Source organism: Zalophus californianus, chromosome 9 (assembly GCF_009762305.2).
Source record: "Zalophus californianus isolate mZalCal1 chromosome 9, mZalCal1.pri.v2, whole genome shotgun sequence".
Classification (NCBI taxonomy): Eukaryota; Metazoa; Chordata; class Mammalia; order Carnivora; family Otariidae; genus Zalophus; species Zalophus californianus.
In genome coordinates, this window is record NC_045603.1 from 27,106,264 (window position 1) to 27,177,944 (window position 71,681).

The 71,681-nt window shown below is 37.6% G+C and overlaps 1 protein-coding gene and 1 long non-coding RNA gene across 2 annotated transcripts in view; one reads left to right on the top strand and one right to left on the bottom strand.

The window, feature by feature from the left end:
- Positions 1-17,122, top strand: part of LOC113922584 — an 18,552-nt gene extending 1,430 nt beyond the window's left edge. Inside the window, exon 3 of the long non-coding RNA XR_003519996.2 lies at positions 16,051-17,122. This is a non-coding gene — a long non-coding RNA (uncharacterized LOC113922584). The remainder of the gene's footprint in view (positions 1-16,050) is intronic.
- Positions 17,123-28,152: 11,030 nt separating this feature from the next.
- Positions 28,153-59,678, bottom strand: MRPL42 (mitochondrial ribosomal protein L42). The gene is made up of 6 exons (XM_027593653.1): positions 59,595-59,678; positions 57,839-58,002; positions 52,167-52,230; positions 50,067-50,151; positions 43,590-43,753; positions 28,153-28,583 (listed from the first exon to the last, which is right to left on the bottom strand). The coding sequence occupies exons 2-6, from the start codon at positions 57,906-57,908 to the stop codon at positions 28,538-28,540; spliced, it is 429 nt and encodes a 142-aa protein (XP_027449454.1). The 5' UTR covers positions 57,909-58,002; positions 59,595-59,678; the 3' UTR covers positions 28,153-28,537.
- Positions 59,679-71,681: the final 12,003 nt, after the last annotated feature.

The window sequence follows — 71,681 nt, forward strand, 5'->3', positions numbered from 1 at the left end:
CTAGACTGGTGTTTGACAAAAAAAAAAAAAAACCAAAACACACACAAAAAACAAAAACTGGGCACCATAGCCTAGCCAAGTTGATGCATAAAATTAACCATTACATTAATAACAAAAAAGCAAATATAATTGACAATAAGCTATTTTTCACCCAGCGGGTATCCAGAGATCGAAAAGAACTGCACTTTTTGTTGAGAGATAACAAAGTACCCGTACCCCATTGTTGGAGGCACAGACACCAAAACTTTTCTGTAGGGCAGTTTGGCGGTATTAAAATGTTAAATGTGCATACCCTTTGACACCACAATTCCACTCCAAGAGAATCTTCAAATAAATACAAAGTGGTATATGCAGATGGGCCAGCAATGTTACATATAATGATAAAAAAAACTGGAAGCAGGGACGCCTGGGTGGCTCAGTCGGTTAAGCATCTGCCTTCAGCTCAGGTCATGATTCCAGGGTCCTGGGATCGAGCCCCGCATCTGGCTCCCTGCTCAGCAAGGAGCCTGCTTCTCCCTCTGCCTGCAGCTAGCTCCCCCTGCTTGTGTGCCCTCTCTCTCTCTGACAAATGAATAAATAAAATCTTTTTTAAAAAGTAATAAAAATAAAAAACTGGAAGCCCCTTCAATGTCCACTGATTATGAGCAGGTTAAGTAAATTACAGAACATTTATACAATGTACACCCTAGACTTTAGAAAGGGTGAAGATAGTCTATATTCCTGACATGAAATGATCGCCATAGTATGATGTTGTGTAAAAACCCAGGTTTCAGAACATCACATAGAGTTTGATTTCACTTATGTGCAATTAAGTAAATTGATATATTTCCTAGAAAAGATATTTACCAAAATCTTAATTGTGCTAATCTCTGGGTGGAGAAATTTCAGGTTATTTTTGTAACATTTATTGCGGGCTTATTATGTGTCAGGCATTCTTTTTAAGTACTTTACATGGACTCAATTCATTTAATAATCTGTATTACTTGCATTTTTAAAAACAAAAGCATGTATCATTTTCCCCCCAAAACTACAAAGCAGTTTTTAAAAATATCTCTTCTGTTCTCCTACATGAGAGGGAGCCCTTGTTTCCTAAAGCCCCACAATCTTGGAACTACTGAGAGTCTGAAACTGCTCTATGCAGATCCCACCAAGTGTTATTATTAGGAATCTCCCCATTTTTGCAAAAAAATGGACTTTCTCTCCTTGCTGTTGGAGTGTTTTGTTGGTTTGTTTTCATGTTCTTTCTCTTGTTTATTATAGATTGAGTGAGTGAGTAATGTGTTCCCTTTTAACCCTCCTTCTTACTTCTAACCCTCTCCCACAGGCAGTCCTTCTGATGTACTGAATTTGCATCCTCTGGTTTCTGTGTGTGCTTCCAAAGTATGCATTGTTTAATAAGCTTGTATTTTTAATTTACCCAAATGCCTAAATGGTCTGATTTTATTTCTCATTCCTGGGTCCTCCCTGCCCCCATCCCCCACATCCTTCCTCCCATCCAGCACCAATACTCTGTGCTCACTGTTTCGGCTGTTGCTGCCTCAGGGATTCCTGGAGCTGCAAGGGTGTCCTTCATCAACCCTCCAGCAACCACTGACCCCCAACCCCACGGCTGGCCGCAGCACTTACAGTTAACCCCAAAGTCAATCTTGGTTTGTTTTGTCTTTTCATATGCACGGCCCTCTCTGCTGAGAATTTTGGTACAAGCTCCCCCATTTGCCAGCCTGGAGGGAACTGCCACGCTAGCATGAGTGCCCAGTCCAGAGCATTCAAGGCATCTGGACGAGGCACTCTCTCAGCTCTCTTACCTCCACGTTACCCCCCTGCCCTCCTAAGTCACTTTCTCTTCTCCACTGGGTTGAAACAGCCTTGCTTTCCAATTTGTGCTAATGCTTACATCTGGAGGCCTGATAGTCAGCCCCAAGACTCCTGTATGTATCTTCTAGAAGACCTAACATGTCCTGTGTCATCTCCCAGCCTGAGAGCTCAATATTTGCAAGAGGAATAAGAATGTATGTGATGGGGTGCCTGGGTGGCTCAGTTGGTTAAGCATCTGCCTGTGGCTCAGGTCATGATCGCAGGGTCCTGGGGATCAAATGCCCCATCGGGCTCCCTGCTCAGCGGGGAGTCTGCCTCTCCCTCTCCTGTTCCTCCTGCTTGTGCTTGCTCACTCTCTCTCTGTGTCAAATAAATAAATAAAATCTTAAAAAAAAAGGATGTGTGTGATGAGTCCCCACTGTGACCTTTCTATAATTTCTGCCTTCTACTCATCCCTTTGGCTGCCTTTAACTTTAGTCTGATTTAATCTGCAGAAAAATGCTAGGGGTGGGGCACAGTCAGAGGAGGATTTATCTCAAAGTTAATGAAGCTTGAGTTTCAAGGCCTCTAACTTGTAAAGGCCCTAGAAGGATCCCTAATAACGTATTCACAAGGGGCATGTGTTGTTAAACTTGCAGAATTAAGGTATTTTAACCACAATCAGTTAAGACCTCTGTCTTTGCTCTCTGATTTTCCTTTCTTCACAATCTCCCTCCTGTCAGAGAGCTTTGGAGACGGGCCTTGGACATTATGGGATCTAGCTAAAGGAAAAGTTGGCTTGGGGATACACATAATAGGATTTGGTGGATATATTTAAATGTTTCTTAAGAACTGCTGGATCTCTTTGTTACAGTATTTGTATCCTAAAATTGTATTCTTTTCTTTTTTTTTTTTTTTTAAAGATTTTATTTCAGAGAGAGAGTGAGCACAAGCATGGGGGGCGGTGCAGAGGGAGAAGCAAACTCCTTGCTGAGCAGGGAGCCCGATGTGGGGCTCGATCCCAGGACCCTGGGATCATGACCTGAGCCAAAGGCAGACATTTAACCAACTGAGCCACCCAGGCGCCCCAAAATTGTATTCTTAAAGAGGGTTTCTAAAATTATAATGCTTTCTTCCACTTCCCAGAGCTGAATCTTCCCACACAGTGAAGCACAGTGTGATTCGCTTCAGAGCTCACAGACCCCTAGGGGTGACCTTGGATGATGGTTTTGTCCTGATCTTAGTTTTGAAACATTCCTGTTGTAGGTGGACCCCTAATTTCCACTTAACAAGTGCAGCCCTTGGCTCAGAGTATGGCTTCCAACTCACATATCTTTGTTGGTTTTCTTTCTGGGGCCTCTTCCCATCAACGCCCCCCCACACACACACACTTTTATGTCTGCTTCATTTGAATCTCCTATTTAAGTATCACAAGCTGGAGTGCAGAATGGCAATGAGCCTGTTTTTGAAGATGAGCTAAAATGTACAAGGCAAACACTTTCAAGAATGCCGCCAGTCTTAACCTTAGAGAGCGAGTTAGGAAACAGGCTTACGTGGCAGGTACTCTGTCTGGGTCTTTGGAATCGAGGCTGTTTAATGAGGTAAAAATATTTCCACCTCTTCACCTAACAAAACGGTAAAAGGATGAAACTCTTTTGAATTAGAAAAGTTCCTCAAACTAACATCTCAGCAAAATTTTTAGCACACAGAAAAAGTGCTCAAGAACTATTAAGTTAACAGAATCTCATTTTAGAGGAAAGCACCTCCAGTATTGCAAATGGACTCCATTTCCACCTACAATGTCTTGGAAGAAAGTTTTTTCCATTGGCCTACATTCAAGATCAGGTTTTTTGGTGTGTTTTCTTTTCTTTTCTGTTCTTTTTGTTTTTTAGGGGAGAGAACTGTTTTTATCTTCTTTTCTCCCTCTAAAATGCCGTTGGAGAAGTGTTAACCCTACCTATAGTTTTAAAAAATGTTAACCTTCATTTCTCTGGCAGTAATCCATTCATGTATTGATTGAACAAATATTTATTGAGTGCCTACAATATTTCAGGCCCTATTCTAGGAGAATTTCACTAGGAGAATTTTCCTATGTTTTTAAAACTCTTTGCAAACATGATTTAATATCATAACATTTTATAATAAGCAGGGCCCAGAGTTTATTTAGCCATTCTCTTCTTGTTAAACATTTAGAGCATCTCTAATTTCTCCCTATTGTAAGTAATGCATCAGTGATCTTCCTTGTAATAGATGCTTGTCCATATCTATGATTAATTCTACAGGACATATATCTACAAGTGGAATTACTAGATCAGAGGGTATGAACACTTAAGTTTCTTGATAAATACTCTGGCACACTTTCCAAAGCATATTATCATCTTTGACTTCCCCAAATCCTCTTCAACTGAAAAATCGCCCACCACTATTTAAAGCATATTCTATTCCTTCTATACACGCTTGCTGATTCCTAAAATACTTTTATTTCCAGGTGGCAATAAAAGTAATCAGGTTGTTTCCTTGAACACCTCTAGTCCTTTCTGTACCACATTCATTTTTTAAGGATCACATTTCTGCATTCTTTTCATAAAAGAAAAAAACTTAAAGAAGAGCGAGTATCCATATAGTTGTCTGTTCATTATTATCACTCCAGACAGACAAGAGGTCAACCTGGGGAGGAAATCATCCATGAGAAATACAGAATCATGCAAAGCTATGTAAGATTATAGTAATCATCTTCATTACTGTTCATATTGGGGCTTTTGGGGAGGGACAACGTGTAGCTAAACACATCTCTGAAAAGCCTTGCTCACAATAACAGCACAGTGGGTAAATGAGCCTTCCTAGCTCATCAGCATCTCTGCTCTGGCAAGTCAAATGGTAAAAATACCTCACAGAGGTGCTTTTCAATGTAGAAGTAAATTTCATTGCATAGCGCTTTGTCCTCTAATATTTTCTGGAATAACTTTATTCCCTCTCAAGAAAAATTTCTGCTTTCCAAGAAAACCAGTGCCACCTTGAGAATGCCCCCAGTACATGGTGCTCAAGGAGAAACACTAGGATAAATAAACAGAACCAGGAGCAAGTCCCCTTTGGTCTAGTTCAAGGTGGAATATTTGCTAACTGCATTGCCTTGTTGTCTTATTTGTATCAGAAGCCCCTTTGAGCAGGAATTTTATTTTTATAATGGTCTGCTTAGGACAAGAGCTATGAAGATTGAAATTCAAGCTTTTCTCTTTCCTGGAAGCCAGGCAGCCTAAAAGTAACTGACTGCCTGGGATTGTTCCCCCCTCTGACTGAGTCCAGGTTGCAGAAAAACTCCTGATAAGGGCAGACTTTCCTCTCTGGTTGACCAAAAGGTGTTTTACCAAAGTGGAGAACAGAATCTGTGGTGGGTGAAGAATGACCATCATTTGTTCACCTGTCAGTGTTCACCTGTCAGCATGTACTAAACTGAATGTTTAGTACATGCGAGAAACCAGGCTGGGGGGCACTGTGCGAGTAAAATGGGCAGATAACCTGCCCTCATGGAGCTTGCTCCTGAATGAGAAGCAAATTAAACAAATGATCATGCCCATAAATATAAAACTGCAGTCTTGGTAAGTGCCAGGGCATCAAGAACACAGACCATGAATGCCTATGATAAGGAATGACCTTAATGGGGAAGGTAGGCAGTTGTGGGAAGGAAGTGTGTTTCTGGCAGAGGGAAGAGCATGGACAGAGGGACTGAAGGTCAGAGAGTGAGAAGAAGTGGGAGCATGCAGACTCCAGAGATGTGATCAGGGCCATGCAGGGGGTTTGGTCTTCATTATAAATGGGTCTTTAGATTGTTGAAGCCCATATTTCTTGACAATTCCACTCTTAAGTATTTACCGAAGAGAAATGAAAACTTAATGTCCTCAAAAGACCTGGATATTTATAGCAGCCTTAAAATAGTCTAAAACTCGAAACAATCCAAATCAACATCAACAAAAGAATGGATAAAGAAATTGTGGCAATATTCATACTTAATGTAAAGGAATGAACACAACAACATGGAACACTCTCAAAAAACTTACATTGAGGGGGCGCCTGGGTGGCTCAATCAGTTAAGCATCTGCCTTCAGCTCAGGTCATGATCCTGGGGTCCTCAAATCGAGTCCCTGAGTCAGGCTCCCTACTCAGTGGGGAGCCTGCTTCTCCCTCTCTCCCCTGCTTGTGCTCTCTCTCTCAAATAAATAAAATCTTTAAAAAAAAAAACTTACATTAAGTAAAAATAGTCAGACATAAAAAAGCTCACACTGTGATTATATTTGTATCAAATCCAAAACCAACCAAAACTAATCCACAGTGATAAAAATCAGAAAGTGGTTGCCTCTAGGTGTGGAGGCCAGGCAGGGGCCAATGACTGGGAAAAGGGAGCAAGGGAACTTTCTGAAGTAAAAAGAAATGAAAAAGAAATGTTCTATATCTTGTTTGGGGTGGTGATTTCACAGGCACATTCAATTACCAAAACTCCTCAAACTGTACTGAACATCTCTGCATTGTGTTATTATATAATATATATCTATATATATTATATAATACATATTATATAATATATATTTGTATAATATATATCAAAGTTGGGTGTTTCTTTTTTAAGTACAATACATACAAGAAAGTGTTTTAAGCACAGCAGTGACATGAGATTTGTAATATGACAAGAGGCCCCTCGCTGTGGTCTGTAGAAAGATAAGAAGGGGCCAGAATACATCAATGCATATTAGCCTCTCATCAGCCTTTAAATAGGAGAATTCAGACTGCCCCTTGTTGACATCCCCCAGGAATTGTGCAAAGCAGTTGTCAATGGGCCGCAAAGGGAATTCAGCTGGGGAACAAAAAAGCTGGGAAACTGTGCTAAGAGCACTAAGGAAACCACAGAAAAAGGAAATAGGTCGAACCAGATTTCTATTACATAGCATCTTTCAAGACAGGATTAAAGTAATCATGTTTGTTTTAAATATTCCAAATCTGTCAAATGCTTTCTTAGGTTCTCTTCCCCACATCTACAGTCCACAAGAACATGGGCAATACTAAGCAATGGAAGAGGGTTTGGGGGCAGGAGGACTGGCTTGTAGCATCATGTGTGGAATCCTAAGGCACCAGTACAAAGTCAGAGCGACACCTGCTTGATAAAGGTTGAAAAGAACCACAGAATCTAATCATTTCAGAGCTGGAAAGGATTCTCAGACAGCATATCAGCCTACACATTTTACAGATGAAATGCAGAGGTAAAGGGAACAAAATTACCTGGGAATATTCATAACATTTGATTAGCACTTCACCAAGCATTTCCACATTTATTTCCTCATTAAATCCTCATAAAGTGCTGGCAAATAGCAATTATTAATTTTTCTTTTCAGAAGAAACATCGGGGCTCAGAGTGTGGGGCAGAGAAAGCTAGTTCTCACCAATGCTCACATTTCTCCTCTTGCAGGACATGCCACGAGCTCACAGTTCTCAGCTCTCTGGCAGTTGGTGGAGCGCACTGGCAGAGAACTGAGTTTTGGCCAATGGAATGTGGCAAAAGCCCCACCCCCCCTTTCTGGGCTGACTAAAACCTGGCATACAATCCTCTCTTCCCCACATTCACTCTTCTTTTTTGCCTGCCATTAGATCATTAGATGTATGGGATCCAGTAGAGGATCTGAGGCCCCAGGGGATGAGGAAACTACCACTTGGCAGGAGCCTGGGTTCCCTGAATGACTCTGTGGAGCAGAGATGTTTTTTTCCATTCACTGACCCAAATTAGATTGTAACAGGAGTGAGAAATAAACCTTTATTGTGTCCAGTCACTGAAGTTTTGGTGGTGGCTGTACTGGTTAGACTAACTAACATAGAAAGGTTAAGGGACTCATGCAAAATCTAGATATTAATTTAACAAAAATCTGCTGAGCACTTATTATACATGCCAGACATTGTGGCATAGTATGGCATTGTGTGTACATCGATGAATTTGAGAGAGATCTGGGCCATGACCTCATGGGGCTTAATCTAGCAGTTCACACAGTTATGGACAGGGCTAGGATGCAAATGAAAATCTGCTAACTCTAAATTTCTTCTATTTTCTACTCCACATCTTTCCTCCCAAATAATAGGAATCAAAATGTATGACATTCCTCAAAGATTGCTTTGAAAAATAGAAGATTCATCCCAACATATGAATTATAGGATGGAGAAAAAGAGGTAGAGATTCTTTATTTAAACTTCTATGTCCTTCCAGACCTGAGGAGGCTCAGCCATGAAAAAATTCCCCTGTACTGGACAGCTCAGTCAGTTAAGCATGACTTCAGCTCAGGTTATGATCTCGGCATCCTGCATCCTGGGCGTCCTACATCCTGGGATGGAGCCCCACTATGAGGACCTCCATCATCATCATCATAGTCATGGTTGGGCTCTGTGCTCAGCGTGGAGTCTGCCCCTCCTCTTCCCCCTTCTCCTCCCCCTCCCCCTGCTCATGCTCTCTCTCTCTCTCAAATAAATAAATAAAATCTTAAAAAAAAATTGGCCTGTACTGTAGAGCTTTAGACAGTAGAAGAGACTGGAAAACCATTATTTTCATTTATTTAAATTTTCAGTTATTTAAGGACTAACTTAAACCATGTATTTCAACTTACATTGTGAAAATGGCATGAGTCTATTCCCCTTTATTACTAAGTAGTAGGTGATTTTAACTCCTCCAGATCTAAAATTCTATGAGCCTATGGCTTTTTAAAATTTTTTTATTTAAACTCAATTAACATAGAGTGTATTACTAGTTTCATAGGTAGCATTTAGTGATTCGTCAGTTGCATACAACACCCAGTGCTCATTCCTTCAAGTGCCCTCCTTAATGCCCATCACCCAATTACCCCATCACCCACCCACCTCCCCTCCAGCAACCCTCAGTTTGTTTCTTAAAGAGTCTCTTATCGTTTGCCTCCCTGTTTTCATCTTATTTTATTTTTAATAAAAATATGTTAATGTTTTGCTAAAATATGTTACATTAATGTTTTGCTTCTTAAATTCCACATATGAGTGAAATCATATGGTATTTGTCTTTTCTCTGACTGACTTATTTCACTGAGCATAATACCGTCTAGTTCCACCCGCAGAGCCTATGACTCTTTTCCGATAACTGTGGCTTTCTGGTACCTCATGATCACTACTCAGAACTTTTCTCATTATAATGCATTGTTACAGGACTGGGCTATACCCCAAGCAATTGGTTGGATTTTTTTTTAGAATACTCAGAGCCTAGTTTCTTATGCTTTACTCTCTTTTCTAGATGATTAATTTTGTCAAGTGTGTAGGACAAGCTGACATGGCCAATAGACGCTGAGTTTTCATTTGTTTCTTGGATATTGCTCTAAAAAAATTCAGATATATATGTACTTATCTAATTTTTCCTCTTATTCAAGTGAATTTTACATGATCCTTATTACATCGGTTAAGATTCTTTTGTTTGTAAGTAACAGAAATATTCATTCAAATGGGCTTGAGCAAAAAGTTAATTTTTGATTCAAGTAATTAGGCCTGGGTTTCTCTTTCTCCATCTTTTGGCTCCATGCCTTTTAGGTTGACTCCATTCTCAGACAATCCCTTCATGTTCATGGGATGGATGCAGAAATGCCAACCTCATAAACCCTTAAGTTCATATCCCAAGGAGAGGAAAAACACATCTGCTGGTGGCATTCATAGAAATCTTGAAATGTCCTCAGACTGCACCGGTTTAGGTCATGCACCTACCTCAGGAACACATGTGCAGGTTATCTTGGGCCTGGGTCATGGCTCCATTCTTGATATGGAGAATGCATTGAGACTTCACAGACTCAGAGTGGGGAAAAGGTAATTCCCTAGAAGAAAACTAGAGGCTAATTCTATTGAGGAAGGCAAATACGAACTACGGAATGCAATGACTTAACACTGCATTAAATACATTAATGATTATAAGCATCGAACCAAAATCAGATTCTTTTTAAAGAACAAAGCCATTAACCAATTTGGATAGCTGTCCTTGAACTCAGCAAATGTCTTGGTAAAACAAGGCTTAAGGGTTCTACTCAGCCTTAAGGACTAGAAAAGCTGAAAGAGTAGACAGTAAAACCTGTCAAAATAACTCTCTGTTAGAGAAAGTGTAAGCTTGAGTAAGCACTTGGTAGGTTATTTGTAACTAAAGGGGAGAAAGATAAGAAAGTATACATACTTTCTCTTACAAATCATTTATTTCTTGTTCCCTTAGAAACGGACAATTTAATAAAGCAACAAGAGAATATACATTCAGTGCAATAATGTGATGGGGAAATAATGCAAGGAAGGGAAATACAATTTAAACTAAGGTTGTTAATAAGAAAAAGATCCTTGGTAGATTAACTGTGATAGATGTTCTAATATTAGGCGTAAGTAGGAAAAAAATCAGTTTGAACAACTGCTGTTTTTATTAGGAAAAACATAATAGCCATTGGTGGTCACTTTATTTCCTACCATTTGGGTTCGATGTTTGAGATGCTTATCAAAATGAAGTTAACTTCATCTTAAAGGATTTAAAGGATAAAGGACTAAAGACCTAAATGTGAGACCTGAAACCATAAAACTCCCAGAAGAAAACACAGGCAATAATTTCTTTTACATCCATCATAGAAACATTTTTCTAGATTTGTCTTTGTCTCCTGAGACAAGGGAAACAAAAGCAAAAATAAATCATTGGGACTATACCACAGAATAAAAGGCTTTTGCACAGCAAAGGAAACCATCAACAAAACAAAAAAGCAACCTACTGAATGAGAGAAAATAATTGCAAATGACCTATCCAATAGTGGGTTCATATTGAAAATATGTAAAGAACTTACACAACACCAAACAAATGATCCAATTAAAAAATGGGCAGAGGACCCGAATATTTTCCCAAAGATATACAGATGACCAACAGATGCATGAAAAGATGCTTAACATCACTCATCACCAGGGAAATGCAAATCAAGACCACAATGAGATATCACTTCATACCTGTCAGAATGACTAAAATCAAAAACACAAGAAGTAAAAAGGTTGACAAGGATATGGAGAAAAAGGAAACCTCACACACTTTGATGGGAATGCAAACTGATGCAGCCACTGTAGAAAACCCATATGAAGTTTCCCCAAAAAGTTAAAAATAGAACTATTCTATGATCCAGTAGTTCTACTACTGGGTATTTACTCGAAGAAAACAAAAACACTAATTTGAAAAGATACATGCACCCCTCTGTTTATTGCAGCATTATTTATAATAGCCAACATATGGAAGCAGCCCAAGTATCCACTGATAGATGAAAGGACAAAGCTGTGAGTTTTATATATATATATATAATGGAATATTAGCCATAAAAAATTAAAAAGCCATAAAAAAGAATGAGCTCTTGCCATTTGTAACAACATGGAAGGATAAAGAGGGTATAATACTAAGTGGAATTAGACAGACAAAGACAAATACCACGTACAATATGATTTCACTCGTATGTGGAATTTAAGGGACAAAACAAATTTAAAAAAAGAGATAAACCAAAAAACAGACTCTTAAATACAAAGAACAAACTGGTGGATGCCAGAGGGGAGGTGGGCGGGGAGAGGAGTGAAATAGATAAAGGGGATCAAAGGTACATTTACCTTGATGAGCACTAAGAAATGGATAGAATTGTTGAATCACTTTATTGTACACGTGAAACGAATATAACACTGTATGTTAATATGCTTCAATTTAAAAAGGGGGGAAATGAAGTTAACCTTTGACAATATAAAAGAAGTAATAAGCTTTGACAATATAAATTCAAACAAGACTTATTTGAAGTCATTGTATGAGTGAGGTCTCTCTCCTTTGGTGAAAAGTGACTGAAACCCAAGTCAAAACTAGCTTCGGCAAAAAGGAATCTGTGTTGGAAGGCTCATGGGTTCTGAGATGGCAAGAGCACACCTGGGCCTCACAGACAAGGGGTCAGAGATTCAAATGCCACCTGGAGTCTTCTTTCATCTCTCGTCTCTGTTTCTCTTGTACTGGCTTCTTCCTAAAAACTATGCCACAAACACATCAATGAGCCAGCTCTCTGTCTTAGAGAGGGAGTAAGCCTCTTTCCCAAAATCAGTTTTTCAAGTCCCAAGGAAGGACTCTCATTGGCCTGGTTTAGGTCATCTGCTCACTGAAGACCAAAACATAGTATTTTTGATCAGCCCTACTTGATGTGGTTACTCATCTTTAGTCCAATAAACTTTAGCCAGGAGTTGGGACTCCCTACAGATGTTTGTAGGAAGGAAATGGACATTTTCTAGAAGACAGAGGGTTGGAATACTTGGTCAACAAAATCAGAAATGTTTACAGCAGACACCCAATTCTTTTCTCAATGATAAAGAATATTAAAGTCAATAAGCATAATTATCATTTTAGTAAGTAGAGACTTAACAATTCCAACACTAAAGCCCACATGCCAGGATAAAATGCTTGACACAGGAGATAACCCAAATATTTCACAAGTGGCTTCAGTCTTTGCTTTGGTGCCCAGCCTTTGCAGATGGCCTCACTTAATGCAATATTGAAAGGCAGAGCTTCACCCAGATTCCTAAAATGACTCCTAACCTTTGGAGTTCTATGTGCCACTCTGGAACTCAAGGTCACAGCATCCTTATCTTGCTTCTGACCTTAAGCTTCAGGTCTGATAATCAGAACTCTGCTTTGCTTATCTTCACTTAAGCCAAGTTTCCCCTTCTCTCTGACCTTCCATTCCCTCATGCGATCACCATATAACCATAGGCCTTCACAGGCAAGCTTCTTTAAAGGACTAGTACCCCCAGATCATGGTTTCTAAATATCATTTTCCATTCAAAGGAAACAGGAGTCCTTAGACAAATGGCTGATGCTAGGGCTAGGGCAGGGGAGAATAAGAGGAGCCTAAAACATCTTACTATGCAAGAAAGTAGAGGTACTCAAAAAATGATGGGACATGTCAAATGGCTTGAAGGTCTCCTTATGTCACTTGACTTCTTAGGGGCATATAAAACTAATAATATTCTCCTTCTTGAAACTTTTTCCTTCTCTAACTTCTGGTCTTTTTCTACTTCTGATTCTCTTCTCTTCTTTTCTCAATGGCAGCTTCTTCTAAGAGTCTTTTCTGGGTATCTCACTTTCCTCTCACCTCATAAATACAGGTGTTCCTTGGGGTCCTGTCCTCAGCCCTTTTCTCTTCTCATTCTATTCCCTCCCTGGTGATCTTAGCTAACCCCACAGTTTCGATTATTATATAAATAATGGCTCTCAAATATATATTTCTGAGTATACTTATGTATGGGTAGAGATGAGAGATAGATACATTCAGCACAGACATCTCTCTTAAGCCCCAGAGCCATATAGCCAACCAAAAGCCTCCTGGATAGCTCCACGAAGTTTAGACCACTATTACCTCAAAGATAACCTGTTCAAAATTGAAGACATTACCTTCCTCTCATCTAGTATTTTTTATTTCTATTACTAGTACTACCAACACCTGATTGTCCAAGCACGAAACTCTGGGATTATTCTTAATGTCTTTCAGCCAGAGACAACCAGGAACACATCTCTAGTTGGAGGTGAGTTTATAACTCACTTCAGGAAGAACGCACAGCATAGGGAACCATGGAACTCAGTATGAGAGCATTATAAAGAACCCATATAGGATTTGCTATTTGCGTGAGAGATTTGAGAGAGGGTCTAAGGAAGCAGAGGCCTATTCTAGATTGGATGCTGTCAGAAAGAGGGGGAATTTTATGATTGAGATCTCAACACATCTTACGTACAGGATGGACCATCCAGAGCAAAGATAATGCTATAATTGGTAAGAAGTAGTTGTTGTTCATTTCAGCCGAAAGAAGGGGGTGTGTGGAATTTGGTGGACGGCACAGTGACTGCTTTTGTTTGTGCTTAGACAAAATTATGGAATGAACCTGTTTTGTCTCATGTGACTATGGCCTCAGAATAATCTTATGCCCAACAGGAAATAACATGTCCTACCTGTAAATGCCAGGCCAGCTTCTGGATGTCAGGAGCTGCCATTTCCCCCTTCCTCGTTCATTACATTCATTACTAATATTCCCATATAAATTAGTTACCAAGTCCTATTAATTTTCTCACGTATCTCTGGGCTCTGTCCTCTTCTCTGCATCTTCTTTGCTTCCTCTCTAACCAGGCCATTGTCGTTTGTCATCTGAGTGACTACAGCAGTCGCTCAACGGTTCACCCATTTCCTCTCCTTCCAGTCCATCAGCTCCCCTCCGTCCTTCACCCACCATGATGTGGGGAAGTACAGCACCCCTGCCTAAACTCTCCTTTGGCTACATTACCAGCTAGCTGTGTTGCTCATATTTAAGTGGTAAAATTAAAAATCAGTAAGGTTAGCAATGAAAATTAACTTTTTTCCTTTCTCCCTAAAATGAATCAAAAAAGGTGGATTCTAGTACTTACTAGTACTACCAACACCTGATTGTCCAAGCACGAAACTCTGGGATTATTCTTAATGTCTTTCAGCCAGAGACAACCAGGAACACATCTCTAGTTGGAGATGAGTTTATAACTCACTTCAGGAAGAACGCACAGCATAGGGAACCATGGAACTCAGTGTGAGAGCATTATAAAGAACCCATATAAGGAATCAACTGGATATGGAGACTGTTTTGATATTCTGATTCCCTCTTAAGAAATTATGACTCAGTGTGAATCAAGAGTGACAGGACTGCTAAAAAACTTACTGCATTATCGGCACCATTAGCAGAAGGGTATTTATTGTCCAGAACAAGAAATTTATGTGCAATTCAGTTCTGGGTGATACATTTTAAGAAAGACATTATTAAAAGAGTATGTCCAGAAGAGGGCAGCCAGTACAAGGAGGTTCTGGAAACCATGTCATAATCCAATCAGAACAAGTGAGGCTTACAAAAAAATAAGGGGGGATATGACAAGTGTTTGCAGATATCCAAAGAGCTGTCATATGCAGAAGGGAGTAAATTTATTCTGTATAGTTCCAGAAGTAGGATCAAGTCTGAAGACCACGAATCATAGGAAGATTGATTTCTATTCAGTCTAAGAAAACATTTTCTAATAATCAGAACAGTCCAATAATGAGTTGGCTTCCTGGAAAGGTAATGAACTCCTAGTTACTAGAAGAGTTCAAGCCAAGCCAAAGCTGAATAATGGTCTGGAAAGTATACTGTAATACAGGAGTTGTCAAATCTTCTGTTGAAGGGGATAGTTCTACAAACTGGTGTGGTCTGATACTCTTATAAATTACAAAAAAAAAAAAACAAAAAACCAAACACCAAAACAAACCCTAAATTAGTAGAAATGAAAAGAAAAAAGTTAAAAGTACAGGCTTAAATTTTTTACTATCTGATTCAATGAACATTAAATTTCAGCAACTAGAATTTGAACAAACATAAAAGGGAAAAAGTGATAAAATAAAACTTGCTCACTGAAAATGCACATTTAAGATTGGAGAATTTCTAGAACTCTTAACATTTTGTTGTTCTTTAATTGTAACTGAAGAAAATTATAAGTGTATTGTAATTCTCTAGACCATTACGTACATACTTTGAATAAATACCTTGCGTATTAATATTTTTAAGTTTTTAACGTGACAGATTAGCTAGTTTCTTGTTAAAATATCTAATCCAGGGCGCCTGCATGGCTCAGTTGTTAAGCATCTGCCTTCGGCTCAGGTCATGATCCCAGGGTCCTGGGATCGAGCCCCGCATCGGGCTCCCTGCTCTGCAGGAAGCCTGCTTCTCCCTCTTCTACCCCCCACCTCCCCGCTTGTGTTCCCTCCCTTGCTGTGTCTCTCTGTCAAATAAATAAATAAAATCTTAAAAAAGAAAAAATCTAACCCAGGTTGGATTGACAATGCTACTTTCAGGGAATGATGTATATCTAAATTGCTTCTATGTGTTGCTTTAATATTATTCATAAGAAATAACTATATTTACAAAGGGATGATGAAAATGGAAAAAAGAGATTTTAAAATAATTTCCAAATGCTCGGACTATTCATTTTTAACTTTGTCCAAAATGAAGCGAGTGATGTTGTATTTTCAAAATTCATTTTCAATTCTTCACTAGTTGCCAGTTTATAATTAAATTTAAATCATTTTTTGATGAAATAAATGGATTCCAGATCCATGAATTGGCTGTATCTGGACATTCTTTTAGTGGAAAATAAAATTCAGAGCATCCTATGAAATTCATAATGGTTTGATAACTTTTTTGCAGATGTGCAACATCAAGATAATCACCTTCACTGGGAATTGTTGTTAAATTATGGAACATGTAAGTCTATAGAAACCCTATTCTTTCAAGCTTCTACCTTTTGTTGTGTCCTTCAGTTTGATCTGCCATTGAAAAACATGTTGCATTCCTGCCTTGCATAGAAGAATTCTGAATACATCAAAAAAAATTAGTAACTTTAGTTGACCAATTTATATTTTGAGACCAAACTGGTTTCTTGCAGTGATGCTGAATGTTCAAATATGTTCAAAAGAACTCTCCCTCTGGATAATCATATCTCAGCATGCAATCACAGTTGTTTATGATTGTCTTCCATATTATCATGTAATAAAAAGAATAATCTTGAATTTACTGAATTAGCCTTTATGTAATTTATAATCTTCACCAAGTCACTAAGCACACTGTTTAGTTCAGTTGACCAAGACTTTCTCAAAGAGAGAAGTGGTATGCTGACTTACATTTAATTATAAATTAAGGTCCTTAATTTTGGTAACTACTCCAAAATGTTTTCTTGTCATTGCCACTACACATCCAATTGTATTCCTGCACAAAACTTCAAACCACATTCATTGACAATATAATTTTTCAGAGCTTTCTGTTGTTTAGAGTTAGTTTGTCAGCAATGAAGCTGAAAAAGGAATTCCTCCTTCATATTACCATCATATTCCAATAGCACATAAACTAAAAGAATTGTCATATTAGCAGTATCTATATATACATTCATATCCATCAATAAGGTTGCAGAGAAAAATAATTAGCTTTATTCATTCTATGAGATAATCTACTCAAATATTCCAAGTTGTTAGGTTGTTGGTAAAAGTGACAATTAAACTACGTTCTTCTTTGCCACAGATTCTCCCAACATTTTTAAGAATTTTTTTTTTAAGATTTATTTATTTGACAGAGAAAGACACAGCGAGAGAGAGAACACAAGCAGGGGGAGTGGGAGAGGGAGAAGCAGGCTTGATCCCAGGATCCCGGGACCATGACCTGAGCCGAAGGCGACGCTCAATGATTGAGCCACCCAGGCGCCCCTTTTAAGAATTTTTGATGCAGTTTTTCACTAATGCCTTGACAGTTACATACATATATGTTAGTTTAACAAGCTAAAGTTGCTTACTTTATAAAAAGCCTATAAAGCATTACAGTTTATTTATAAAATTGAACGTCTGCTTTTTTCCAGCTTTTTAAATTCACTTATCTTTCTTTGAAAGCAGTCTTTTGGCTTTGGACTTACCACTATGTCTAGGCCCAGGTATAGGGGAAAACTGACAGCAAAAGGGACATGAGATAATTTTGGGGGGAGATAAAAATGTTTTCTATCTTGATTGTGATGATGGTTACATGAATGTATACATTCGTTAAAGGTCATCAAACCACACATTTAAAATGTATATTTTATTTATATACACATTTAATGTATATAAATTATACCTCAATAAAGTAGATTTAAAAAATGGTTCTCTATGAAGCAATCATAGTGACTGCTTTTCCTGAACTTGAATGATGGTATAAAATTTATCAATTGATTACTTAATGTCTTATCTTGGTCTCCAATTGTTAGGCAGGCAATACTGCCTTATTGTTTAGTTCTCCCCCCCACCTCAACCCTTACTAACTAGTGTGTGCAGGAGAAACACTGTTAAAATATATGAATTAAACTGATAAGGAAATTATCAGTTACTGCGTGTATCAATGAGTGATCATGCAAGTAGAGATGGTTTATGAGTAAAGGTTATGAGCTTCTTTTAAACACTGGAAAAGAAAACTCTAATCAACTTTTGACTGAGGGCCAACCATATTAGGTGCATTCAGTTCTGTCCCACAGATATGACAATCTAAACCCCAAATCAGTAATGGAATGGAATGGCCACAGTATTTGTTATTTCTCCCTTCAAAAAGTAGAATCTATTTCCCCACTCCCTGAACCTGGGATGGATTTGTGGAAGTAATGTGCCAGTTTGAAGACTAGGCCTTAAGAGATCTTGCAGTTTCCAGTCTCGTACCCTTGAAACCCTGAAGCCATGTGAACAAGCCAGGCCTGACTTGCCTGACTTGTGGAAACACAAAGTTCCCTTATGGCTCCAGCCAACAACTGGACACTCAGTCCATCACTGGACATACGGTGACACCAGCTAAGACCAGCTAGCCTCATCAACCCAGTTAAGACCTCAGATGCATTGGCAAACCCAGTCAGGATCAGAGGGACCTAAGCTAGACAAGAAGATTTACCCAGAACTGTAAATAAATATAGGGTTGTTTCTTTTTGGTTAATATGTATTTGGGGTGACTTGTAACTTAGCAAATAGGTAAATGATACTCAAAGATTCATCCAAAGTTCTCTTAAGAGGCAGACCCTGCAAGTAGTTTTAAACACTTATTAAAGGGGTGCCTGGGTGGCTCAGTTGTCAAGCGTCTGCCTTCAGCTCAAGTCATGATCCCAAGATCCTGGGATCAAGCCCTGCATGGGGCTCCCTGCTCGGCAGGAGGCCTGCTTCTCCCTCTCCCACTCCTCCTACTTGTGTTCCCTGCTCTCAGCATCTCTCTCTGTCAAATAAATAAATAAAATCTTAAAAAAAAAACACTCAGTAAGAAGTCGTTAAATCCTTTAACACACACACACACACACACACACACACACACACACACACACACACACCCCAAAAAAATCCCTGAAAGTGAAGGTTAAAGCTAACATGTAAAGATCATTTATTTCTCCCTGGAAATATTAATCAGAAAATAAGGTAGAGTGTCTTTAAATGGATAAGTAGGATGAGTAAGAACATGATCCAATGTCTTAATCAGGGGCACATCCAGTGGCATGCTAGAGCTGGTTCACAGAAATCTGAGATCCAATTTCAGAGATTTTGTGAGCTAGTTGTTAAACTGTTAGTAGATTAAATCAGCTATGATGGGATTATTTACACCATGGAAATTGGCAAACATTACCAGGCAGAGCCAGTTGTTGAACCTCTACTAGTATGCCAGTAAGCACATCTGTTGTTGCAGGCAAATTTCATCAGTATGTGTATGCATAAATATACATATAAAAATAACCTGAATGTTTAAAGAAGACATTGGTTGGCTCTGCCATGAGGTGATCTTGGGCAAATTTACTGAATCTCTGTTCCCCTCTCTGTAAAATCAAAGTATGTACCCAAAAATCATCTTGAAGTTGTCTTTCGGGTCTACTATTCTATATTCCACGATCCTACTGATGGTAGTTATAGCTGGGTGGCAATGACGAAAAGGGCCAATGGGATTAATTAAAATTGTCATACTGACCACGTTACTAACCACAAACTTTGCTCTAATTCAAGACAAGTTAAAGAAAGTGATTCATTAGTAATTCAATGTGCTTTGGATTATGGAGAAGGAAGAAGTGAATTCTGACTAGAAGGGAAAGGAGAAAAGGTCTGGGCAAGATATTTTGTCAGTCAGGAATGAGGTCTCATCTTTGAATACATTGTGGCTTAAACTCCAGGTGCTTAATAAAATTTGCTGAAATAATTAAATGCCTGGAGAGAACATTAGAAAATATAATCTTGCTGAATTAAAGACTGACTCAAGACTCTACCTGCAATACCCAGATGTAATTGTGGAACTCTGCCTCGGTTTCTCCATCTAAAAATGTACTAATTTACAAGCAACATTGTAAGAATTTAGGCAATCACAACTGTGAAGCATTTAGGGTTCCTACAGGAAGATGCTATATAAATATGAGGTGATGTTACTAAATCAAAGCAGAGGCCTTTGTACAAAACTAGAAAGCACATTACATATTCTTCCTGAGCATTTCTTCCTGATGCGTTAAAATATCTTTTCTCTCAAAAAGTTAAACAGCACATTAGAAAATAGTAGGGGGTAGTGGCCAAATTGTAACTGGGACATTATTTACAAATTATTTTGCTAAGAATATTAGCAAGTCATTTTGAACTTCTGAGAAAAAAATCTAAGAAATCATTCCCTTTGACTGTAAGCCACGGAGACATTTATTTATGCCTTCAGCAAATAAAATAATTTGCTAACCTCTTGTGTTTATGTGCTGATATTTAAGTTGACTAATTTCTGGAAACTGAAAAATACACATCTGAAACTGGAAAAATATTCCTTAAGTCAGGGTTTGTTCACATTGCTAGAGCCTTCCAAAACGAAGGCATATGATATCTTGTTTTCTCCTGTTCTTAAAAAAAATGTTTGGAATCTAACTAAGGTTGCTTTCTTAGAATATGTGGAAACCACACTTTCTATCTTGTATATCAATACCATTCCAGTACTAGTATTATTATATACTTAGCTGCATGCAAGAACTAAGGTATGATGTATTTTGAAATAGCCTTTAATGAACTGAAAAACTACAGATTTCTGTTCCTAGGAAAACACACAAGATACATAGTCTCAAAATTCTACACAACTTCAGGAGTTTCATAGATACCCTGCAACCCCTAATCCCATTCATGAAATGAGAGGGTAACAATCCTCTGCATTATAGCAATTCTTTTATAAAATCGTATGTCTGTGGTACAATGAAGGTACAAGCCCATATTAAGCACTGGGGACACAGTGGTATACATAGCCAGTCAGGGACCTTGCAAGTTATAGAGTTTACAGTCCAGTAGATAAGACGGATATTTATCAAATAATCACACACACACAAATGCTTAATTAAAAACTTTAAGTGCTCTGGAGTAAGAACTATATCTAACTTCCTTCAGATACCATGGGGGCAAGAAGAGAATGGAAAGAAATATTTAAAGCATTGAGAGCAAAAAAACCCTACCAACCTAGAATTCTCTACCCTGCAATATTATCCTTCAAAAGTGAAGGAGAAATAAAAACTTTCTCAAACAAAATTTTAAAGAATTTGTTGTCAACAGGCCTGTCTTGCAAAAAAAATATTAAAAGAAGTTCTTTAGAGGAAAGGAAAATGATACAGGTAAGAAACTCAGATCTACACAGAGAAAGAGCAACGAAGAAGGAACAAGTGAAGGTAAAACACAAACTTTAACTTTTCTTATTCTTCACTGATCTAACATTAACAGTTTGTTTAAAAAATAGCAACAGGGGCACTGGGCTGCTCAGCTGGTGGAGCATGCAATTCTTGATCTTGGCATTGTGAGTTCGAGCCCCATGTTGGGTGTAAAGATTACTTAAAAATAAAAAATTATTTTTAAAAAATAGCAGCAGTGTATCTGATTATATGTATATATGCTTATGTATGAGAAATGAATGACAGCAATGATACAAGAGACAGGAGGGAGGAATTAGGATTATTTTGTTATTATAAAGTACTTGTACTGCCCATGGTGCAATATAGTGTTACTTGAAAGTAGGCTTGGCTTAGTTGCAAATGTATATATGCAACCACTCTAGGGCAACCACTAAAAAAGATTTTAAAAACATAAGTGTATTACAACTTAATACTTTTTTTTACAAAAAAAAAAAGAATAACAGATGTGCTAAGGAGAGAAAACAGAATCATATAAATTAATCAAAACCACAAAAGGCAGAAAAAGAGTAAAACACAAAAATAGAAACAAAGAACAAGGGCAACAAAAACAGTAGCAAATACAGTGGATAATAACCCAACTATATCAATAATCACTTTGAATGTCAATGGTCCAAATGCATCAATTAAAAGAGATTGTCAGAGTAGATAAAAAACAAGACTTAATTCTACGTTGTCTTTAAGAAACCCACTTAAAATGGAAAAACACACAGATTAAAAATAAAGGGAGAGGGAGGGGTGCCTGGGTGGCTCAGTCCTTAAGCGTCTGCCTTCTGCTCAGGTCGTGATCCCAGGGTCCTGGGATAGAGCCCCACATTGGTCTCTCTGATCAGCGGGAAGCCTGCTTCTCCCTCTCCCATTCCCCCTGCTTCTGTTCCCTCTCTCTCGCTGTCTGTCAAAATAAATAAAATCTTTTAAAAAATAAATAAAGGGAGAGAGAGAAAGATATACTATACTAATACTATTCAAAAGAAAGCAGGAGTAGCTATATTAATTTTAGACAGAGCAAGCTTTGTCTGAAGGACAAAGGAACGGTATCAGGGAAAAGAAGGGCATTACTTAATGATAAAAGGGTAATTTTTCTAGGTAATTGTCCTTCTTTCTGAAGGACAAAGGAACGGTATCAGGGAAAAGAAGGGCATTACTTAATGATAAAAGGGTAATTTTTCTAGAATTTTTCTAGAATTTTTCTGTATTTCTAGGTAGAAATACACATACCATTAATGTGTATGCACCTAACAACAGAATGTCAAAATATGTGAAGCAAAAACTGATAAAACTGCAAGGAGAAATAGATGAATCCAGTACTGTAATTGCAAACTTTAATCCCCTCTATCAGAAATGGACAGATCCAGCAGGCAGGAAATCAGTAAGGACATAGCTAAACTCAACAACACTATCAGTCAACTAGATATAACGGACATCCAGAGATTACTTCAACCAACAACAGTAGAATACACATTCTTCTCAAGTTCACATGGAACATTCACTAATATAGACCACATTCCTGGCCATATAACACAACTTACCAAACTTAAAATAGAAATCACACAATGTCTGCTCTCAGACCACAATGGGATTAAACTAGAAATCATTTACAGAAAGACAGCTGGAAAATTCCAAATACTTGAAGATTAAATAACACACTGCTAAGTAACACATGAGTCAAAGAAGAAATATCATGAGAAATTAAACAGTATTTTGCACTAAATGAAAACGAAATAAAACTTATCAAAATTTGTGGGATGCAATGCAAGCCATGCTTAAAGGGAAATTTTAGCATTGACTATATGGGTTAGATAAAGAGAAATATCTAAAATTAACCATCTAAGTTTCCACCTTAGGGAACTAGAAAAAGAAGAGCAAATTAAATCCAAAGTAAGCAGAAAAAAAGAAATAATAAGAATTAGAATAGAAATCAATGACATTGAAAACAGGAAATCAACAGAAAAAATTGATAAAACCAAAAGCTGGTTCTTTGTAAAGATCAATAAAAAATAATAAGCCACTAGCCACGCTAACTAAGAAAAAAGACACAAATTGCTGATACTACAATTCCCATGGATAACTCTATACCCACAGATAATTTAGATGAAGTGGACCAATTCTCTGAAAGACACAATCTGGCAAAATTCACACAAGATACAGACTACTTAAATAAGCCTGTATCTATTAAAGAAATTGCATTGGGACACCTGGGTGGTTCAGTCGGTTAAGCATCTGCCTTTGGCTCAGGTCATGACCCCAGGGTCCCACATCAGGCTCTTTGCCAGCCTGCATCAGGATCCTTCTCCCTCTGCCTGCCGCTCCCCCTGCTTGTGCTCCCGCGCTCACTCTCTCTGACAAATAAAGTCAACAAATAAATAAATAAATAAGGAAATTGTATCAATAATAACCTTCCACAGAACATAAAGCACCAAGCCCAGATGTGAATTCAACCAAACATTTAAGGGACAAATAATACCAATTCTCTACTATCTTATAGAACATAGAGCAGAGTGAACACTTCCTAACTCATTCCATGAGGCCAACATTACCCTAATACCAAAACCAAAGACATTACCAGAAGAGAAAACTACAAGCCAATATCTAAAATGAATATAGATGCAAAAATCCTCAACAAAGTATTAGCAAATCAAATTCAAAAAAAGTATAAAAGAGAATTATGCACCATGATCAAATGGGATTTATGCCAGGTATATAAGGCTGGTTCAACTTTCAAAAATCAATTAATGTAATCCTCCAGTATTGAAGAAGAAGAAGACTGACACTATCTTTATTTCAAGTCTTACTATAAAGCTACAATTTTCAAGAGAGTGTGGTACTAGTGAAATAATAGACAAAATATTTCAAAAGAATAGAACAGGGGAGCCTAAAAAATAGAGCCACACAAAAATAGTCAACTGATTTTTGACAAAGGAGTAAATGCAATACGGTGAAGCAAAGATAGTCTTTTCAACAAAAGGAACTGGAACAACCACACATACACGTGCAAAAAAAAAACAACGAATCTAGGCACAGACCTTATATCCTTCCTAAAAATTAACTCAAAATGGACCACACACACACACACACACACACACACACACACAGATCACAGACCTAAATGTAAAATGCAAAACTTTAAAATATAAAACTTTCAGAACATAGGAGAAAATTTAGATGATCTTGGGCTTGGTGATAACTTTTTAGATACAGTATCAAAGGTCTGATCCATGAAAGAAAAAACTGATAAACTAGACTTAAGGAAAATTAAAAATTTCTTCTCTGTGCAAAGACACTGTGAAGAGAATGAAAAGGCAAGCCACAGAGTGGGAGAAAATATATGTACTATATTTTCTCTATGTAATACAGAAATTTCTGTATTACATACAGAAAATTCTGTATGTAATAACCTATCTAATAAAAGACTGATATATAAAATATACAAAAAACCTCTTAAAACTCAATAAGAAAACAACTAACCCAATTAAAAAATCGACCAAAGAACTTAACAACAGACACTTCACCAAAGAAGATATACAGATGGCAAATAAGCATATGAAAAGATGCTCCACAGGCAATATATCAAGGAAATGCAAATTAAAACAACTGACATCACCAAATGCTGGTGAAGATATGGAGAAGTGGAAACTCTTATTCACTGTTGGTGGGAATGCAGAACGCTCCAGCCATTTTGGAAGCAAACTTGGCAGTTTCTTATAAAACTAAACATATTCTTACCTTACAATCCAGTAATCATGCTCCTTGGCATTTACTCAAAGGAGTTGAAAACTTATGTCCACACAACTGTGCACAGATGTTTATAGCAGCTTTCTTTATAATTCCCAAATTTGGGAGCAACCAATATACCCTTCAATATATGAATATATACCCTTCAGTAGGTGAATGGATAAAGTGTGGTATATCCAGACAATGGAATATTTTTCAGCACTAAAAAGAAATTAGCTATCAAGATATGAAAAGACATACTAGCAAGTGAAAGAAGTCAATCTAAAAATGCTACATTCTGTATGATCCTAACATATAACATTATGGAAAAGGCAAAACTATGAAGACAAGAAAGATCAGAGGTTACCAGGAATTAGTAAGGAAAAGAAAATGAATAGGCAGACACTATTTTTAGGGGTTTTTAAGGCAATGAACCTATGCTACAGATACTGTAATGGAAGATATATGCCATTCTATATTTCTCAAAACCCAGAGAATGCACAACACCAAGAGTGAACCCTAATGTAAACTATGAACTCTGGGTGATGATCTCAATATAGGTACATCAACTGTAACCAATGTATTATCCTGGTGGGTGATACCGATAAGGGGAAAGCTATGTATGTGGGGGGATATGGGAAATATCTGTACCTTCCATTTAATTTTGCTGTGAACCTAAAATTGTTCTAAAAAATAAAGTCTTTTTTTTAAGATTTGTTTGAGGAGGGGAGGGGCAGAGGGAGAGGGAGAGAGTCTGCACTGAGCACGGACCCTGAGATTATGACCTGAGCTGAAAGCAAGTCAGACATTTAACCAACTGCACCATTCAGGTGCCCCTAAAAATAAAGTCTTTTAGAAAAAAGGAAAAGTATCTAGTAGGATGTTAATAACAGCATTATTTATAATAGGGGACAAACAGAAACAATGATTATGTCTAAAAGTAGGGAGTTAATTATAACAACCGGATTATACAATACTATGCATTTGTTACATGAGAGTATTTAATGATATGGCAAAAAAATCAATTATATTAAATGAAATAAAACAAGTTATAAAATAGCATGCATAATTAATACTATTTTTATTTTCTGAAATACATTTATGCAGTGAAGTAAAATGGAAGAAGGAAAGCAAAAATTTTATTGTTATCTTTACAAGGGACAATTACGGGTAATTTTTATTTTCTATTTATCTATTTTTTAATTAAAAAAATAATAATGTATTATATTCATGGTTAAAAAAACATCATTATAAAAGTTAAGTAGCTCAGTAGATCCTAGTGAATTAGACACAATCATCCTTAGAAGGGACCATTTTTTGCTATTGGGCTAGCAAAAAGTATAAAGCCTCTTCATATGTTTTAGGGGTTTGGTAAATGCTTCACAACTAGATCAACAGAATAAATAATGAGTTCACTATTGCCATTTATTCTACTAGTCATTCCTACCTAAAGAACATCCAAATATTCTCTGGTAATTAAGCACTTTAAGTTACTACTACTACCTTTGGGTGAGCAACGTTTGAATTGAACACTATGTGAGAGTGCCCTCTGGTGGTTTCACTGATAGTGGCTTTTATCAGCCTAACGTGTGTTGATCCACCTCACCAATGGACAAATGAGTACTGGGTAGTTAAAAAAAAAAAAAAAGAACTGGGTAGTGAATTTTTCATGAAGCTAAATTAATTCCATTTAAAGGACCGTCCCACCTTATGTAGTTTTTAAGTTTCAGGGGAAAAGGAGACAAAAAAGTGGACATTTAATAAAATGTTGGTGATGGCAAATAAGTACCCCTGGGGTAGTAGGGAATGGAAGGACCAGAAAGGAGGTGATGGTGGTGACAGAATATGTACTTACATAGCAAAACTAAATAACAGCAATCCATGAAAACCAAAATTCCAGCAACTACAGTATTGATCTGTATTTCTAATACAATAAGACTGAAGTTAATTCTCCAAAGCTTTGACATGCGGATGTGTGGTTTAAGAATCTTACAGTTGAACAATCTCCATTTAGTACATCTTTGCACTTAGAAAAAATTTTTTTATTTAATTCAATTCTTTATTCTCCCTACTTTTAAAATGTGGCATATCTCAATCTTTATAAAAATTTCGATATAAATCAACCTGAAAAAAATTTAACCATTTTTCAATGTCATTAAACATGTCTGGTAAAACTTTCTGATTATTAAGTTCTATCAACTTGTTTTTCTTTAATCTTCCCCCCTAATATATTAATGAAAAAGTAAGCCACTAAAAAACATTTCGTTTTGATAACAGAGTGTGGCTATTATTATTTCCCTTACTCTTCCCTATTTATTATTCCATAGATTCTACTAAATATTTAAACCTTCAGCTAGAGTTCCTTTATTAAAAGAACTAGATTCAATAACAGACTTTAAATGAAATGAAGTTTCATTTCAATGAATTTCATTTCAATTTCACTTCACTGAAATCGTCTTTTACATCAGATTTTAAAATACCACAAATATTTTACAAGTTTGAATAAAACACTTCACCTTCTTAAGAGATTCCTCACCTCCTAAATAGAAATCACAGGGGCAGTAATGCCACCAAGGATCACATATAAGGTGGTAGTGACAATCAACAGCAGAATAATCTATTAACATTCTCATAAAACTAGTTTAGTGATACTAACATTTTAACCAGAGCTGCATGTGTTTTGAAGCTAGCATAATTTTTTAAAGAGCCAGTAAAAAAAAAATCTCAAAACAAATTATATAATTTGTAAGCAAAAGGTACTTTCTTTCTAGGAAAGTACATTCTTGGGTGAAAGAAAATACCCCTTTGTCACTGTAATGCACTGTAAAAAAGCTTTGGAGCCTGACCATTTGGATTTTGGCTCTCCACTTGCTAAGCAGATAGGGTTCAAGTCATTTGGCCCTACCCATAAAATGGGGATGATGCTCTTTCTTTAAAGGATTATTGTGAGAATTTAATAATGATGTATATAAAGGACCCAGCAGACAGAACTAATTAAAATGTAACTACAGTTGACCCTTGAACAAGGGAGTTAGAGATACCAATCTGCCATGCAGTCAAAATCCATCTATAACTTTGACTCCCCCAAAACTTAATTACTAATGGCCTACTGTTGACTGGTAGCCTTACTAATAACATAGTCAGTTAACATATATTTACATGTTATATGTATTTTATATTGTATTCTTACAATAAAGCTAGGGAGAAGAAACTGTTACTAAGGAAATCATAAGAAAGAGAAAATACATTTACAGTACTGGACTATATTTATTAAAAATAAAAATCTGTGTATAAATGGACCCACACAGTTCAAACTCGAGTTGTTCAAGGGTCAACCGTAATTTAATTATTTCCTAGAAGCCACAAGAAAGAATTGTAACATTTATTTTCTGGGTGGACCTCATGAGTTTCTTTTCAAAGGCAATTTAAAAATCTCCTTGAGAAGGAGAACCATGCACATTTCTATTAATACTAACAATATTTGGCTGATAATATAAAATAATCACACTAGACACATAAAAATAAATGGTAAATCTTAATATCTCAAAAGCAAAGTAAGATGAAGTAGGTTTCTGTAAGTAAGAATGTCAAATCCCTAATTCCCTAGTATATATAAAGAAATATACATTCTAATACATGAAGACATTTTATTATTTTGCTATATAACATATTAGTAAATATACTCAGTTGCATTTTCTCAAATGGCAAATGAGACACAAGATAACATCTTTTCAATTCCTGAAAACCTCAGTATCATCTGTCTTTTGGAGGATCCAGTTTCCTACGCCGTCTATGATACCTTGAAAAGAAGAAAATATTTAAGATGTTATTTTAGTAAATGTTAACTGTTCCTGAAAGAAATATCAAATATCTATGATTAGTTTGTTGTTCATTAGTACTCAATGAAATCAATGAAACCTAATATAATGTTAGGTATATCAAAGATAAATATTTAAATTTTTCTTAATAATAAGCCATATTTCCCCACTGTGAAAATTGTTTTCTACTAAATAAGCATTTTGGAAAGTATTTTTTGCCACTCTTGAGGTTAATTTCAATATGGTAACCTGGATAATTTATCCTTAATTAAAAATTAGTAATTGTCTTGGGGTGTCTGGGTGGCTCAGTTAAGTGTCTGCCTTTGGCTCAGGTCATGATCGCAGGGTCCTGGGATCGAGCCCCGCATCGGGCTCCCTGCTCAGGGGGGAGCCTGCTTCTCCCTCTTCGTCTGCCCCTCCTCCCGGCTCATGCTTGCTCTCTCTCAAATAAATAAAAAATAAAATCTTTAAAAAAACACAAAAGCAGGGCGCCTGGGTGGCTCAGATGGTTGAGCATCTGCCTTCGGCTCAGGTCATGATCCCAGAGTCCTGGGATCGAGTCCCGCATCGGGCTCCCTGTTCTGCAGGGAGCCTCTGCCCTCTGCCTCTCTCTCTCTCTCTCTGACTCTCATGAATAAATAAATAAAACATTTAAATAAATAAATGTTAAAAAAACACAAAATCAAATTAATAATTGTATTTTGAACATGCTCTATTTAAGTTTTATTTATAAGGGGATGTTTCCCCCTAAATGGAGGTCTCTTAAGCTGCAAAATCATGTTTTAATATACAATAGGATACAATTAATAATGTTTATAGAAAATGTACGTCACAAAAATGTTAAGAGGTACAAATTAAAACAGTGAGGAACTTTTGTTTTTGCAATCACAAATATTTTAAAAATCATAAGGCCCGGGTGGCTGGGTGATGGACATTGGGGAGGGTATGTGCTACGGTGAGCGCTGTGAATTGTGCAAGACTGTTGAATCACAGATCTGTACTTCTGAAACAAATAATGCAACATATTTTAAGAAAAAGAAAAAGAAGAAGATAACAGGAGAGGAAGAAAAGGGGAGTATGTCAGAGGGGGAGACGAACCATGAGAGATGATGGACTCTGAAAAACAAACTGAGGGTTCTAGAGGGGAGGGGGGTAGGGGGATGGGTTAGCCTGGTGATGGGTATTGAGGAGGGCACGTTCTGCATGGAGCACTGGGTGTTATGAACAAACAATGAATCATGGAACACTGCACCAAAAACTAATGATGTAATATATGGTGATTAACATAACAATAAAAAATTAAAAAAAAAAAAAAATAAATAAAATAAAATAAAATTCAGTTCCTCAAAAAAAAAAAAAAAAAAAAAAAAAAAAAAAAAAAAAAAAAAAAAAAAAAAAAAAAAAAAATCATAAGGCCCAACCCAAGCACAGCTGTGATGAAATAAGCAACATCAGACCCAACCTGTTAAAGTATTAACTGGTATAATACTTATGAAAAGCAATGTGGCAATATATATCAAAAAATATTTTTAAATAGTCATAGCTTTTGATCTAATAATTCCTCTTCTGGAAATCTAGTCTAAAGCATATAGAAAAATAGTTAAAATATTAACTATCTTAATACCAAAATATTAAATATTAATCAGGGAGGGGCAGATGCAGGATGCAAATTTATATATACAGTATGATTAAAGCCATGTAAAAATAACACAAGCTAACAAAAAAAGAGAAATGAAATGCATTGTTAGCAGTGATTGACTTTGAGTGATTTCACCAGAGAGAATTTTTCTTTTTGCTTCTTTGCATTTCCTTATCCACAAAGAGTACATGTGTTTATGGTAATGAGTTCTCTTCAAAAATTCCCTTAAGACCAATTTTGGCAAGTTGGTCTTTTATTTACTTTTTTGCTAATATGGAAATACAATGTAAGGATTTCTACACCATAAATGGTAAGACACATATCTTACTTATGCTCTTTACTTGTGATTAAGATATTGAAAGCATTCTTTTTTGCTTATCTTATGGTTTCATACAGGCAACTCTCCTATACATTGTTTTTTGATACTGATTTTTTGAAAATTACAAAACAGAAATTAAGTTGAAATAATGAAGTACATCTATATACAATAACACAGAACATTAAGTTGTAGAATAATACATGTAGCATAATATAATTTACGTAAACTTTTCTACAAGTACTTATACTGGCATAGAAAAATTATAGAAAATTATCATTTTCTTAAAGGTTCCAGTTATGTGCCAGATAATCAAGGTTTTACTAGTGCAACCCTGAAAGGTGTTCTCTTAAAGCAACTAATCACCAGAATAGGGGTTTGGGAAGTCACACTTTCCTTTTTTTTCAAGATTTTATTTATTTATTGGGGGGAGAGAGAGAGAGAGAGCACATGCACATAAACGGAGGGGAGCGGCAGGCAGAGTGAGAGGGAGAAGCAGACTCCCTGTGGAGCAGGGAGTCAGACATAGGGCTCGATCCCAGCACCCTGAGATCATGACCAGAGCCGAAAGCAGACACTTAGACTGTGCCACCCAGGCGCCCCGGGGAAGTCACACTTTCTTATGATGCACAAATTTCAATATCTGCTACAATCACCAGCCAGGGGCAAGCACCTTAATTATAGGATGCCCTTAAAACTTATCAGACTCGGACCCTTTAGATAATTAAAACCCAACCTATTAATAATTAACAAGAGAGTTAAACCAAGACTATTCCTGGAAAACCAAGACACACTGTTACCCTTCTTAAATTACACAATGACTCAGTGACATCTAAGTCCACAGTTCTTAACCCAGAGCAGAACTTTTATCTCCTGGTTCACACTGCAGCCTGATGTTCAGATCTGTTTCCTACTGATGGGAGTAACTAATTTTTGTGGCCTCCATGGAAAAATAATAAAATAGTTATTTAAATAAAAGAGTACTGCTATTCATACATTTATAGGATTGCTCTACATTTTAAGAAATTTAAAATTATTTTCCAAATCCTTCTTACTTTCTATCTGGCCTTCTTTCAATCATTCTATCCTTCTTTCCTCCGACATAACTTTGTATGTAGTAGAGCTATGTTAGCTTACTATCTTCTTTTTTAAGAGGTATTATGACAATCAGGATCATTTAACCATTCATTTATTAATTTTTAGATGTGTGAGCATCTACTACATGCCAGCGACTACTTCTGGTGCTAAGAATTCTGTAGTACACAAAACAAGACAAAGTCTCCACCCTCATGAAGCTTACATTCCAGTGCAGGAAACAGGAAAACAAGTAAGTTGGCCAGGTAGTAAAAATCCAAAGGAAGTGAGAAAGCTAGGTTTGCTGATACTAGCAGGAAGAGAATTCTTTTTTTTTTTTTTAAAGATTTCATTTATTTATTTGAGAGAGAGAGAATGAGAGATAGAGAGCACGAAAGGGAAGAGGGTCAGAGGGAGAAGCAGGCTCCCCCGATGCGGGACTCGATCCAGGGACTCCAGGATCATGACCTGAGCCGAAAGCAGTCGCTTAACCGACTGAGTCACCCAGGCGCCCAGGAAGAGAATTCTATGTAGTGTGAACAGCAAGTAAAAGGGCTCTGAAGGAAAGGCATGTTCAAGGAACAGCCAAGAGGCCATGTGGCTAGAACAGAGTAAATAAGGAAGAGAACAATAGGAAATGAGTGGAGAGGTAATGGAGGATCAGATCACACAGGTTCTTATAGGTAACAGTTAAGGCCTTTAGCTTTTTTCTGAGTAAGATGGGAAACTATTAGAAGGTTTTCAACAGAAAAATTTTAAGAACTAAGGGAAGTTTTAAAAATATTACTCTGGCAATGTGCTAAGAACAGACTATAGAGAAGTAAAGCAGAAGGAGGGAGACCAGTTAGGAAGTAACTTCAATAAATCAGGCAAAAGATGGTGCATGGACCAGGATGGTGGCAAAAGCAATGGTGATAACTGGTCAAATGTGGATATATTTTGGGAGAAAGAGCTAATAGGATTTGCTGACAGATCAGATGTTGGGTGTAAGACAAAGAGAAGAGTCAAGAATTGCACCAAGGTTTCTGGCCCAAGCCACCAGAAGAATGGAGCTAGCATTAACTGAGATAGGGAAGGCTACAGGAGAAGCTGGTTTGTGGGAGACCATCAGAAGCTCAGTCAGAGACAATATTAAGTTAGGGATGCCTATTAGATATGTCAAGTAGGCAGCTGGAAGGATATACAGTTCTGGAGATCAGGGGACAGGTCTTGATCAGAGATAGAATTGGGAGCCATTAGCATGCAGAAGGTATTTAAAGCCATGAGACAAGATGAAATCACTGTCTTAGAAAATGGGACAGGAAGGAGCAGAGAACCGAAGACTGATCCTTGAGCACTCCAAAACTTAGAGGTAAAAAAGATGAAAAGGAATCAGTAGAAGAAACCAAGCTAGTATATGAACTATGGATACGTAAAAAGGGTTTCAATGAAGTTATTGAAGTTGAATTAAGGAGAAAAATAACAGAAAACCCACACACAACCATTAGGGACTGTAATATTGCTAAAATGATGTGTTCTGGAAAGAATTATAATGGAAAGAATGCACCATCACTTTTGATTTTTTTCATGCCAACTGAGGAAGACTGAAGAAAGGAAAAACAGCTTGTACGTAAATGCTAGCAACTAAGGGCACTGACATACTTGTTTTCTGAGTACTGGCGACCCTAAAGGCCAACAGGAGATACCTCAGGGGCTGCTGGGGAGGGCAAAACAACTCATAATCATGTCCTCAGCAACTATTTACAAAGGGGCTATCTAACACAAACTGCTGTTGGGAATATGAAAAAAATGGATTTGCATAAGGGGCACCTTTCAAAGAGTATGTTCAAAGTTCCATGACTTCTGGTAAATATAATGTAATGGCTAAGCTAGTTTAATTTGTTTTCATACCCATAATATCAAAACAGGAAGTAGCAGGAGCTGCATGGTTACATATGTTATCTTTTGAAATCAACCTCTGCACAAATGAACGTAAAAATAGTCATAAGGGCAAAGGCAGAGGGTAAGGAACTAAAAGTTCAATTTAACCCCAAACCTAATGTCCTGGGTTTCCTCATCACCCACCTCCCACACTAAAAATTCAAAACAGCCCTAGCACCCACTCTCAGCATAAAGCCCAAATCTAAGACTCTCTGAATTGCCATCCCAAAGTAAATAAAATCACCAGGGTTAGGAAAAGGCAAAAGGCAATTCACAAATTTAGTAGTAACAATATTAACTTTAGACTTCCAGACTTGAGATTATCTAATCACCAATGTTTATTGGCCACTGGGCTATTTCATAGCATCAGTTTTGTACAGTCATGCTACCTACCCTTCCAGCCCACCCACTCTGGGCGAAGTCAATAATTAAATGCATGTAGGTTCAGGACTGAATGAAGTGAGGCAACACCTTGGGATCATGAAACTCACTTTGCTGACCTTGATTAAGAATTTGATAATAAGGAACATCCTACTTTACCTGAGACTCTCCTAAATGAAATGGGAATTGAATAAACCCACATAATTTGATAGCTAAACTCTGGGAATAAAACTTCTAAGAATCACTGAGAAACTTACCAGTGGACCACCCCCAAAACTACCATAAATAAAGTACCATTTCAAAGAAAAACTGAGGGGCCCCTGGGTGGCTCAGTCGGTTAAGTGTCTGTCTTTGGCTCAGGTCATGATCCCAGGGCCCTGGGATTGAGCCCCGCATCGGGCTCCCTGCTCTGCAGGAAGCCTGCTTCTCTCTCTCCCACTCCCCCTGCTTATGTTCCCTCTCTCACTGTCTATCAAATAAATAATAAAATCTTAAAAAAAGAAAAAGAAAAACTGAACACCTTCAAGAAGCTGTGAAGATAATTAGGTAAGATAATATTTCATCAGACAGCAACTGAGCACTCACACACTGTATTAAGAATACTGTATTAGAGATCACGTGGAAAAGTACAAAACAAAAGATGCATTCCTGATGAAGAGAGAATAATCTAGAGCAGGAGATGTAAACAAAAAATTACCGACAAATATAAATATAACATTAAAAAAATATATATAGATATAACATTAACAGATATCTAGCCACCTATAGTTATATACAGTTGGGCTAATAGGGGTAACAGCTATTCAAAATGACTATAATCAAATTAAATTTCATGAAGAAAGTGAGCTAAGAGCAAAAATACTAAAAATCAAAGGAAACAGCATTTAAGATGGCTTGATACTGAAATGAAAAGTAAAATTGGACAAAAAAGCAAAATCCAATTATATTCTACTTCTAAGAAACCCACCTGATATATAAAGACACAGATAAGTTAAAAGTAACAGAAACAGATAGATCATGTAAACACTAGTCAAAAGAAGGCTGGATGGGCTATATTAATACTAGACAAATTATGTTTCAGAATATGAAATATTAGCAGCAATAAAAAGAAGATCTCAGGGGCGCCTGGGTGGCTCAGTCGTTAAGCGTCTGCCTTCGGCTCAGGTCATGATCCCAGGGTCCTGGGATCAAGCCCTGCGTCGGGCTCCCTGCTCAGCGGGAAGCCTGCTTCGCCCTCTCCCACTCCCCCTGCTTGTGTTCCCTCTCTCGTTGTGTCTCTCTTTGTCAAATAAATAAATAAAATCTTAAAAAAAAAATGACTTCATAAAGATAAAGGTGTCAATTCAAGAAAATATAAATAATAAACATATGTACAGCTAGTAACAGAATTTTAAAATATATAAACACAGAATTAGAAGGAGAAATAGAAAAATCCATAAGTACAGATGTAGATTTCAATGTTCCTCTAATAATAATCAATTAGATAAACAGAAAACTAGTGAGGGTATAGAAAACTTGAACAACACTATCAGCCAAGTAGACCTACTTGATATTTTTAGAACACTACTAGCAATATACACCTACTTTTCAAATATATGTGAAACATTCACCAAGACAGACCACAATCTGGGCCATAAAACAAATCTTAATCAATTTAAAGACTGAAATCATACAAAGTATGCTTTGTGATCACAACAGAATTAAACTAGAAATCAGTAACAGAAAGGTATCTGAAAATTTTCCAAATATTTAGAAATTAACTCACTGCTAAATAACCCATGGGTCAAAGAAAAAATCACAAGAGAAACAAGGAAACGTTTTGAACTGAATGAAAATGAAAAGATATCAAAATTTGTGGGATGTGCTAAAGCAGTGCTTAATGGGAAATTTATAGCATTAAAAACTTAAAAAAGACAGGTTTCTAAACAATAAGCCTTAAGAAACTAGAAAGCAGAAGGAAGGAAATAAAAACGAGGAAAAATAGAAAACTGGGGCGCCTGGGTGGCTCAGTCAGTTATGCATCCAACTCTTGATCTCAGCTCAGGTCTTGATCTCAGGGTTGTGAGTTCAAGCCCCAGTGTAGAGCCTACTTAGAAAGAAGGAAAGAAAGGGAGGAAAGTGAAGGAAGGAAGGAAGGAAGGGAAGGAAGAAAGGGGGAAGGAGAGGGAGGGAGGGAAGGAGGGAGGGAGGAAGGAAGGAAACAGAAAGACAACAGAATCAATTAAACCAAAAGCTGGTTCTCAAAAAAATCAACAAAATAACAATACCAGGAATGAGAGAGATGACATCACTACAGATTATGAAAATATTAAAAAGACAATAAAGGAATATTATAAATTATGTACAAATAAATTCAACAATCTATATAAAATGGGCAAATCCCAAAGGGATTTGATACAAACTACCAAAGCTCCCTCAAGAAGAGATAAACTGAATAGTCCTTTCTATTGAGTACAGAAGTTGAGTTTGCAGTTAAAAATCTTTCCACAAAGAAAATTCCAGACCCAGATGGCTTCACTGGTCAATTCTAACATTAAGAAATAATACCCATTCTACACATACTCTTCCCAAACACTGAAGAGGAGGAAATAGTACCAAACCTACTCTATGTTGCAAGCATTACTCTGAAACCAAAACCAGACAAAGATATTATAAATCTATAGACCAATATCCCTAATAAACAAAGATGTAAAAATTCTACAACAAAATTTTAGCAAACAGAATCCAAACAATACATAAAAATAATAATAATAATATATCATCGCCAAGTGAGGTTTAGCCCAGGGATGAAAGGTTCGTACAACATTTGAAGTCATTCAATATAATTCATCACATGACTAAAAAAGAAAAACGTTATGATCATTTTAATAAATACAGAAAAAGGCATCCAACAAAATTCAACATCCATTCATGATCAAAACTCTCCATACCAGGAATAGAAGGGATTTTCTCAACCTGATTAAGGGCATCTATAAGAAGACCCATATTGAAACATCACACAATGTTTAAAGACTCAATGCTTTCCCTCACTAAAACTGGAAAAAAGGCAATGATGTCCATTCTCAACACTTTATGCAACACTTTACTTAAGACTCTAAGCTGTGCTATAAGGCAAGAAAAATAAATAAAAAGCACAGATTGTAAAAGAAGTAAAATTACCTTTATTCAATGATACCATGATCATCTACACAGAAAATCCTAAGGAATATATTTAAAAAACTACTAGAACTACTCTCAAGATCACAGGAGACAACATCAATAAACAAAAATCAATCACATTTCTACAACAAATAAAACTGTATTACAAACAACAAATCTTTGGAAACTGAAATTAAAAACCCAAAACTAGTTATAACAGCATAAAAATTATGAAATATTTGAAATAAATTTAACAAAAAATGTACCATATCCATACACTGCAAATTATATAAAACACTGTTAAGTGAAAAATTTTTAAAGACTTAAATAAATGGAGAAATATACTATTTTAATGGTCAGAAAGATTCAATACCATTAAGACAGCAATTCTGAAATTGATCTAGAGACTGAACGCAATCTCCTTCAAATCCCAGCAGGCTTTTTTTACAGACACTGATAAGCTGATGCTAAAATTTATATGGAAATGCAAAAGACCTAAGAGAGTCTGAGAGTTTGAAATGCTGAGACTTTGAAAAAAAGAACAAAATTAGAGGACTTTACCTGATTTCAAGGCTTAAAAGTTATTTAGCCAAAACAGAATGGTATGACATCCTGGACCCACATATATGGGTCAACTGAGTTTTAACAAAGTTGGTAGGGCAATTCAGTGGCAAAAGATAATATATTCAACTAATAGTGTTGGAACAACTGGATATATATATATATATATATATATATATGCGCCAAAAAAATGAACCTCAACTTATGCCTCACACCATATATACAAATTAACCATAAATGGATCAGAGACCTAAATATTAGAGCTTAAATTATAAAGCTTCTAGAAGAAAACACAGAAGAAAAGGCTTAGTGACCTTGGGTTAGGCAAAGATTTTTTAAAGTAGAATGTAAAGGAAAAATTTTTAAATTGGACTTTATGAAAATTATAAAAATTTTTGATCTTCAAAAGACACTATTAAGTGAAAAAGCAAGCCACAGAGAGAAAATATTTGCAAGACATATATCTCACAAAGGACTTTGATCCACAAGTTTTACACCATAATATGACAACTAATCTGCTTTTTAAAAATAGTCAAAAGCTTTTAACAGATATTTCACCAAAATAACCCCAAAAAAATCCCAAACAAAAAAAAAACCCTCCCAAACGTACAAAGGTCAATAAGCACATGAAAAGATGCTCAAAATTATTAGCAATTAGGGAAACATAAATTTAAACCACAAGGAAATACTACTATTCACTCAAAAGAATGACTAAAATTAAAAAGACTGATAATAGCAAGTGTTGGGAAGGATGTGGAGCAACTGGAACTGTCACACACTGCTGTTGGGAATGAAAAATGGTTCAGCCACTCTGATAGTTTCTTATGAATTTAAACATGTCCTTATCATATGACCAACTAATCCTACCCCTAGGTATTTACCCAAGAGAAATGAAAATATGTCAATAATGACTTGTACTTGAACATTTATGCAGCTTTAGTCATAACAGGCCCAAACTGGAAAGAATCCAAGATGTCCAACAACTCGTGACTAGATAAACAAATTGTGGTCTATCCATACAAGAGAATATTACTCAGAAATAAAAAAGGATAAACTACCGGTAAAGACAACAACAAAGATGAATCTCAAAAGCATTATACTAAGTTAAACAAGCCAGACACAAAAGGCTCCAGACTATGTAATTCCATTTACATTAAATTCTAGAAAGGGAAAAACATGAAATTCTAAAAAGTGATAGGAAGGAGATCAGTGACTGCCAAGGGTGGGGTTAAAGGGAAGAAACTCACTGCAAAAGAGAGAACTTTTTAGAGTGATGAACCAGTCTTTATTCTGACTGTGGTAGTAATCATACAATTGTATACACGTTTGTCAAAATTCATCACAGTGAATACTTAAAACTAGTGAATTTTTCTGTATGTAAATTATACCTCAAAACAATCTATCTAAGAAAAGATACTTCAAAAAGTGCTTAACTTACACGGTTATATATATTTTTTAAAGATTTTAATTTATGGGGTGCCTGGATGGCTCAGTCGTTAAGTGTCTGCCTTCGGCCCAGGTCATGATCCCAGGGTCCTGGGATCAAGCCCCGCGTTGGGCTCCCTGCTCAGCAGGAACCCTGCTTCTCCCTCTCCTACTCCCCCTGCTTGTGTTCCCTCTCTCACTGTCTCTGTCAAATAAATAAATCTTTAAAAAAAATTTTTTTTAATTTATTTATTTGACAGAGAAAGTGAGCACAAGTGGGGGAACAGCAGAGAGGGAGAAGCAGGCTCCCCACAGAGCAGGAAGCCTGATGTGGGACTTGATCCCAGGACCCCGGGATCATGACCTGAGCTGAAGGCAGGACGCTTAACCGACTGAGCCACCCAGGCTCTCCTTATATGATTATATTTTATCTCAAAACCACCATGCAGACTTTACCCGAAGAATATGAAAACACTAATTTGAAAAGATACGCACACCCCTGTTTATTGCAACATTATTTACAATAGCCAAGACATGAAATAATCCAAGTGTCCATCTATAGATGAATAAAGAAGTAAATAAAGATGAAACATATATATATATGGAATATTACTCAACCATAAAAAACAATGAAATGTTGCCATTTGCAACAACATGGATCTAGAGGATATACACTGCTAAGTGAAATAATCAGAGAAAGACAAATACCATATGATTTCACTCATATGTGTAAACAAAGATAAAAAGAGACAAACTAAAAAACACTTAACTACAGAGAACAAATGGGCAGTTACCAGAGGGGAGGTGGGTGGGGGGGGACAGATGAAATAGGTGAAGGGGATTAAGAGTACACTTATCATGATGAGCACTGAGTCATGTATAGAATTGGTGAATCACTATATTGTACACCTGAAACTAATATAACACTGGAATTAATTAATCAATTACATTTTAAAAACCACCAGGCAAATTAGGCATTATTATTTCTATTTTCTTTAATAAATAAAATTAAATAAATAGCTAGTAACTAGCAGAGGGAAGATGATCTGAGTAAGCCCAGGCCCCTTTAAAACAAAGTTGTACACTCAGAAAAGAGTTCTGCTTTACTCGAGTTTAAAAAGCACAAGATTGAGTATAATATGAGATAGGTCTATTCATATAGGAAGAGTTTAACAGTGTTTAACTATGGGGCATAAGGAATGAGTAAGTATAAAGAAAATTTCTACTTTACACTTCACTGCATTGTTTAAAAATACTTTAAACGAGTGTTTTGTATCTGTTAATAAAAGCTTATTTAAAAAGATATATATACCCACAATTATTAAATTCATAATGGGTCCCAGTCTTTTGATTGCCCTAATTTAAAAATTGTGAAATATTTAATAAAACATCCTCCTATACACTGCTTCATGTTTAAGAAGAGCTCAATGACATCTAGAAATCAACACTTGATAATGGCTTACATTAATCCAAAATAAATATTTAGATAGCAAACAAATACTTGTTGAGTGATTAGTGATCACACCTTAGCTTATTTAAAATTCTGAAAGATGATGCCTCACAAGGACAATGCCTATTGGTAAAAATTTTCTTTATATACATAAGCTAGTATCCGGAGTTTTTCTGCTAAACTCTTTATTAGGAGAGATACTGGGATAATCAACTGCATCTAATTAAAGTCTGCTTAAAATTGCAAGTGCCTAGTAATCCTGATGGGACAAGACATACCAGGAGATTAAATTAATTAGCAGTCAAAAGCTAATAAGCAGTAATAAGATTAAATAAGTAAGTAAAATGAAACATAGGTGGGATACTAGACATTAAAGTCTGAGGATAACACGCATGATTTTAAGACTCGCTAATGGTCTTCTTGCCTTCAATTTTGTTCCCTTCAAGTCCCCTTTACAGGACTTTTATAATTACAGTGATTTGGTTATACACAAAAGACGGCAGAAGATTGCAGCAATATGGAACACACAGGAAGAAACGGGTACTGAAAGTCATCACAGAAGAATTTCAAGATAGGGCTTGAACTAGAATATCTGGATAATGAGACAAAATAAAATATAAACATGAGTGATGTTATGAATCATGGAAAGAAATCTCAGAATATAGTAATGACATAGATATGGGGCTAAGAAATGGTTTGATTTGTCTCCACATACCCTAAATTATGAAAAACCCAGAGAGCATGTATAAACAAAGTGGGTACTAAATAAGAAAGGAAAATCAAAGAAGAGGAGATAAAACAGAAGCAGTAATTGAAAGACACCATGGTGGCCAAAAAATTGCAGATTTTTATCGTGGGAAATTGATACAGAAATATCACTTTTAATTATAGAAAGATTATTAAGGGAGGAACTTTTTTAAGACAGAAAAAGAAGAGCTATGTTTTTGTTATAATGAATTTGAAACTTTGGATAGGTATCTATTTTGAAATTTCTAAGGACATGATACTGGGAATAAGAGCAAGGAAATAAAAAAATGTATAATGGAGCAAGTTGCATGTCATCTACATAATGAATGCAATTAAAGCTCTTAGAATGAATTTCAGCAAGACACGGAGTATGAGACTTGAGGAATCTCTATTTTACCTAAGGAATCTCTACTTTACCTAAGGATAAGGGAATCTCTATTTTACCTAAGGATAAGGGAGGAAGTACCTTCTGAAGAGAAACTAAATAAGAAAAGCAAGCTCCAGATCCATACATCCATTTGCTTTCAGAATTGCTCCCCACCAGATTGATCCATTGACCCTTCAGACTCAACATGACCAACAATGGGTTCATCCTCCTGTCAAACCTGTTTCCCCATGTGTATGAATGGCACCACCATACACCCAAACACCTCTGTCAGAAACTTGAGGCTGCCTGTCTCTTCCCACACCTAGTCAGTGACATACTGCTGTTAATTAAAATTCTTTTCCTCCTCCTTCCTCCTTTTATTTCCTCCTTTTATCACAGTCCTTTCTTTTATTTTCCCCCTTTCTAGTCCCATTTCTGGCCCTTTCATTAAGATCTTCAATAAATTTCACCTAGACTATTATAATAGTTTCCAAACAGGTCCCCCAACTCCAAACTTTCCATATATCACCTTTCCATATACATCTTCCATGTATCCCAAGTACAGAACCCACTTTATGATTTTCTAATGCATTAACTTTTTTTCTTAAAATTTGGCAATGAAAATAAAATCTAACCTCAGCACAATACAAAATCCTTCATAAGACCTACACTCCTTCCTCATATTCTGGGTCCCATCCAAGCTGAACTACTTGCAATTTCCCCAGCATACTCTATGACATCCCGTTCTCTGCCCATGGCTAGCTCCTAACCATTCTTCAAGGCTCAATCACTTGCCTTTGTTTATTTACTATATTATCCTCTCTCTTTGACTATAAACAACTTGTAAACAAGGACTGTATTTTTTATCTCCCAGCACTTAGTAGAGAAGGTGGATGAATGTATATTCATTAATTCCATAAGCATGTCCTGCCATGAAATGTGCCTAGTGCTTAGTTATTGGTTGACTGAGTAAGAACAAAGTTTGCTCAAACATAAACCATTAAAAATAGTCACCTCTCAGTTTTGGTAGGGAATAAGATAGATATAAAAGAAAGAAGAATCAAAAGAAGAAAAATATTTAAAGCCAGAGTCAGATAAGGAGGTAAGAATCCATGTAATAAAATGTGAGTACTAGCAAACAGGGGCAACTAGTTTCTAAAGGAACTGAGAACTATATACACTGCCCAATCATTTGCTATATGCTATTTTTTTAAACAATAACTTGAAATCTGTTAAATAAATGGATAGGTGGGCTGAGAACAAGCTCAATTATTTGGCAGGAGGATGAATAAAAACAGTAAATGACTATATCACAGAACAGAAAAATTTTCAAGAATTCTTGCAAAATTCACTGAAAGCTTTGGTTAAATTCCCTAAGGGCGCCTGGGTGGCTCAGATAGTTAAGCATCTGCCTTTGGCTCAGGTCATGATCCCAGGGTCCTGGGATCGAGTCCCGCATCGGGCTCCCTGCTCCTTGGGAGTCTGCTTCTCCCTCTACTTCTCTCACTCTCTCTCCCTCTGTCTCTCATGAATAAATAAATAAAGTCTTTAAAAAAAAAAATTCCCCGACTAAAATAAAAGAAAAAAGTACTATTTCATTTTAGCTACACTATTTGTACATCTAAAAATACCATTTAAGGGGCGCCTGGGTGGCTCAGATGGTTAAGTGTCTGCCTTCGGCTCAGGTCATGATCCTAGGGTCCTGGGATCCCACATCGGGCTCCCTGCTAGGCGGGGAGCCTACGTCTCCCTCTGCCTCTGCCTCTCTCTCTCTCTCTCTCTCTCTGACTCTCATGAATAAATAAAACATTTTAAAAATACATATATATATATTAAAAAAAATACCATTTAATAGGTGATCATACTGGGTTTCATTTCCCCATGCAGAATACAACCTTGGAGTTTGTTAATGCAAGAAAAGTTACACATTCTTTTAGTTGTCAAGTGGGAATTAAAGAAAAGAACTTACTGTCCACGAGGATACCAACGGTGCTTAGTAGTAAAGAACATTTTGCTAAGTTGTTCTATCATGGGTCCTTGCTCAAATCGCTCATTTTTTTCTTCTAATCTGGTTTTCAGCACTTGGTCATGTGTTTCTTCATTATTATGCACAGGATCTGGCCGAGGGATAGGCTACAAAATAATGAGAAATCAACAGCATCAAAATATAGGAATGTTAGCCAGCATTTGACTGAGTTTACAATTAACACACTCCGGAATTCATTATAGTACCTCAAAGTAGCTAAGTAAGTTTTCAGAACAGAATTTTACTTAGTTGCATTATTCATTAAAGAATCAGAAATAGGGGCGCCTGGGTTGGTTAAGCATCCAACTCTTGATCTTGGCTCAGGTCATGATCTCAGGATTGTGAGATCGAGCCTCTTGTCAGGCTCTGCACTGGGCGTGGAGCCTGCTTAAGATTCTCTCTCCCTACCCTCTTACACTTTTGGTGGGAATGCAAGCTGGGGAAGCCGCTTGGGAAAACAGTATGGAGGTTCCCCAAAAAGTTGAAAATAGAGCTACCCTACGACCCAGCAATTGCACTACTGGGTATTTATCCCAAAGATACAAATGCAGTGATCCAAAGGGGCACCTGTACCCCAATGTTTATAGCAGCAATATCCACAATAGCCAAACTATGGAAAAAGCCCAGATGTCCATTAACAGATGAATGGATAAAGAAGATGTGGTATTTATATACAATGGAATATTACTCAGCCATCAAAAAAATGAAATCTTGCCATTTGCAATGACATGGATGGAACTAGAGGGTATTAAGTGAAATATGTCAATCAGAGAAAGATAACTATCATATGATCTCACTGATATGTGGAATTTAAGAAACAAAACAGAGAGGGTGCCTGGGTGGCTCAGTCGTTAAGCATCTGCCTTCGGCTCAGGTCATGGTCCCAGGGTCCTGGGATTGAGTCCCACATCGGGCTCCCTCCTCAGGGGGAGGCCTGCTTCTCCCTCTCCCACTCCCGCTGCTTGTGTTCCTGCTTTTGCTATCTGTCTCTGTCAAGTAAATAAATAAAATCTTAAAAAAAAAAAAAAGAAACAAAACAGAGGATCATAGGAGAAGAAAGGAAAAAATAAAGTAAGATGAAACCAGAGAGGGAGACAAACCATAAGAGACTCTTAATCACAGGAAACAAACTGAGGGTTGCTGGAGGGGAGAGGGGTTGCGGGATGGGGTAAGTGGGTGATAGACATTAAGAACGGCACGTGATGTAATGAGCACTGGGTATTATATAAGACTGATGAATCACTGACCTCTATCTCTGAAACCAGTAATACATTATATGTTAATTGAATTTAAATAAAAATAAATTTTAAAAAAAGATTCTTTCTCCCTCTTCCTCTGCCCCTCCCATACCTCTCTCTCCTCCCCCCCCCTTTTTTTTCCTCCTCCCCTTCTTAAAAAAAAAAAAGTCAGAAATATTTTTCCTCTCATATCAAGTTTTGGGTTTCTTTTCCAATAATAAAGTTCTTATTTAATGTTACTGTTCCCCCAATAATAAAGCACTTATTACTTTAATTTTTATTTCCCAAAACTATAAATTGTGCCCATTATTTTTTAACTTGAAAGTTTACAGTCTCGGGTGCCTGGGTGGCTCAGTTGGTTAATTGTATGCCTCAGGCTCAGGTTGCGATCCCGGGGTCCTGGGATTGAGTCCTGCATTGGGCTCCCTGCTCCGTGGGGAGCCTGCTTCTCCTTCTGCCTCTGCCCCCCCGTCCCCGTGTCTCTCAAGAATAAATAAATAAGGGCGCCTGGGTGGCTCAGTCGTTAAGCGTCTGCCTTTGGCTCAGGTCATGATCCCAGGGTCCTGGGATCGAGTCCCGCATCGGGCTCCCTGCTCAGTGGGAAGCCTGCTTCTCCCTCTCCCACTCCCCCTGCTTATGTTCCTGCTCTCACTGTCTCTCTCTGTCAAATAAATAAATAAAATCTTTAAAAAAAGAATAAATAAATAAAATCTTAGGGGGGAAAGTTTACAATCTCTAACCTTGCTTATCATTAAAGTAAGATACAATGAAAATGGTATTTCTTACATCCAAAGGAAACAAAAAAATTTCAGTGTTTTCATTTTAGGTGACTGAAAATGTCATCAAATGATGCTTTATGGTAACTTGAGTACTTTTTCACCTAAAGACATCAACTACTAAAAAATCTCATTTCCTCCCCAACACATTCGAGTGATATAACATATTCCCATCAGTAACACTAGCTCATTAAAGTCTTCAAGAATCACTGTTTTGGGGCGCCTAGGTGGCTCAGTTGGTGGAGCGACTGCCTTTGGCTCAGGTCATGATCCTGGAGTCCCGGCATCGAGTCCCGCATCGGGCTCCCTGCTCAGCAGTGAGTCTGCTTCTCCCTTGGACCCTCCCCCCTCTCATGCTCTCTCTCTCTATTTTATTCTCTCTCTCAAATAAATAAATAAAATCTTAAAAAAAAAAAGAATCACTGTTTTGGAAAGTCAAGTCATGTATATTTTAAATATTACATGATGATATATGTAACACAAGGTGGTAACATTGTCTTGCTTTACAAATACCATATATACATATTACAATACAATGAAAATCTGAATTTATAACCAGATGTGCTCGCTTTGGCAGCACATATACTAAAATTGAATTCATAACCAGAAAAAAAATAATTCAAACATAAATGTCTTTACATTCATACAGTATTAATGGCAACTACTACATTCTCCCATTATATTAAATGCTATAGCATATAATTATATTTGTTAGGCAAATGTACATAAAAAATAAGACTTCTTTAAAAAGCAATATCTAAGCGCATGAAGGTGGCACAACTGACTCAATACTACAGAAATGCAAAGTAACAAAAAGATACTAGTGAAAGAATAGGAGCCAAGTCAGAGCCTTGTTACAGAGTGCAGAATGCATTCTATAAGGAATAAAAAATATTAAAAGTAAAGTAGGAAAGAACACACAATAAAGAGATAAACTTTAAAATGGATCTTGAGGGCACCTGGATGGCTCAGTCGGTTAAGGATCTGCCTTCGGCTCAGGTCATGCATGATCCCACGGTCCTGGGATCTCCTGCTCAGCAGAGAGTTTGCTTCTCTCTCTCCCTCTGCCCCTCCCCCCTGCTCATGCGCACGCTCTCTCTCAAATAAATAAAATCTTTAAAAAAAATAAAAATGGATCTTGAGAAATCAGATTATGAAAGGCCTGCAAAGTTAGACTTATAAGTAACAATTTGAGATAAGTAGAAATAAGGAACCATTCAGTGTGGGAGGGAATGAGGAGGTAGTATAATAAAGAGGTTAAGAACTTGAGCTTTGGTTTCTAATTCTACCACTTAATAGCTCTGTGACCTTGGACAAGTTATTTAAGCTCTTAATTTCCCTTTCTGTAAAGTCAGAGAAATCATACCTACCCAAAAGGGTTTGGTGAGGATTAAATGAAATAATAATATATGGTATGCTTAGCTGTCCCTTGTACTCTTAAGAGTTCAATACTGGTAGGCAGCTACTAAGATTTCTTTAAGACCTCAAATAGGAGAGAATTTACTTTAAAGAAAGAGTACTCCTTAGACATTTAAAGTAATTTTAAAAGATCATTACTTGTATGTAAAGTGAAATATTAGTAAGTGTCTTTGCAAGTTACTATGAGACCCTCAGAGGTCTAGCAAACAGAGAATTAGAGCCTATAATAGTTTTCTCTCTTTTAGATGACTATACTTGTTGCTAAAGATCAAATGTTTTTAGTATTATCAAAAGTTAAGTTGTTTCCAAGTACTCATGAATGTTGCATTGTCTCTCTTCCTATTCCCAAGCAGGCTCAATTCTAATATATCACAAATTCTCTCTGCTTTATATGATTAAACACACTTCTTTTCCAGGCACATAGATAAAATACATTGGAATTAATGGATTCTTCCAAGTCTATACCAAGAGCCTCTGGCTGATTCAGAATTGATTCATTTGATCTCCTTGATCAAACTTCAAAGAAAGGACACATGACTATTTTGAAAAAGGAAAAACTAAAATAAAACTGTCAACTTTAAAAAACATTCAGAACTGTCATCCTGAATTTTCCTTGTTTCTCTTAAGAATTTTCAAAATTTGACTTTTGAAATTTTCCACCAAATCAGCCACTAAAAGAATTGCCTAGTGCTTACATTTTAGTATTTCCAAGTCATTATTTTTGCCCCTGGTGTAATATCTTTATTCTCCTAAAACAGAAATCCTAAATTCTAGAAAAACATTTTTAGAATATTAGTACTTTTAATAAAATATATACTCGGCAAAAGAAGAAAGAAGGATCTTTCTACCTGGATCTGTGGAAAACAATCAACATGTTTTAAATTCAAATTACCAGAAAACTAAACATGCAAGTCATCCTTTCTTAAAGCCAGTATCAGTAGGTATTTCTACATATGACCAGGATCTTTGTATGCAGTTGCTTTCCAGGGCCTAGAGAATCAAAGGGCATCCTGGAGTTGCAGCAGCCCTACCTCCTTGAGAAAAGAAAAAAAATCAAGACGAAACTTAAGTCATGTTGGAGGGTATTTATTTATTATCATGTACTATCTGCATGAGATTTGTAAATCTAGATTCAAAAAGAACATACTGTATTCTAAATTCTAACAGTAACGTGTTTTCAAGAATGTTTCTTATTGTGCAGCCCAATCTACAATTTATTACTTGAGAAACAAAAAAATTCCATGCTTCCCCGTATGAATGTCTCTTAGCCCTAAAACAGAAAACCCATAAGCATGAAGAGAGAGGAACAAATTTATTCATTTAATCAACACATATTTAGTGTTCACTTATCAAGTACAGGTGTTATTCCAGATGCTAAGGATATACCAGAGAACATCACAGAGCCCTGTCCTCATGGAGGTTACATTTTAGTGATGGGAGACAGAAATACAAGAAAGTATCTGTTGTGCCAGAAATGATACAAGCCATTGAGAAAAGACAATAGGAAGGAGCCCAGAAGTAGGGGTACTACATTAAGGCCGGAGGTAGGAGCCTGCCTAATGTACCTGAAGAACAGCAGGGAGGCCAGTGTGGTGAGCAGTGGAATGATTACATGTAAAGTGATAAGAGTGATCTTCTAGACAAGAGAGAGAGAAAGACAGAGAGAGGGAGGAAGGAATATTGATGATGTGGGAGAGGAGACAACAGCTACAATGGGAGTGTAACAGAAAAAAAGGAACCAGGGAGTTGGACATGTATGCAAGGGAGTGATTATAATGATGGACCATGGAATCTATGCCAGGTAAGGAGAGAAGTGAAAATGTGTGAAATGCATGAGGGCTAAGAAAAAGTGCTTTGATCAATGGATGTAGGTCTCAATGAGGAGATGAAGAATTCTTGGAGCTGGGAGACTGGGAGAACTGGTAGGAAGCTAGTAGAATTCTTGAAATCTAGACTGGCAGGAAGGAGGAGCAGGTATTTGTGATTAGAACATCTCTAAAATACAGCAGTGGGAGTGGAGGCTGAGGTAGGGGAAAAAGATGAAGTGAGAGGTCAGGGCACAATTCAGCGAGAGCTGGAGTGTTTATAAGCCAAAAGTCAGTGATTTATCCTATTTTCTACACACTGCCCCAAGAAATGAAATGAAAGAGGTACTGGATTATTGCCTATGGTATGTGGCTAGAATACAAAGCAGGCAGACAAAACGGTGAGGTAAAAAAGGGAATAAAAACTAGCAAAATAAAATTAAGCTGTTTTCTCAAATCAATCATTATTTTGACCCTAATGATGATTTTTAAAAAACAGGTACCACTAGATGCATCATGTGATATTTGAATTATCTAATTCTTTTCTCCTCAAAGAGCAAATCAAACATTACTAAATATAGTAAACTAAGGCTTAAAGACATAGAAGGAAGCATTTCAAATATAAAATAAGAAAAAGACTTGGGTCAAGCTAAAATAAATCGTACTGAAGACAAAAACAAAACTTCCTCTATCTAGTGCTTGGCTTTTGAAGAAATATGGAAAAAATTAAACTAGTCCTTAAAATATATGCCCATGTTGACCCATTAGAAAAAACTGGAAAAAAAAATTCACCAAACATGAAAGATTATCAGAACCAATATAATATAAAAGGTATAAAACAGCATACCAAAATACAAGTTTTTCATGATTAGATTACAATATAAGGTAGTATGGGACAATGTGTTTTATATATCTGTCCTAGCCAAAAATCACCTACCAGACTTTAGACCAGAAAACTGATGCCATAATTGTGTTTAAATGGTTCACTCTGTGTACTGAAAGTCTTTAAAGAAAGAAGATGAAAAAGATATGAGAAAAATTGAAATAGTAAAATAAAAACAAAAAAAAAAGATATAAACCAAATAAAGGAAATCAAACATTCCATTCTCTTTGGAGACTGTAAGGAAATGTGAATATTTCTAACAGTAAATTATAAATTACAAGAGATTTTCTCATACATACTTTTGTATGTTCATATGGAATGTCCACAGAAGGGTGGTAGCATACTATTGTCCTGCCATCCGATGTCAAAGCAAGCTCTACTTTGCTAAAAAAGAATGTTTTAGAAACAGAGTTATACTGTATTCAAGAAAGAATGATTTTCTTAGAGATAAAATTAATTAATCATAAATCCCTGAAGAATAGATGCTATGGCACTGGACTGGCAGATCTGGTACCTGTATCAGAGCGGACAACTCAGACCATCCCACAAAATATGTCAGCTTAACTACCACAACAAACCATTAATGCATAACCCCCTCTTTTACCTATTTGTTTTTAGACTATCCAAATCTTTGGAAGAGATCTTCATGTTTACTCATCACTGTTATTAAAACTTTTTTTCCTTATCTAAAAACTCCCCTCAGGGTGCCTAGGTGGCTTAAATCAGTTAAGCATCTGCCTTCAGCTCAGGTCATGATCTCGGGGTCCTAGGACGGAGCCCTGTGTCAGGCTCCCTGCTCAGCTGGGAGTCTGCTTCTCCCTTTCCCTCTGCCCCTGACCCTGCTCGTGCTCTCTCTCTCTAATAAATAAAATCTTCAAGCGACTGTCTTCGGCTCAGGTCATGATCCTGGAGTCCTGGGATCAAGTCCCACATCGGGCTCCCTGCTCAGCAGGGAGTCTGCTTCTTCCTCTGACCCTCTTCCCTCTCGTGCTCTCTATCTCTCATTCTCTCTCTCAAATAAATAAATAAAATCTTTTAAAAAAAACAAAAACTACCTTCAAAAAGCTGTAAGAAGTACATTACTTTGTTAAATTATTAAAATTAAATATCAGCAAAGTATATAATCTTTCAGGCAAAGGATCACCTGAATTTCCAATCATAAAGATTGCAGCTGAGCCCTTTTTCTAGTTCAAGTGCCTTCTCCAAGTGCCTTTCTCAAAACAGTACAGCTGTAAGAAGACTCCAGTAAGAAGAGTTCTGCAGTCAAATAAATTTGGGAATTACTGAATACTATCCCTTCCCTCCATTGATATCCCTCAGAAAAACATATTTTGGGCAATATTCCTCTAAATATTTTTTCCAGGAATATTCTGGCTGGATCTCACCCAGGTACCAACTGACCAAGACTATTTTTCAAAGATCCTATCAACTATTATACTCAAATCCATATACATTCTAAGGAGCACAACTTTCAGCTTTCAGTAACCTTATGTGTTCTCTAGATATCTATAAATTTAAGTTTCTAGGGTTTCAATGCTAACCAGATTTGAACCAGATCGGCAATTACACACTACAGTGTATTTTAGCTAATGTAAGATACGGTATTAGGTTGTTTCACCACGATTTTAAGATCAAATAGCATAACACAGCTATAAAGAACATTTAATCTATCAAGTGATTTTTGATGAAGAATGGAGTTTTACATAATACACAACACTTATAAGATTCAATCTTTTCAGGTTTAAAAAGTGTTACTTATTACCCAGTCTAATTTCATCACTATGTTAGTACCTACTAAGTATACACTTAAAATTCCAATTAAAACTAGTGTCAAGAGGGAAAAAAAATTTACCAAAATTTGCAATAAAAACATCATAGCTTAAGAAAATATGTTGAGTTTCTGTACATCAGACTACTACAGAGAAGAAAACAACATCTTATTCATATATTATTCCTTGTTCTTAGAAAGTGACTAGAATTGAATACGTACCAAATAAATTGTGACTGAATTAAATTACTTATAATTTAGGGTTATTCGATGTCAAACAAAAGATAAATGCTTAAGCTAACAGATAGGAACCCCAAGAGAAAAAACTATAAAAACTAATTAACTTTTCCAAAAAGCTAAAGAATGCTTTAGGATAAAAGATAGCATTTCTAACAGCATGTCTGTCTTACAACAAATTAAGGATTCACTGAAACACAATGATAATGATTTTTATTTAAAACATTTATGAGCCCAGATACTGTATAAACAAGGCCACTGAAATAATTTTTAAATACAAAATTAAAGAATAATCAGAAAAGAAAGCAGAAAATACCAAAATGAGAAATAAAATTAAAACATTTCAGATACAAGTAACAGACTGTTATTTTTTCAACTGAATTTAAATACATACCAATTATAGTCATCTGGTAGAGAAGAATACGTAGATTTATGACAAACACAATATAAAGCTCCATCTGCAAAAACCCCAAGCAGTAAAATGGATTTAGTTCATTTGAGCCTATGTTCTCACATAAATGTAAAGCTAGTGTCATTCATTCAACCAGTATTTACTGTTTACTATGAAACAGGGGTGTACTAGAGATCGGGGATTCAATAAGATCTAGTCCCTGCTCTCAAAAAAGGTACAAGTCTGGTGAGAGACAATTCCAATGTAAATGACAAGCCTTGTTAGGATGGGCAGGCATTGGGAGAGGGCACACAGACAGGTTACAAAATAGGACTGTGCAGTTTTAAGAATGCCTTTCCAGTGAAGATGATGTCTAAGGTGCTCTGAAGGATGGAGGGATGAGCAGGAGTTGGGAGGGGTGAGTACAATGTTCCTTGAAGGGAGTTACAAGTGCTAAGGATCAGAGGAATACAGGATGCATTTAGGTATTCTAAAAACTTGTAAAAATAAATAAATACTTGGTGAGACCAAGTGCATGGTACAAAGGGAGTATGTTAAGTGATGAAATACAAAATAAACTGTTCAAATTTAACTTTTCTTAATAAAAATGCTCAGATTTCAAGGCATATTTTCCTTTTTTAGAATATCTGCAAATTCAAGAGCCATAATTACTTTTTTAAGTTTCTCCTATGTTCAGAGAAACAGTGTTCCTTTAAATACAAAGAAAAAATGTAAATGTAGCTCAGTATAGTTAAAAACGGTTCTGAAGGGACGCCTGGGTGGCTCAGTCGTTAAGCGGCTGCCTTCGGCTCAGGTCATGGTCCCAGGGTCCTGGGATCGAGCCCCATATCGGGCTCCCTGCTCCGCGGGAAGCCTGCTTCTCCCTCTCCCACTCCCCCTGCTTGTGTTCCCTCTCTCGCTGTGCCTCTCTCTGTCAAATAAATAAACAAAATCTTTAAAAAAAAAAAAAAAAGGTTCTGAATAGAGTAGTCTTCCCCCATCCATGTTTTTGTTTTTTGCAGTTTCAGTTACCCAAGGTCAACCACAGTCCAGATGCAGATGATCCTCCTCCTGACACAGTGTCAGGTCAGGAGTAGCCTAATGCTATATCACAATGCTATGTCTTTCACCTTGCTTCAGCTCATCATACAGACATTTTATCTCACACTATCATAAGAAGAAGGGTGAGTACAGAACAATAGAGAAAGACCACATTCACATAATTTTTATTACAGTACCTTATTAGAATTGTCCTATTTTGTTATTATGGTTGTTAATGTCTACTGTGCCTAATTGGTAAATTTATCACAGGTATGTATGTATAGGAAAAAGCATAGTATATATAGGGTTCAGTACTATCCATAGTGTCAGGCATCCACTGGGAGTCTTGGAATGTATCCTCCACAGATAAGGGAGAAATACTTTATATGCTGGCTAAAGCCAAGGATCAACTTCTCTCAACTGAGCCTCTTGCTCCTCAGTATGAAATGCAATCCCCATTTTGTTCAAATACCATTCATCCTTCAAAATCTAATGCTACTCTTCCATGAAATCCTTTATCTCCTCCCTGCCCCACAATTCCAATCACAGAGAAAGGAGTGGTCTATTGTACATGTCCCAAAACCTATGCTTCATTTGACACTGCTATATCTTCTTTGTGGTTTTTTTTTTTCTGCATCAGTTATTTATATGTGGCTCAGTCGTTGGGCGTCTGCCTTTGGCTCAGGTCATGATCCCAGGGTCCTGGGATCGAGCCCTGCATCGGGCTCCCCGCCCCACGGGAGGCCTGCTTCTCCCTCACTCCCTCTGCTTGTGTTCCCTCTCTCGCTGTGTCTCTCTCTCTCAAATAAATAAAATCTTTAAAAAAAAATGTGTAAAGAAGATATATTTTCCATCTTTGTATATTCCTCCTTTCCCCAAGGGCTGCATATAGAGGTCTAAACATAAAATTCTTACTCCAAAGCATAAAAAGTGCCTTAACAAAACTCACTTCTATCATAAAAGATTGCTCAGCAAAATGTCAATCCCAAAATTCTGTTGATGTAAGATTATAAAATAAAAAGAATTACAAATTCAACCTCATCTCTCAAAAGATTTGGTTTTTGATTATCTGTGCTAATATATAGAGGAACATTCAGCATGACAAGTCAGAGGATGACGTAAACATCATTTACACTTATTTTATTTTCTTCACACTGTTGGGAATCTTAATTATGTATGAATTAATACTAAAAGAAGTTTGTAGTCTCTGAATATAAACCAGCTAGGTGATATACACATTCACTGAAAGAAAGAGGGTTGGGCTGGGTGGCAGAGGCAGGACAGACAGAATTAAATGTTTTTAAAATAGGAGGAGGGAAAACTCAAGACAACAGTATTTCAGTTCAACAAGAAACTTAAATTTCTACCCTGTACTTAAACACAGACATTTGTTTGTACCCTCATGACATACATGACATTTTATGTCATATTCAGGTATTTTTTATTTCCACAGATGTCTGCTTCACCTACAAGCATAGATAAGTTCCTTAAGGCCAGGAACCACACCTCAATCATGACTCTGTCCCCTCCAGTGGCTACTAACAGAGAAGTGACTGCTGAACTGCGTCTAAAATGCTAACTTCTTCACAATTAGTACATAATTAGATATTCATCTGACACTTTATCAAGAGAAAAACTCTAAATATGGTAAATATCAGAGGTTTTAAATATATAATTAGAATTGGGGCGCCTGGATGACTCAAACAGTTAAGCGTCTGACTCTTGATTTCAGCTCTGGTCATGATCTCCAGGGTCCTGAGATTGAGCCCCGCATCAGGCTCTGTGCTTAGTGGTCTGCTTGGGATTCTCTCTCTCCCCCCCTCTCCCTCTGCCCCTCCCCACACCCCGCACATGAGCGCATGCTCTCTTGCTTTCTAATAAATAAATCTTTAAAAAAAAAGAATTAATGCCAAAGTTAACATCAATCAACTCAATTTACCAAAAAGAATTTCAATGAGTCAGCTCTCCATAATTTACAGGCTATTCTTATTATGTATACATATGTTTAACTGCTTTTTGATAAGATCTATAAAAGCTGACAGTCCCACTTAACCTTCAAATGCTCAATATTTTAAGTTACTACAGGAAAGAAGATACAGTAAAAAGTGTTTTAGACTAAATAAGATGGGAAGACCCAAGTCTCGATCACAGCTCTCATCTATCAGATATACCACCCTGGTTAAGTTTCTGAGGGGTCAGAGAACTCAAATTCCTTCATCTTCATAGAACACCTACCACGTAGTATTATTCAAAGTTGTAAAATTCAAAGTTGTAAAGATCAAATGACTTAGTATGCTTAAAAACCTGTAAAATATTCTACATTCCCATTGTTGATTGTATATTTTGGAAGGTTTTAAATGTTCCTTTTGGCAAATCAGAGGCCTTTTTATTTCTGCTCACTGAACTTTCTCCCTTAATCATGGTTTTGCTTTGCCTCTAATCTTAATGTTCTTCCTTTTCATATAAGATATCAATAATAGTAATAATACTTTACCTTCAATAATAGTAATTATAGGACTTGTGGAGAATAAGGGGCTTCAGGATGCAAGAACTTAGGCAGTCACTGAATATTAGGATGACTGAGTAATAATGAAATAATTTTCTGGGGTAACTTAAATTAATTTTTAGTTAACTAGATATTTTGACAACTCCAGTCCATTCAAATCAGTTCACAAATATTTATTTATCACCTACCATGTATGAGAGGTACTAAGAAAACCAAAATAAGTTAGACACTACAAATTTATAATCTAGTAGGTAAAGTATACATAGATAATTTTCATTTACCCAGGGGCAAATTAACTGGTTTTCAGATTAACCTCAGTGAGGGCTAATTGCTGTTTCAGGAAATGGACTAGGAAAAAATGATTAGGTCTGATTTACCATCAGCCTTGAGGCCGGGTTCTAGTCAGGGCAAAGGATTAAGCAAGCAGAAGTCTCTCTCCCAATTCTCAATAAAAATGCTCCAAAGTAATCAAGAACTGACTACTGTTTTGTTTTGTTCTCATTGATTTTTATTTTTTTTAAGGGAGGGATGAGAGAGAGAGAGAAAGGAGGGGGAGAGGGAGAAAGAGAATCTAAAGTAGGCTCCACACTCAGCACAGACCCCAATGCGGGACTTGCTCTCACAACCCCGAGATCATGACCTGAGCCAAAATCAAGAGTTGGACGAGTGGCGCCTGGGTGGCTCAGTCAGTTAAGTGTCTGCCTTCAGCTCAGGTCATGATCCCAGCATCAAGCCCACTATTGGGCTCCCTACTCAGTGGGGAGTCTGCTTCTCCCTCTCCCTCTGCCCCTCCCCCTCCACTTGTGCTCTGTCTCTCGCTTTCTCTCTCAAATAATAAAATCTAAAAAAAAAAAATAAAAAAGTTGGACACTTAACCAACCAGGGACCCCCTGATTTTAGTTTATATCTAAAGTCTCTTAACAATCTCCTCCTAATTTACTTGATTAAATATACTTTTTACCTTAGTTTTCAACTCTTTTCCCCTAACTCAATAAACAAACATTCAATTACAAATGGCAATAAATAGAAAACATGAAGGAAGAGATTAAGGTCAGCCAGAGATGTGTAAAAAAGTTGGCTAGCATAGGTAAAGAAGAAAAAGCAAACCGATTATTACACTCTAACCATTATCTGCTTCAGAAATGGAAGAAGAGAGTTCGCAGAGGAAAGGGAGAGTGAAAGCAAGACTGCTTGGGAAATAAGATTTTAATAATAGTCTATTTATTTATATGGGTCAATGTTTTGACTATCAAACATGTATCAATAGGCTTTGAAGAAAATATTAGACCATGCACATTTCTTTAGAAAACAAAGGTACAAATTATATATTAAATTATAAATTCCTTTTCTTCAAAACTAGGTGTCACGCCCAACATGGGGCTTGAACTCATGACCCGAGACTGAGAGTTGCATGCTCTGCTAACTGACCCAGCCAGGTGCCCGTACAAATTATAAATATTTTACATACTATGATATGTAAAATGCGTTTTTATATTAAACATACATATTTTTAAATGGCTAAGTACACAGAAAACACATACTGAAATCCTAAACATTAGCAATGATTTTTCTAAGATGAAACTGTAAATTTGCCTTTTACTTGCTAATTTTAAGAACTACTAAAAAAGTGGTATGTGAAAACATAGTGAACATAAGTGATTCAAACCAGAGAAAGCTCCTCTTTGTCAATCCCTCACTTGCCCTCAGCTAAATCCCACTAGTGGTCTATACAGATAACCTTTTTGGTCCACACCCTTCACTCTGTATTTATGCATATACCTACACAGGTATACGGCAGATCATCTTTTAAATGCACAAATGGGATCATACAATAAATACTGGTCCGTGACATACTTTTCCCCCCTTCTATTTAGAGATCTTTTCATGTTGGTAACAGCTGTTGATATTCATAAAGATGTGCCAAAATTTATCCACCCCTTTTGACAGCCATTTAGACTTTCTCCCCTTTTCCATTATTGCAAACACTCCTATTAAGAGGCATATACAATAACTAAACACTTCTTTTTTTGCCTAATAACTAAAAATTTTAAATCTTCTACAACGTACATGGATTTCTATAATATCTGAAAAATTTTAAACCTCTTTTTAAACATGAAAAAAATCTCACTTTGAATTGGAAATAAATGTTTCCAGATAGTTCTGTTTGATATCGCCCATTTTACTGCTGCTAACGCCATGGTGAATCAAGATGCTTATTAGGTGGTGTGAAAGAAGATGATCTGAAGAGAAACTGATTTTAAAATCTTCTTCCAGATATACTTATTTTCATCCCTGCATAAAAGATAAAGAAAAATTAATGCCTATGATAAATTAAAGGGATACAATATATTGAACGCTACAAGAACAAGAGGAATCACTAGCTAGAACTACAGTCACAAGAAAACCTTCTAAACAACTTTCCATTTCCGTGTGATATATGACAAAGAACAACACCAAAATATAAGACCCAACGCCCTGGAACTATGTCCATTACTATTTTTCTTAAATGCACACTTCTCAGCACCTAGTATAGTTCTTTCCATTTAGTGAGCACTCAGCAAATATGTAATTCCCCTTAGAAAACAGTCACTCACACATGCTACACAAAGCATCCTCCTTCATAACACTAATGTGTCTGTGTACAGCCTCTCAGGTGCCATACACGTGATCTTATTACATCACTTGAAGTAGGATTGTTTCTAATTAAGTTAAATATTAAACAAGGCCTAACCTTTACCTATTAAATACTGATTTAGAGGAACACATATAAACACTCTATAAAGTCCCAAGTAAAATTTCACCCTCTTACATTATGTATAAGGTTTTTAACTTTCCAAGGTGCTTTCACTACCATTTCATTTTACTCTATTAATCATGACAGGTATCTTTATTTCGTTCATGAAAAAACTAAAGTACAAAATTTAAATGATTTGCTTCCAAAAACTTTAGAGTCAGTCACTTATAAACTGGGAAACTTTGGGCAAGTCATTAACTAAACGACCCTCTGTTTCTTCCACGGTAAAATAGGGAAAACAACCACAACCTCCATGGCTTTTGTCAGCAAATGACTTATAACCATTGCTACATCCCTTGTTTTTAATTAGCCTCAATGACTATTCGTTCCCTTCCCCCAATAGTGATAAGATGGAATTGGGACATAGGCCTCACAGTCTTACTTGCTAGACTAAATTACGCAGGGTGATTCCTTGCACTGTCAGTACATTTGCACTACCTTCCTGAGTTCATACAGTGTGTTTTTACAGTTTATAACTCCGTTTCCCTATACATTATATGCCCTTTCACAAGTCTGTGAAGTAGGCATCTCCATTTTACATACCGAGAACCTGAGGTTCAGAGGTCAAACGATTTACTGGCCGGCTATACCGCTGCTTTATAGGTGGCATGGGTGGAACGCAAACCCATGTCTTCTGACCACGAACCAAGAAACAACATATCTGGGGGGACATTAGATCCCCTCAATCAGGGCAGCTGGAAAGTCAGATTACTCACTCCAGGCAGAGAAATTCAGACAGTGAATTCCTTGGCCCAGAATTCAACCCCGAAGCAAAAGCTGCGGAGAGCTTCGAAGGATTCGCGGTTTGAGAAACATGCTACGAGGAGCATCGAGACTAGCACCCAAGGCCAGAACCAAAAGACTTGGACTGGAGGGGTCCCCGAGCGATCCGCCCAGGCACGAGGGGAGCCCACAGGAAGGGCACGGCCATACGCCAGGCCTTCTGCAGGACGGATTGAGAATGGTGACACCAGGGGCTTTACCCTGCCGGGAACGACAGGTAGAAGACATCGACATCTCCCCATAAGGCTTCTGGACCCGCCTAGCTTTTAGAAACTCCTTAACCGGAGGAAGAGATGGTAGCAGTTACCTGACAGCTGCTCACCGCGAGCCCGCCATCTTACTTCAATCCGGGTCCTAGAAGACACCGCTTCACGCACCGCCCTGATCCACGGGGCACTCTGGGAAATGTAGTCTCCGCGGGAAGAGCTCCGGGTGGGCTCGTGAGAGCGGGATCTATCGAACTTGCTCCGGTGTTTAGTTGCCGATGTTTGCCTCAACTTGAGCTCATGACCCCCACTCTCCCCAAAAAACAAAAATCACTGACCCGTGCACACATCCTTAGAAAGTAGCAAGCACTATCTTTTTTAAAAACTTTGTACAAATAATTAGAGGAGCTCGAGATCCATTCTTGGTGAGTAAGCTAAGGTTTCCTGGGGGGTAAGAAGTAATTTCAGAGAAGCACTGAAGGTCGATGGGGTTGGATTTGACGTTTGACATAGGGAAGGGGGGAGGCCCTTCCACCTGAAAGCCCAAAACTGTTCTGAGAATTGTGCTGGCTATTCATTACGGAAGAAAATGTGCAGAATCCTGGACCTTGCCTTATATTTTTGTGAGGTGAGAAGGCCCCTGGGCCTTTGCACTTCCTGTTCTCATTGCCAGCATTGCTTTTCTCTCACCTCTTCTCATGACCACTGCCTTATTTTACACAGGTCTTGCTCAAATATCATCTCGGAGAGAAAAGAGCTTCATCTGCCCTTATCCCATTGCTCTCCTTTATTTTACTTCCTAACATTTACCATTATATAACATTCTATTATCATTTGTTTCCTTGTTTAATGTCTGTCTCTTATGCTAGAATTCAAGCTCCATGAAGGCAGGAACAAGTATCTATCATGTTTTATACTCTATATAAACCCAACATGTAGAACTGCATTTGGCCCCATTGTAGGCCTCCAATATTTGTTGAATGAATGAAACAATAACACTGCAGATATCCAAAGCAGTAGATGATTGACTGCGGAAGCAGCAGTTTAGCCTGGGAGTTCCTTTCCCAAATGATTTGCAAAATTTTGTATATATGTACATTTTTCTGAAAAGAATTCATAACTTTTATCGTGTATTCAAGGGGGACAATAAACTCCTCAAAAGTCAAGGGCCATATGATATGAGTGCCTGGATGGCTCAGTTGGTTAAGTGTCTGACTCTTGATCTCAGCTCGGGTCTTGATCTCAGGGTTGTGAGTTCAAGCCCTGTTTTGGGCTCCATGCCCAGTGTGGAGCCTAGTTAAAAAACAAAAACAAAAACTTAAGGCCATAGTCCTGAGTAGTTAATATTGAAAATAAGTGAACATAATATAAGTTCACAATAAAGAAAAATGTGGGCTGTTTTGGTGTCTCTCCTTATTTTTACAGAATACCAAGTTTGTTCTGCTACTAATCTTTGCTCCTGTAGAAACCCACACTGAGGACCCATGTCCTTTCTAATCTTGCCCATCCTTCAAAGCTGTCTTGTAATGTCTTTCTGGACTATGTTGTAGGAAGAGACAGAGAGGAGAAACAGACTTGAATGAACAATCAACTGGACTTGTTACACATTCGCTATGCAATGCAGAAGAGGGATGGATCAAGGATGACTCTAGAGGACACATCTTGATGGCTGTGAGCTGCGTGGGGACCACTGACCAACAGGAAGACTCACTTCATGGGGCCAGGAAAAAATGACAAAGCTGAGACCAGAAAAGAAACCAACTATGTGCATGGGAAAAAGAGTAGAGACAGCTCTAGGCTAAGGGAACAACTTAAAAGTCTAAAGGGGGTAGAAGTAGCTTACCCTCTGCTAGAATATGGTGTGGCGGAGAGTGGCAGGAGATGAGGTAAATAAGAGCCAGGTCATGTTGGGCTTTGTAGGCATTGGTAGAGATCACATGGAATCAGGACAGAGGCCATATGCATAGATACTATGCTAAATGCAGTAGGGAGTCACTGAAGGGTTCTAACACCAAAAAAGAGACATGATATGATTTATGTTTTTATTTATTTTTATTTTTTAATTTTTAAAAAAGACTTTATTTAGGGTGCCTGGGTGGCTCAGTTGGTTGGGCGGCTGCCTTCAGCTCGGGTCACGATCCCAGGGTCCTGGGATCGGGTCCCGCATCAGGCTCCCTGCTCGGCGGGAAGTCTGCTTCTCCCTCTGACTCTATCCCCTCTTGGGCTCTCTCTCTCACTCTCAAATAAATAAGTAAAATAAAATAAAATAAAGGAAAACATTTTTAAAAAAGACTTTATATATTTATTTGAGAGAGAGCATGAGCCAGTGGGAGGGGCAGGGGGAGAGGGAGAAGCAGACTCCCTGCTGAGCAGGGAGCCCGACATGGGCTCGATCCCAGGACCCCAAGATCATGACCTGAGCCAAAGGCAGATGCTTAACCAACTGAGCCACCCAGGTGCCCCATGATTTATGTTTTTAAAAGATTACTCTGGCTCTACTTGTGAGGAATGGTGACGTGATAGAGGAGGGCAACCATGAGATGAAGAGAAGGGCAGTGTCCAGATATATGTTGGAAGGAGAAATGATGACTTAACCTGCGGATGGATTGATTAGATGTGGGAGTTGAGGGAGAGGAAAGACACCTCAGGAGATGCTTTGATGACTAGCTTGAAGGTGGTATGGTTCAGGAGATAGGGGAGACTGAAAGAGGAGCAGCTTGGGGGGTCTGATGAGGGTGGAAATGAGTAATTCCATTTGGGCGTTGTTGAGTTTGAGATATCTCCGAGACATAAATAGAGATATAATAGAAATATAAAATGAGACAGGTGGTTGGACAGATGTGTCTGAAGAAGAGTTTAGGCTAGATGTAGATTTGAAGCCAGGGGAATGTTGAGTGCATGTAGGGAGAGAATGTAGAAAAAAAAGAAAAAGAAAAAGGCCCTAGAATGTGGGCCCGGGGAATTCCAACATTTAGAGGTCACGTGGAGGAGGGCAAAGACCCAGCAAGGACCTCTCAGAGGTGGCAAGGGGACAGGCAGTATGAAAACCAAGAGACTGCGGAGTGAGAGTAGCTAAGAGAGGCATGTTGCAAAGTAGTTCGATGCCTGCAAGTTTAAAACTATAACTCCCCAAAATACAAACTGGAAAGACCAGTGATAACTTACATTGGCTTACGTAAAAGCAGTTTAAATTCATGCTAGTAAAATGATGAAACAGACAAAATTGTAAAACTTTGGAGTTGGCTTCAGATGGCTTCCGCTGAAAAGGGGGTTGCCTTTTATCTTCCCTAACTTCACAAAATAAAGTCACTTTTTATATAAATCAGAGATCAAAGACTCCAGAGCAATAACTGCCAAGCCATTAGGGATAATGTTCCTAAAACTTTTATTTATTTTTTATTACATAAAATTGGCTACAGTTTTGAGTACTTACTATGTGTCAGACATTATTCTTCAAACACTTTAAATGTTTTTTTTCTATTCCTTCTGAGAGTCCTAGGAGTAGGGTATAATTATTGTGACTGTCGTTATACAAATGAAGTTCCAGAAACACAGAGAAGGGAAATAACTTGTTCAAAGTCATGCAAGTTTCAAATGGTAGAACTGTGACTTGAGTCTGGGAACTACTCAGCACCCCTTAGCATAACCTGTGCAATGCTCATTTCCAAATAGAAAATACACTAAAAAAATACTAATACAGATGTTGAAAAACAAAACCCAATAGATAATCACTGCTAACACTTGGGTGTATAATCTGTCACTTTTCATCTCTTCTTATGTCCATATTATAATAGCTAACATTTATTGGACATATTATGTGTACTGTTATAAAATCCTATGCCAGTAAATGGTGGAGGTGAGATATGAACCAGATGGCCTGGTTCTCCTTCAATCTCCCTCTCTTTCTTTTTTTTTTTTTAAGATTTTATTTATTTATTTGAGAGAGAGAATGAGATAGAGAGAGAGCATGAGATGGGGGAGGGTCAGAGGGAGAAGCAGACTCCCCGCCGAGCAGGGAGCCCGATGCGGGACTCGATCCTGGGACTCCAGGATCATGACCTGAGCCGAAGGCAGTCGCTTAACCAACTGAGCCACCCAGGCGCCCCCTCCCTCTCTTTCACACAAACACATATTTAGGTTTTCTTTTATTCCTATAAATATGCATATATAAATAAATACACATATACTTGCACATATATTTTCTTTTTTAAAACTATATATATATATATATATATATATAATATCTGAATAACTTAGCAATATATCATGAACATCTTTCCTGTGAATAGCCTAAATAGTGTCAGGTTGTTTTGAAAGATTTTATTTATTTATTTATTTGTCAGAGACATAGAGAGAGACAGCGAGAGAGACATAGAGAGAGACAGCAGGGGGAGTGGGAGAGGGAGAAGCAGGCTCCCCGCCGAGCAAGGAGCTTGACACGGGACTTGATCCCAGGACCCTGGGATCATGATCTGAGCTGAAGGCAGAGGCTTAACTGACTGAGTCACCCAGGTGCCCCTCTCTGCCAAAATGTGAATCTTGATTCTCTTATTTCCTAACTCTGTTATTTGGGAAAATTTATTAATATTTTTGAGTCTTAGTTTATTTTTTATAAAAGGGGTACAAGAATGATCTTCCCTACTTTACAGAATTGTTGAATGGATTAAATAAAAGAAGATAAGTAAAATGCTTAGCAAATGTAATAAGCACTCAATCAATGCTAGCAATAATTATACCTTGTAGGTGCTTAGTAAATATTTCTATAATAAATTATTATGAATATCTTGCCCAAGGAGATGACTTATTTCTTAGGCATTAAAATATAATCCTTCTCTTTTGACTGTCAGAAATAATCTAATGAATGCAATGAAAAATGAAAAATATAGTTAGTCTAAAATGGATAATAATAATTTCTAGCTTTAAGTTGGTATATCACTTAGGGTCACAGCAGAAAACAGATGACATACTCAAACTGGTGTAATTCCAGAAGAGTTTATTTACAGAGGGATTCTTTACGGAAGTGTGAGTGGAATTCCAAGGAGGAATTCTAACCCAGGCTTAGTAGCACTGGCTGTTCCTTCCAGACCAGAAGGAACAAAGAGAGGGAGCAGTTACTGGACCCCAGAAGGAGAGAATCCTATAGTTGGCTACCTTGAGAGGAGCAGTAACCTCTTGTTGAAGGGCATAGCCAGCCTAAGGTGGCCTTGCCAAGACTAACCCAGGTTAATAATTACTCTGACCTCCCCATCTTTCCTCAAACCAGAGGGCAAGGAAACCCCTCCACACAGGCTAGTACATTCAGATCAACTTCCTGGGCAGAGAGCAGGGTGGACAAAGTAAAGAGTGGATCTGGAGGAGCAAAAGGGAGATAAGTGGCACCATATCAAAATAAGTGTTATTAGCGTGCCTCTAGTGTTGTAACTATAAAGCCAGAGATTGGTGCAGAATCCAATTGGATGTCACTTATGTATAAGCAATGTGACTCTCCCATATTGATAGAATGTGAAAAGAATTCTGAATAGTTTCAGGCAATAAGTAGCTTTATTGAATATGTTGGTAAATCAAATAGTGGAACAACCTAGGTAAGAGATTAGGGGCTCCAATCACACTAAGAATTAAGTAAATGTGTAACCTGAGTTCAAGTGACAGGGGCAGTGAGACGACCCTATTTGGTGGGCACGGACTTGGAATTCCTATTGGCACCACAACCATAAAAGAGGGCTCTGCTTCTCCCTCCAGGTCATTCAGAAGATGATCCTGGAAGTCTGTCCTTCCAGACTTCACCCTTACAACCAATCTAGAAGGCACCCCCAAATTGCTTGTGTCGGTAATCTCAGAGTACTTGGAGGTTCCTTAATTGTTCCCCCGCATGTGACTTTAGTTTCTCAAAGATTTAGAATTAACTGTAGAAATGATTAAGTAAATCAAACCCACCCTTTCGTACTAGTTTCCGGTTAGATTTGAAAATATAACACATTTACAAACATGTGTATGCCATGTTTATAGCGAAGTATTTAGGAGACATAAGATAATTTCTACTATCAGATTTGGTCTGTGGCCTGTTAGATGAGCTTTGTGATCCTAATCTTTTTTTTTAAAGTAGGCTCCAAACCCAGCATGGAGCCCAACATGGGGCTTGAATTCACGACCCTGAGATCAAGAATCAGACGCTTAACTGACTGAGCCACCCAGGTACCCCGTGATCCTAATTTTTAAAAACTTTTTTGCTAGTCTTACAAATAGAATAATAAGATGTGTAGTTGAACTTGAAAGCTTAAGGAAAAACTAGACTTTATTGTTACTTCAATAAATTGCATATTTATTAAAAACTAATCTGTGAATAATCTTTTGTAGGAAAGTTGCCTCAAAGACACAAAAATACTCATGTTGTCATAAAGATGTTTTTGCCCTCTTTCTCAAAAATCACCCCCAAACACAAATGAGAAGAAGGATGGAAGCCAGCCAATGCAGGAATGACACCTGACTTAGCAACGTTAGGACTGCAGGTTGTACCAAGGTTCAAATAATTGGTGGCATCAAGTATTTAGGAAGAGGGAGTGAGGAGGGAACTGAAAACTGGAATGGTTGAAAGTTTAGAAGCCAGACTCCCATGCCCATCAGCCCACCCTAGTCAGAAATGGCAATCAGAATCCAAGAGGCTCTGGACTCAGGAACACCTTACGTGGAGGAGGTCAGGGGAGAAGTGTCCAACAGAAAACTGGCCAGGTGAGTCCTCTGGCTCATTTCCTTGCCCAGTTCCAGAATGCCAGCACCCTCTGTGTTTCTGAGTCTGGGCTGCAGCCTTCCCTGTGATCATATGAACCACCCAAAGTCCTCCCAATGAGTTCCTTTTCTGTTAGTCTGTGTCAGTTTCTACGCCTGCAACCGGGAACTCTGATTAAAAACTATCTCACATTTATCTTGTATTAATTTCATTCATGTTATGTCCACATCCATTCTCCATGAGAGCAATTCTGTGTCTGATCTGGCTTATCATTTACCTGTAGAAACTAGTATTGTGCCTGGTACTTAATAGGCACTCACCAAACGTTTATTAAATAATTGAGTGAATGAAGCCTTCTCTGTATATTCTGTATACTCTTCACTGTATCTTCTGTATCCTAATTACAGAACTTATCACATAAAATATATGAATTTGTTTTAATATCTGTTTCCCATATTAGAAAGTAAGTTCAAGATTGGAGATCCTACCCAGGTCATTTTAAAATACTGGTTGGCATTAAGGAGGGCACATGATGTGATGAGCAATGGGTGTTATATGCAACTAATGAATCATTGAACATTATATCAAAAACTAATGATGTACTATATGTTGGCTAATTGAATTTAAATTAAAAAAACATACCGGTTGCTAGGGAGGGTCTAGTACATAATAGGCAGAGAATGAAGGAAGGCAGAAAGGCAGGAAGGAGGAATATGTGTCGGACATTAGGTTACTGCTGAACACACAGAAAGAAGACTATGGCGCTCCCTGCCTTAGAAGGGTGCACCGCGTGGTGAGCGAGATTTGTAAACAGATGATCAGAGTGAGCATTTGTTAGAACATACCGTGAAGATGTTTTGGAGAGGAGGGTGAGACTAGTGGGCAGATGGGGTGGGGAACCGTGAGCAAAGAGGCACCCAGATGTGAAAATTAGGGTGCTAGAGAGATAGGTATGATGCATCACGGGATATTCAAAGCTTCGATGAAATGGTCCAGACTATGGGCTAAGGTTGCCTCTGGGGAGTTGAGATGGAAAGTAAGCATTAGGTTAAGATGGCAAGAGGTTTTGTAAATTGAAGCTAAGACGAATAAGTTCTCTGGTGAATTTAAAGTGCTGAGCTGGGTCTGCTCAGCCTTGTCTCCTTCTCTCTTTTCTTTCCCTCCCTTTCCTCTCTCTTTTCCTTTCTCTCTCTCTCCCTTTCTTCTTCCTTTATGTCCTTCTTCCTCTTTCTTCTTCGTTTCCCCCTCTTCCTCCCCCTCCACTTCCTCTCTCTCCTTCTCCTCCCCCTCCACTGCCTCCTCCTCCTTCTCTTTCTTCAGCAGCCTGTCTCCTGCTCTCCAGCATTCCCAGCTCTGCTCTGGCTGGGGTTATGGGGCCCGCACTTGTCTGGCTGTGCTAAGTGACTGGGTGGCTGTGCCTGTGACTGGGGAGCAGGTTGGGGGGAATGTGAGTAAACCCAAGTTACTGCAGACTTAGAGCTGTGTTCTCCAATCAGCTTTATTAGTAATGAAAGCAATGTTCTGATCTCCATCTTTTTCAATTTGGTTGTAGTTTCAGGAGGGGAAAGTGGGTTTTATTTCTTGGCCTCCTTAAAACCTAACAATGTGGAATACTGAACACTTGGGCCAGCTTAAACACAAACAATCTGAAATATCTAATACCCCAACCAAGAAAATTAGAATAAGCAGGAGTAAAGTAATGAGTTTGGGGTCAAAAAGGATCTAGCAAAACAAGAACAAGAACAGTGTAAGTCAAGGTTGCTGTTGCAACTGTTTTGTTTTCTTGAGCAGATCAGATAATATGGGGTAGTGACTCTCAAGCTTTGGGCCCTTCAGTAGTGCCTGGGGAGTATGTAAAAAACACAGATGAATGGGGCCTGTGACTTGCACTCAGAAGACCTTGGGTGGGGCCCCTGCACCTGTATGTTTAACCAGCCTCTGAGGTGTTTAACCCTCCAAAGTTTGGAAACCTCTGCTCCAGAGTTTATTGGATCCCAAGTCATTGTTATCAAAAGCAAAACAGTTTTCAAAACATTTCTAATCATGCTGGGGGCAGTTGCTGCAGACAGCAAGCAACACAACTGAGAAGCATATGAGAAGCCAATAAGACTGAGAGAGACAGGTGCTGGCTGGAGAAGAAGAAAGGTGAAGGCATACCAGGTAGAGAGAAAGGCAGGAACAGTTTAGCTGATAGGCTGAGTATGCAATCACGGGCCCAGTTACACAGCGACTGAAGCCCAAGGTCATGGCAGGCAAACAGTTCTTTGGGAACCTGGAAGGGTAGCACACATATGCAGGGAAAAGAACCTTGCTTTCAGAGTTCCTGTTCCAGCCAGGCTTCTGGCAAAACGTCTTGAGTCACCATCTCCTGGAATCCTGTTACCACTGGGAAATGGCCCAGAGAAAGTCATACCCCCTCCATCTACCTTGATAGAGACATGGTGGAGTCAATGGTGAGATCTACAGAATGCCTCCAGTGGTCGATGCACTTAAAGGCCCTCCGTGGATGAGAGGACATTCAAAAATGCTTTGTAAAGCTAAAGCATTAAACAATGGTAAACCTTATTACTCTGATTCTCCTGGCTCTCATCTTTCCTGATGCCTTCCACCTTGAGATAGTATTCTTGTGACCCTGGATGATTCTGCTCAGCTCCTTCTTATAGGCTGCATTGTGTTGGGTAACAGTTTATAAGTGCTCAGCTACTGACATTGACGTCTTGAATATGAGGCAGCAGGTATTTTTTTTTCTTTCTTCTTTTAAATCAGTGTGCAACCTTTTCTTCCTCCCCCACCCTCCTCCTCCCTGAGTCACTGTTCATGAACTCTCTTCTCACAGATACTCCTGTCTTGATCGCCCATGAAATGGTTTTCTTATGCTGCAAGAAACAATAAGTGTACTTGCAAACAAATACTTCTGCCTGATGACTCCCCTCCTGAACTGAAACAGAGCCTCTAGTACAGGTGACTGATATACCATTTTCCAAACTCATCTGCTCTATTTTGTTTCTGCAAAGCGTAAGGCAGTTTCTGAAAAAAACTGTTGCCCTTCAGGAAGTTGAAAAGTTTAGGGATGAACATAAACATCCTGTGCTTTCTGTAAGCATTCACTTATTGATCATGAATCAATGTAACCTATTCTCAAACAGGTGTTTATTTTTCCCCTGCAATTATTGGTTCATTCCCTTGGCAAATTTTTTTTGGGGGGGGTAGAATGTAATGCAACAGTTTTTAATACTAGTTACAGAGGTCAGTTAAGAACATGGAAATGCTACTGATTAGATACCAAGGAAAAAATAGAATACAAAATGATATATACAGGATGATTAAAACTATGTAAATAAAAACACACATAGGAATTTATTTTTTATTTTTTTACCAAAATGATCTATTTATTTTTTAATAATTTTTTTATTATGTTAGTCACCATACAGTACATCATTAGTTTTTGATGTAATGTAGATTCATTGTTTGCGTATAACACCCCATGCTCCATGCAATACATGTCCTCCTTAATACCCATCACCAGGCTAACCCATCCTCCCACCCCCCTCCCCTCTGAAACCCTCAGTTTGTTTTTCAGAGTCCATAGTCTCTCATGGTTTGAGAACTATCATATAGCAGGTCCTGAGCTAGGCCTCAGGGGTACACTGGTAACCAAAATGAAGAGATGCATAATGCTGAGTCAAAAGCCAAAGATTAATTAGCTAAGAATTCTGCCTAGCACTATTCAACTTAGTAGAGCTATCTGGTCACTATAATTTATTCAGTATCATGGACCGGAATCTTTTTGCTGAGTTTTGAGTGTATAGTATTATCCTGATCAGCACTGAAAGAACTTTGAGTATCTCTTAAGACTGTTGAAGTTAGTGAATTAGATTATTTAATGTTTTAAATAGGTAACACATTCACACAGTCCAAAATCTAAAAGGTACAAGAATGTAAGTGAAATGTCTTTCTTTTACCTCTGTTCTCCAATACCCAACACCCCTCCCTGAAGGAATCAATTCAGTTAGTTTAGTGGATATCCTTGTTTTATCCATATTTTAGAGTAAGGATTCTTAACTAGATTTGTAACTTGAGAAAAGACCTCATCTTGATCCTGTGGTAACTGTCCTTCTAAGACTATATCCTGTTCTGCAGGACTTATATGAATCAGAAGTTCAGATTTTATTTTCCAGATGAGTATAGTGTGAGTTGTTCTCAAGAGGGAAAAGAATGGGAAAAGCAACTAGAAGAGACATGCAAAAATATATTTTACTGTTAATACTCTTAAAAGTATTTCATGCCATCAAATAGTCTCTGACAAAGTTATACTGTCATGTTTTAAAAGTCTGGTTTCCTAAGGAAAACTATACCTGGTTCTATCAAGATTATGAAAATAATAGTCCTTGCTAAGGGCTATGTAGTGTTTATTTAAGCTTCACAACAATCACATGAAGTATATACATTTCATAGGTGAAGAAAATGAAGGGATAGCAAATATAAGTTCTCAAACCTAGACCAGGGCTCTAGTGCCCTCACTCTAATTTGCATGATACTCATTATCCATCCTAATAGAGAACAGCCAAAAGAAGGCAGATAGCAATATTTTGTTTATACATTTTTGTTGTTTATTCAAAATCTTTATTCTCAAATTTTAGGATCCATCAAAATTACTCACGATATTTAAATGCAGGTTCCCAGGCCCTGGCACTGACTTAGAGAATTAGAATCTCTGAGAGAAGGGCTCCAGCCAGGCATGCTTATTTTAACCAGTACAGGCAGGTGACATTAAGCCGGCTGGCTCTATGCACAGTGACAACTGTCATACCTGTGACAGTTTATGTTTTCCAAAATTGGCCACTATCGTATCTTCCAACACACACATACTTATGTTAGTTTCTAGAATCTCTCCACTCCCCTTTCAGGAGGTGGAGTCCATGCCCCATACCTTTGAAACTGGGTGGGTTTTTGTGATTAGTCAACCAACAGATTATAGTGGGAGTGATGCTATGTGACTTTCAGGACTAGGTCAAAAAAAGACAATTCAGCTTCTGTTTTTGCTAGTTAGAACACTCACTCTTGGAACCCAGCTACCAGGGAGAGGCCCACTAGGAGAGAAGCTAATAGCCAGCACCAACCTGCCAGCTATGTGAGCCATCTTGGAAATGGATCTGGGCCCAGTCAGGCTGCCCAGGCTGACACAGCACAGCATGGAGCAGAGATGAGCCTTCCCTGCCAAGCCCTGCCCAAACTGCAGATTCAAGAGCTAAGTAAATGATCATTGTCGCTTTAAACAGGAAGTATGAGCCGGTTTGTTAGGCAACAATAGGTAAGTGGAACAGCACACTTCTAACTTAATATTCACTCTGCTTTTCTTCCTATCAGGGTGAATTCTCCTGAGCCCTCTCTAAAATATTCTGAAAGTATCCTTGTCCAATGTTATTAACTTTCCCAGATTGTTCTTCCCAGATTCTAATCACAG

Coding starts and splice junctions, on each gene's coding strand:
- MRPL42 (XM_027593653.1), bottom strand. CDS start 57,908: ATGGCGTTAGCAGCAGTAAAATGGGCGATATCAAACAGAACTATCTGG. Junction 52,231..57,838: donor ACATTTATTTCCAATTCAAA/GTGAGATTTTTT, acceptor GGGTTTTTGCAG/ATGGAGCTTTATATTGTGTT. Junction 50,152..52,166: donor CTACCAGATGACTATAATTG/GTATGTATTTAA, acceptor ATTCTTTTTTAG/CAAAGTAGAGCTTGCTTTGA.